Below are 72089 nucleotides of genomic sequence, written 5' to 3' on the forward strand. Positions count from 1 at the left end.
TCTCTGTGGACTCTCAGTGGACAGACATCTTTTCATTGAACAAATGAAAAAATCGTTTGGCGTTGGCTTGCACATGATACACCTCAATGTGAATTCCCTTGTAGGAGACAAGCTAACACAAATCAAGCAGATGTTTTATGATGGTAAGGTTGACATTTTAACTTTCTCTGAAACGAAACTTGATCATACGATAGATGATACTGATATTGAGATTGAAAACTACAAACTTTTCAGAAAAGATAGGAACAGAAACGGGGGCGGCGTATGCATGTATGTACATAAAGACAATGTCTGCATCCTTCGCGAAGACCTGAATGATGCAGACATTGAAGCTGTGTGGGTCGAGATCATTTTTGAAAATGCTAAACCTGTGCTAGTCGGTACCATATACAGACCTCCTAACCAGGCTGATTTCTATGATAGACTTGATGAATGTTTAGCTAAAGTGGACAATGAGGAGACAGTACTTCTTGGTGACTTTAACACTGACATGCTCCGTAAGGAAGCGTCAGTGTTTAAGTCATTCAGGGGGTTTTGTAATCGGCACTCACTCCACCAGCTGATCACTCAGCCCACAAGGCTGTGTGTTTCCACTCAAACTATCATAGATCTCATTCTAACAACGGACAAGGACAAAATCCTCAATAGTGGTGTTTCTACCTGTGGCATATCTGATCATAACATGATCTTCTGCACCAGAAAGAAACGTAAACCTAAGACCGGTTACCACCAAACAGTCACGATCAGAGACCTCAAAAACTACAAGAGTGAGGACTTAGATCACAGACTGGAGGAACAGGATTGGTCCGACGTACTAAACAGCACACAGGTAGACGAATCTTGGCTAGGTTTCAAAACCAAATTCATTCAAATTTTGGACAGTGTGGCTCCCATGAAAACCATCAGGGTCAAAACCCGCTCGGTTCCATGGATGAATTCGGATATCCTTGCTGCCATGAAAGTCAGAGACAAAAAGTGTTCTGACTATCATAAAAGTAGGATCAAACTTGCCAAAAGCTTCAATAAAGGTCTCGAATCCCACGTAGCGAAACTCAAAAAAGAGAAAAACATGCTAAGAAACAAGGTTAATGGCATGCTGTTGTTAGCAGAAAAAAGCTACCTCGATGGCAAAATTGAGGAAAATCAAAACAAACCACGTGAGCTCTGGAAGCTATTCAACAACCTACTAGGCTGCAGCAAGAAATTGAAAACCAGGTTTACAAACATAAACCTCAAGGTGAATGACACTCTCATTTCATCCAAACGGGAAGTGAGTAAAATCCTCAACATATTCTTCACGACCGTGGCCTCAGAGTTAGTTGAAAAACTACCCCCTCACTCTGGGAGTCATGGTGGAGAGTATGTTGATTCATTTTACGATAAACAGGGTGTACGCAAAGATGATTTTAAACTCTCCCCTGTGTCAACAGATGAGGTGTTTAAAAAATTGAGTGCACTCCAACAACACAGAGCCACAGGTCCCGACAACATCCCCGCTAAATTTCTAAAAGACTCAGCCGCCTCCATTGCCCCAATCATTACCCACATAATAAACCTCTCCATCATACAGGGACGGGTCCCTAACGACTTCAAAAAAGCAAGAGTGACCCCTCTGTACAACCATGGACAAAAAAGGAAACCAATTAGACCCTGGCAACTACCGCCCTATTTCTATTCTTAGCTCCATCTCGAAAGTCATGGAAAAAATAGTCTATGAACAGGTTGATAAGTACCTTGCCGAAAAAAATCTAATTTACGAATTCCAATCTGGTTTCAGAACAAACCACTCCACTGACACATGCCTTCTCTATTTGAACGACTCTATCAAACAAGATGTCGACAAGGGCAAATATTGCGGCATGGTCATGCTGGACCTCCAGAAGGCTTTTGACACCGTTAATCACCCAATTATGATCACTAAGCTCAAAGCAATAGGCTTTGATGACACGTCGGTGAACTGGATGAGATCCTACCTGGAAGGGAGGGAGCAAGTGGTGGAAGTAAACGGCACCCAGTCCCCTCCCCTCCCAGTGACTTGTGGTGTTCCTCAAGGAAGCATACTAGGACCACTACTGTTCCTGATATATGTGAATGATATGTCCTCAGCTTGCGACTGCAAACTGTTCATGTTCGCAGATGACTCGGCTCTGCTGGTCTCGGACAGGGACAGGCTGCAGGTTGAGAAAACTCTCAGCACTGAACTCAACAAGATCTGCATCTGGCTCTCCGACAACAAACTCTCATTACACCTGGGTAAAACTGAATCCATCCTCTTTGGGTCCAACCCTAACCTTAGAAAGGCTGAGAGTTTCACGATCAAAGTGGGTGAAAATGTTATCACAAGAAAGGAGGAAATTACCTACCTGGGTTCCATCTTGGAGGCAAACCTCTCAGGTGACAAAAACGCTGAAAAGACGATCAAAAAGGTCCACAAAATAACACGGAGGATGTGGAGGCTTGTTCGTAAAGTCAGTAAGAATACTCTGAAGATTCTTGTAGGGGCCCTCATACAAGGTCATTATGATTATGCATGCACTTCATGGTATCACAACACCTCCAAGGCCCTAAAAACAAGGCTCCAAACATCCCAAAACAAACTTGTAAGGCTACTTCTTGGCCTCAATTACAAAACCCATCTAACCCCTGCTCATTTTGCTAGGCTTGGATGGCTTAGGGTTGAGGACAGAGTACAGCAACTTGCTATGGGCCTGGTCTTTAAGATACACCACAACATTGGGATCCCCCTGTATTTGTCAAAATACTTCCAAAATGTTAATCAAGTCCATGATCATAACACCAGAGGCAGCTCCACAAACCATGTTCAACCCAGATTTGGCACAACAAAGGGAATGAACTCTTTCTCATGCTATTCATCTAAAATGTGGAATGCCCTACCAAAAGGAGTAAAGGAGTGTAAAACCCTACTTACTTTCAAAAATGCCCTAAAGATACACCTTCAGGAGGCTGCAATTCAAAAATGGCCCCTGTCCAAGTCCTAACCTACCCCATGTCCTAACCTAACCTACCCCCCCCCCCCCTCTCTTTCTTTTTTGTACATATTTTTCACCCTTCATACTTCATACCAGTAACCTGTAAACTGATTGTATGACATTCTGTATAGTAGTGTGTATATCTGTCTGTCTCTTATATGTCAACATGATTTGTGTGCATGGGGATCTCATCTTAAACAAGCTACGTGCTTAACTGAGCTATCCAGTTTAGTAGACCTTGTATTGCGAATTTGTACTTCCATGTACTGTTATGTACTGCCATGTACTGTTCTCATGTCTTACTAAATAAAGTACATCAATCAATCAATCAAAGTGGTATATTACCCAATCACTACCGAAACGGGAAAAAAAAATCACAAAAAAAGTCACTACCAATCCACTTGAAATGGCCTGAAACGTACTCCTAACAGGTTTTTGGGGGAACAATTTTTTTTTCGTTTCGGTAGTGTCACTACCGAAACGGAAAAATAAATTCACAAAAAAAGTCACTACCAATCCACTTGAAATTGCCTGAAACGTACTCCTAACAGGTTTTTGGGGGAACAATTTTTTTTCGTCACTACCAATTTTTTTTCGTCACCAATTTTTTTTTCGTCACTACAGAAACGGAAAAAAAAATTCACAAAAAAAGTCACTACCAATCCACTTGAAATTGCCTGAAACGTACTCCTAACAGGTTTTTGGGGGAACAATTTTTTTTTCGTCACTACCAATTTTTTTTTCGTCACCAATTTTTTCGTCACCAAGTTCTTTTTTCGTCACTACCGAAACGGAAAAAAAAAATCACAAAAAAAGTCACTACCAATCCACTTGAAATTGCCTGAAACGTACTCCTAACAGGTTTTTGGGGGAACATTTTTTTTTCCGTCACTACCAATTTTTTTTCGTCACTACCGAAACGGAAAAAACATTTCACAAAAAAAGTCACTACCAATCCACTTGAAATTGCCTGAAACGTACTCCTAACAGGTTTTTGGGGGAACAATTTTTTTTTCGTTTCAGTAGTGTCACTACCGAAACGGAAAAAAGAATTCACAAAAAAAGTCACTACCAATCCACCTGAAATTGCCTGAAACGTACTCCTAACAGGTTTTTGGGGGAACATTTTTTTTTTCGTTTCGGTAGTGTCACTACCAAAACGGAAAAAAAAATCACAAAAAAAGTCACTACCAATCCACTTGAAATTGCCTGAAACGTACTCCTAACAGGTTTTTGGGGGAACATTTTCTTTTTTCGTCACTACCATTTTTTTTTTCGTCACCAAAATAATTGTTTCCCCCTAGGTATCACTTGTGTATTGAGTGAGTGGTATATTAAAGAATATAAAACTAAACAGAATAAACATACATAAATAAACACACACACACACACACACACACACACACACACACACACACACACACACACACACACACACACACACACACACACACACACACACACACACCATTTAGCCTAAGGCTATTAACACATTTGTAAATATAGTGCCGTCATTGTGGATTATATTAGTTAAAAGTAAATAGCCTAAGTAGGCTACACTATAATGAACAATAGGTCTGCACATCAAAAGAAGTTAAAACTTACATTCACAGTCACACATACAAAAGTCAAAGTGGCCTATAGTCAGACAAAATCGCACATAAATACATTTTTGGGTGAATCCGTGCTATTTTTTATAACCCCCGCAGTTTGCCCTGTAATGTCACCAGTAAAGCCCGTAATTCGCCAAACATACACATGTAAAATATAAGGTGCTTACCCGCTTGCCTCAAATGTTATCTAGGTGTCCGGAGAATTTGTGCAATGTCTAAATCCATATTTTTCAATTAAAAAGTGTTTTAATCCCGTCTGTGGTCGATTCTGAGACGGGGCGCATCCGGTGAAAGCCGAAATTACACTCAATGTAAACAGAAATTAAACGAGGGGGGAAATGGCGTTCGGCCACAGACAGGATTAAAACACTTCTTTATTGAAAAACGTGGACTAATATATTGCACAAATACTTCGGACACCTAGTTAATATTTGGGGCAATCTTATATTTTGCATTTGTGAGAGAGCGCCGTTCACAAACGCTGTCAGGCTGCTTTGGAGCCTAGGTGCCCGGACCGCTATGCCAGCGGTCGGGGCAATGCGGTTGGGGGGGTAGTAGCGGACCTTTCTAGTTGTGTATTTACGGAATTGAAATCCGTGTTATTTATACGTGGTGGGGAGAGTGTAGAGAGGTTGGGGGGGGGGGGGGGGGGTGGGTAGTACCGGACCTTTCTAGTTGTGTATTTACGGAATTGAAATCCGTGTTATTTATACGTGGTGGGGAGAGCGTAGAGAGTCACGTGACTGTCTCCGCCTCGCATTGAAGTGAATGGAGGGGATAATGGGTCTCCTATGCACGGAGTTTCGGAGTTTCTAGTAGGCCTAATCTATGCACGGATTTATTTTGGTGAATCTGTGCTATTTGTACGTGTTTGGGGGGAGACCGGGTTGCCACTACGCCTCAGAGGCAAATGTTGTACTTTTACTCCACTACAGTTATTTGAAAACTTTAATTACTTTGTAGATTTAGATTATTACAAAACATACATTAACCACTTGAGCCGTACAGTATCTACATTTCGGCCATTAGAAAATAGCCGATCTACAAGCTCACTTGTAGGACTTGTAGGTCTGCTATTTTCAAAAGCTTTCTATACATTTTATACATTAGAAAACTTGTGAAATGGGACATTCTGCATAAGGATTACTTTCAACTTTTGGTATTTAAGTACATTTTTATACCAATACTTTTGTACTTTTACTCAAGTACATTTTTAATACCGGACTTTTGCTTGTAACAGAGTATTTCTACAATGCAGTATTGTTACTTTTACTCAAGTAAAAAATGTGAGTACTTTTTCCACAACTGATAAACACATGCATATTTCTCTGGATGAAGTCCTCTTGCTTGGTGAAAAGTCTTGTTGACAGCTCAGTGCAGAATGAACTCCCTGGACGCATACCTTCAATTAAGTAAAATAACGTTAATACTACTCGCATAAACACATATCAAACATTAGTCAGAGGCAGTTATATCTCCCCAAAATTGGCTGAGACTATAGAAGTCCAATAAATATATCCACAACTAATTAGATCTCATTTGAACCACTACCAAGAAGACCCAGCTGAACCAGCGGACACTTTCAAAAGGACGCAAATAAGGCTTCTTAGGCGGGGTACAGTGGTCTGACGGGCCGGTCATCTCCGGCCGGGTTAACAGCGGCTAGCCGGCTACACAAACGTCCGAAAGTTCGGTGCACAAATCAGCCACAGATTTGAAGTTAATTAACAACATTCAACCCTAAAATAAATCTTAAAATTACATTCTGTGGCAAAACAAAAAAAGAATTCGGACATTTCTTACTGCGGTCCGTGTCCGTCATATTGGTCCTGTTTTTCAAGCACTGGTGGTCCGGTGCGGTGTTGCATTCTGGGCAATCTGCTGTGAAAAGTCCTCAGCGAGTCTAGTCTGAAGCATGCTCGGTAAAGGGGGCGGATCAAGTTCACATCCGGGTATTTGGTCTGTAATTGGGCAAATGCGAACTTAGGATTGGAACAGTACTTGGGCAGCGACTGATGACGTATCACGAGTTTGTGAGGACGGGAGTACAGACAAGTTCGGGTATTAAGAAACGGCCATAGTCTGGAGGTGGTAAAAATGAACTGCTGATTGGCTGAAGGGGAACAACGATCATTGGCTGAAGGGGTTGTCAGTCAACGGTATTACTCCCGCCCAACTCCAGCCCACAGCCAATATTGCAGAATGGGCGATCATGCCAGACTCACTCCTGAAATCAAATGGAAATGAAATTTCCGGAGGGAGCGTTTACCAGGCTACCTGGTTTATTCCGTTCCATGAATGCCAAGCCAGGCTGGAAAGGAGCGACTTTGTCGAGCTAGACCTTCTCAAGCCAGGCTGTGTCGAGCCTGGATGGTAAAGCCAGGCTTCACGTATTCCTATAAAAGACCATGAAAGTCGATAGCAGAATCCTTGAACTTGACCAATCAAGGTCAAGTTCCCCCTGGGAATCTCGCCTGGGAAAAATCACAACACAAGTTCACAACAACACTACACACACTGACTACAAAACTGAAAAACCTTAATAAAAACAATATGCAAGTATAATCAATCAATCAATTCTTCAGCGGTGGTCTCTTCATGTTGTAGTTTAGTAATGAATGGCTCAAGCTGCTCTCAGAGACCCTTTTATGACAGGTGAGTACAGGTGATGGCCCAGACCCCCACCCCTGGCACCCCATGAAAGGCATACATTTGCATCACTATATAGGCGAGGGTCGCTCTGCTGAATGGATACGGTGATGATTAGCTGCCTGCCCGCGTGAATGGACGAGGAGGCGGGCTAATTGTCCGACGGCCACTATTCTGTTTGGATTTTTTTCACTTGTCGTCTAGACTCTATTAGTCTCTATCTATTAGTCACCCAATGAAGACTTGAATTTGTGGATATTTTTTTTGTTTTTGTCGCATTCCTAAGCCAATAATTTGATGACCAGCGGACCAGTAGGCAGCGATTCCGGTAGGAGACACAAAGGAGACTCTTTGTGTCTCCTACCGGAACAGCTGCAGGTCATCAAATTATTGGCTTAGGAATGAGAGAAAAACTAAAAAGTATCGATGAATTCAAGTCTCCATGGTGTTTTTTTGGGGGTGAACTATCCCTTTAACCCCTAATTCTTTTGTGAAATAGGCCCCCGGTTGCTTACCCAGGGCCCGCAAACTTTGGAACTACCTGCCCGCCTGTTGTTTGCTCAGGGCGAAAGCCGTTCTGTTTTCAGTAGAGGGTCTAAGATGGTTGAGGATCATCTGGTTGGCTGTCTTGGTGACTTATGAGCTCAGGCTGATGCCCCGATAGTTGTCCGTCTTGGTCGCCTGACTGGTGCTTCCCTGTCTAAATGTCATAGTGATGCTGTCTGAAACAGTGGCTGAAGACAATCAATATTAGTTATGTGTGCCATAGTGGATGCATTACAGTGCTAGGATCCCCATACACAATTTGTGTTGTTTCAAAGATATTCCAAACTTCAAAAAATGTAACAATCAAAATTTGTTTTTGAAAATAGAAGATCTACAAGCACACAATGTGTCACGATGCGACACATTGTGGCCTTGTAGATCGGCTATTTGCAAATAGCCAATGTACAGTATATAGGCTTAAAGTGGTGGGTGAAACTTATTTTGATGCAACAGTATATTAACCCCTGGAACCCCCTCAAGGACCCCTGAGAGTCTCCAGATCCCACTTTGAGAATCCCTGCACTACAATGTCTGCCATAGTGAACACATTACACCAGTGTTTTCCAACCTTTTCTGGGACAGTGCCCCCTATGCAATATCCTCACACCCAATTCAAATGTAAGATTTATTTTGATTGACATTGTCACCAGACCCTTTTTGCACTTTTGTAAGTAAAAGACTATAGTTTTGCATCCAAAGAGCCTCACTGTTCACTTTTCAGTGTGCAAGCCGTTTTGCTGTTCATGAGTACGATTATCATGGTCAGCATAATGGTCAGTATTATGTATCAGTATCATGGTCCGTATCAAGTCAGTATCATGGTCATGTCAATATCATGGTCAGCCTTTCCAGACATGCTTCTACCTGTACAAACCCCATTCAACGCGTACAAATCTAGCCAATCTTCCATCATCCCAATAAAAAACTCAACACAATTCAGAGACCTCATTTGACTCCAGAGTCAAGGAAAAAATGCCCAAAAAAGCCCCGGAGACCACCACAGTGCCCCCCTTGAACAAATATTACTTCCAGCAACCCCCAAACTTCTCTGTATGCCCCCTGGGGGGCTGTACCACCGCCATTGAGAAACACATTACACAATCACATGTTGAGGGTCCTCAACATGTCCCACAATACTCTAAAATCTAGAAAACATATCTGGTCGCTACAGTGGCATTTGGATGTTCTAATGAATTACAGTGTGTAATTCAACTTCTGAAGGAACCCTGTATTCTGCTTGATCCACCTAGACAGTTTGAGTATATTTTCTTATAATAGCAGGTTGCTTTAAGTAGCTGTACTTAGCTCCAAAGTGTCAGTGTTGTATAGTTGTTGAGTTGTATTGTCGAGTTGGTTTAGCCTAAAAATAGTGTGTTATTTTCCTAGCTTCAAAGCCTATTGTATAGGTCTCAGCTGACAGCCCCATTAAAGGGAGTTTCACTTGAACCTGATCAGTAGCCTTGGATAAGTAGGGGAGTGGCCTCTACTCCCGGCAGGCGATTAGCAATCAGTTGAACTGGCCTTAAGTACTTGCTCTGAAAGCGGTAGCTTTCAAGCGGCCAGCCGAAGAATAGTGTGTTATTTTCCTAGCTTCAAAGCCTATTGTATAGGTCTCAGCTGACAGCCCCATTAAAGGGAGTTTCACTTGAACCTGATCAGTAGCCTTGGATAAGTAGGGGAGTGGCCTCTACTCCCGGCAGGCGATTAGCAATCAGTTGAACTGGCCTTAAGTACTTGCTCTGAAAGCGGTAGCTTTCAAGCGGCCAGCCGAAAAATAGTGTGTTATTTTCCTAGCTTCAAAGCCTATTGTATAGGTCTCAGCTGACAGCCCCATTAAAGGGAGTTTCACTTGAACCTGATCAGTAGCCTTGGATAAGTAGGGGAGTGGCCTCTACTCCCGGCAGGCGATTAGCAATCAGTTGAACTGGCCTTAACTACTTGCTCTGAAAGCGGTAGCTTTCAAGCGGCCAGCCGAACGAAGGCTAGACAAACAAAGGCAGCAGCAGGCGACTTTGTCAAAGCGCGAGGCAGCAGCAGGCGACTTTGTCAAAGCGCGAGGCAGCAGCAGGCGACTTTGTCAAAGCGCGAGGCAGCAGCAGGCGACTTTGTCAAAGCGCGACTTAGTCAATGAACGCCCTTCGAGATTGAGTGCTTCTTCTCTTAAGCAGCATCATTGTTAGCGACTTATATAGTAGCGTGATATAGTAGTGTGTATAGGTTTAGTGATCTACAATGTGTTTTCTTCCTATTCCTGTCCTCTCCTCTTCCTGGTGGTCACAAAAAACAAGTTCTCTCACACAACTATCCTTCTCCATTCTCTGCACTGGCTCCCCGTAGCGGCTCGCATTGAGTTTAAAACCCTGGTGCTAGCCTATAGGGCAGTGAAAGGAACAGCTCCTTCTTACCTCCGGGGTTTGGTCAATGCCCACACCCCTGCCCGAGCACTCCAGTCTGCCACCTCGGGGCAACTGACTCCCTCGCCACTCAACGGTCCTTCTGGTCGATCGCCACGGTCACGACTTTTTGCTGTTCTGGCCCCACAGTGGTGGAATGAACTTCCCACTGATGTCAGGACAGCAGAGTCACTGCCCATCTTTCGCCGCAGGCTGAAAACCCACCTCTTCAGGAAACACTACCCTTCCTCTTTGCCTGGCCTACTTGTTAACTAGTTGTAGGAACTATTGTTGTATTGTTGTATTGGATCTATTAGCTCGTGCTCATTTGATTTGGCTATTTCATCTCATGTGTTTATGAAAGTAGATAGCTGATATATTGCACTTTTACCTTAGCGCTAGGTATACTCTTGGTTGCTTGTTTTTACAGGAAATGCACTTAAGACCTCTGGTGATGAGTAGTTTCGTTCCCTACCTATGTTGAATGCACTTATTGTAAGTCGCTTTGGATAAAAGCGTCTGCTAAATGACTGTAATGTAATGTAATGTATGCCCCTCACTACGATGAAAATGTCTAAACATTGTTAGTATTACATACAGCTTTCTTGCATTGTGGCTACAAGTGTGCGACAACTTTCCTTCATACTTTTCAACACAGACCGCGTCTCTTCAAGTTGTGTCCATTCCTCCCCCTATCCTGTTATACTGATATAATCCAGTATTTGGATTTATATCTAAATTGTCCTGCTAGACTACTCTATTTAGACCTATACAGGTTAGTTATGGGAATGTCTTAGCCTGACACTCAGCCTGAATTTTTATTTCTTTTCAGGGGCTGGAGCCAGGCTAGGAATGTCTGGGAATGTAATTGCAAGTACTTTATGGGATAGTAGGCCTATGTAGGATTTTTCACATGGTGTGGACATTACCCACACTGTAAAATCAAACAAATGTAAATGGACCCGTCAAGGGTGATACCCTTTTTTGCAGTGCATTCTTCTCAAAGGCACAAGTCAGCTCAGGTGTGCAAATAAATGTGCTGTGTTGGAAATCAGCAAATGGAACTCTTGTATCATCCTCATAAAAATCGACCATAGTTCATGCATAGAGGAAGGTGGCATGGTGAATTACACCCCACCCCCCATTATACATTAGTTATCTTTCAAGATACCCTGTTGGACACAAACATATTACACAGGTTAAAGGTCATCTGGTTATGTATGTTTGTACAGCTATAAGTTAAGAAAATATACAGCACAATGCTCAATGTATCTACATTTGCCTTGTTGTAGTTGTATTTCCACAGCCTACCCTTAACCCAAACGTTCTTCAGAACAGGTAGTCTAGCATTTGGTTTAGCATCATGAAATGATCTTCATGTAAGTTATATATTCTTTATTGATCCCCGTGGGGACATTCACAATCTTCCTTTGATCTATCCTATCAATCAGGTGCAGTGGGAAGACACTGAGCAGCTCCAGCTCCGAGGCCTATGCCTTGCTCAAGAGCACTGGCAAGACTAATATGCATGCCTTTTGGTGTTGGAGGAAACCCATGTGAATACAGGGAGAACATGCACACTCCACATAGAAAGGGCCCAGTTGGGTTCAAACCCAGGACCTTGTTATGAGGCAACAGTGCTAACCACCGTGCAAACCATATCTTGTCCTTAAACACTCAGAAATTAACATTTCATATTTTCCTGGCTCATTTTTGTTTTTTCAGTGCTACTCACTTCATTTCAGCTTAGTTCCACTCATCGGCTGAGTCCATTGTTAGGTCGCCAGCACTGATCGAAGTCACTTCACAGTACAAGCCAATAGTGAGTCCCAAAGTGATTAGTAAAATAAAGACTGGAGTTGATGCAGCATGTGGTCAATTTGAACAGTGACACACATCCGAAAAATCACCCAAACCTCAAAAAAGGCTAGCCTGATACTCGACTAGCCTGAAGTTCCACTTAGTTTCACATTAATCAGGCTGGAAGTGCTCCCAAGATGCAGGCGTAGCCGAAGTGCAGAAGCGATTAGTTCATCCCTGAACCAGTCACAATAGTAAAGCGGTTCATATCTTTGTCAAGCGACACTGCAAATGGTAAAGTTGTCACATTATTGTAGTTTATGTGGACAATTTACTAATCGAACATTTGTCAGTATGGAGGAGGATGTAACGGTAATTCCTTTTCAAAACAGCTTCAAAAACAAACAGCTTCAACATAAATTCCATCCGCTAATGTTACGCCGCCATCCTGTCAGGAGTTATTCCGTCTGGTTGAAAGTTTTTTTTTAAATGGGGTAACTAGTAGCTGGAGGGCTGGAGCCAGGCAACCAAATGCCAACTGTGAAAATGAATTGTGGTCTGCTCAACCGTAATAGAAGCAGTGTTCCTGAACATTGCCTTGTAGAGCAGTGGTTCCCAACCTTTTCTGGACCAGGGCCCACTTGAAAATCTCATAGGCTTTCGCGGCCCACCCATCTCACCACTTAAAGGGATATTTCACTTTCAAACACGTTTGGGGTCATTTCAACGTCTACTCTGGCTTTTGAGAGCACCCCAGACAGTTTTTAAGTTGCTTGATTCAGTCATGTAAAATTACTAAATGAGGTTAATGTAAAACAAAACGTAAATTAAACTTAATTAAAATCTTAGTGTTTTGCTAATTATTTGGGGGTACCATTTGCAATGTCCTCACAGCCCACAGGTTGGAATCGCTGCTATAAAGCAGTGGTTCTCAACCAGTGGTCCGGGGACCACCAGTGGTCCTTGAGGAGTTTCCAGGTGGTCCCCAGCTAAATGATGGAGATCAGAGTTCATAACCAAATGGACCCTTATAGATCTTTAACTCTTGAGAACATAAAATGAAACCAAATGGACCTTTCCAGACACGGGTCCATTTGGTTTCATTCTACGCTCTCAAGAGTTAAATTATTGTTAAACATCTGCATTACTTAATTTACAAGAAGTCTACACAACTAGAGAAATGGTGGTCCGTGGCTCAAATGTCGAATAAATAATGGACGTTGACATGAAAAGGCTTGAAAACCACTGCTATGGAGGAAGTGGAAGATGAGTGCAGAAGAGGAAATCCATTCTGGCTCCCCGCCAGCCAGCTTCAGGCTCGCGGGACGTAGGATGGATGCTCCATGTAGCTGTAATTCACCACGCCACCTTCCTCCTCAAACTCCACATCATCTTCCTCGTCCAAACACCTGCTGTCTCCATCTGACCCCTCCTCTTCCTCTCCTCTGTCCCTGTCCCCCTGTCTCACGCGGAGCTTCTTCCAGGTGCTGTTGCGCACGGAGGCCTCCAGGGCCTTCTGCTTGCGGTAGAAGAGGGAGAACTTGTTGAAGATGATGGTGATGGGCAGGGCCACCACCAGTGTGCCGCCCAGGATGCAGCCGCTGGCCGCCAGCTTGCCGGCCACCGTCACGGGCACCACGTCGCCGTAGCCCACCGTGGTCATGCTCACCGTCCCCCACCACCAGCACGCCGGGATGGTGTCCAGACCCACGTCCTGGAGGTGGGGGGGGGGGACAAGAGGTTATAGGAGGCTTCAGTGAAGTAGAACATGATGATGAAAACAGATAGGGTGGAGAGAGAGAGAGAACGGAAGGGAGAGAGGGAGGGAGAGAGACGAGATTCATGGCCATAGCTGAGTGGGTAGAGGCCGGAAACAGAAGGTCTCCAGTTCGCGCCCCGGGCTGTGTCGAAGTGTCCCTGAGCAAGACACATACTGTAACCCTTAGCGGTTTTCTGAAAAAAACATATGTTTCTATATCGGTGGTTCTCAAACTTTTTCATGTCAAGGACCCCCAAAATTGTATGTATTTAGCTCAATTGTATATCTGCTATTTTTGAATAGCCAAAGTAAAAAGCTAAAATGACACAGATGCGTTCTCGGATTGAATGGGTTAACTGCCATAGAGTATAAGAACTAGAGAATGGACGGCTCTGCCCCCACCTATTCATTCAAAGAAGTCGCTCACCCAGCACATGAAGCAACTGAGCACGGATTGAGCACTAAGCAGGCACAGTAGAGCTTTAAATAGGGAAGTCTTGCAACAGATTTGATCACCAGGACAGGGCAGCCTCAATAATCCTCTGCGGTCCTGGGGGCTTGTTAACTGCCCCCTGTAGCGCCCACTGCTCCTAATAGCTAGGATGGGTTAACAACTTAAACCCCAGCATCCATATTGTGGGGAAAGCTTTAGCTGAAAATAGCAGAACACAAGAAAACTGAAAATACACTAGTATAGAGCCCTGAGGGATTCCGCGCAACCATATGGGGCTTAAGTGGTTAAATGCAGAGGACACATTTCACATAATAATGTGCGAATATACATTACAAATACCCCAAAGGAGTGGGGACCATATTATTATTATTATCAGCATACTCCATAAATGGGGATTTGTGGATGTATTGACATTTTATGGAGATCCGCTGATCCAACCGATTTCCCACTAGGCGTGTCACACCCTCGGGTCTGAAGTCGGTCCGTCGGACGGTCCTCGATATACGTGAACTACAGACGGACGGACACACGGACAGAGATTTCAGTTCAGTCATCTCATCAACAAAACGTCCATCCAGATGAAAGCCAGACCATACCTCCTCGTATTCAGCAGTGTAAGCCATTCCAGAAAACACAGACACGCCGACAGCCAGGTAGAGCAGCAGAATGCCCACCTCCCGGTAGCTGTGCTGTAGACGGAAAACACATGGAAGATTATTACAACACTGGTTCTCAACCTGTGGGCCAGGGCCCACTGGTGGGCCGCAAGGGTAGTGCAAGTGGGCCCCAAAATAATTGCCAAAACACTAAGATTTTAATGATAATATAACATTAATATAAAAAAAGACTAATGTAAAAAAAAAAGCCATGGTATTTTTTAAATCATGGCTTCCGATAAATAGGAACATCTGCATCATTTTCCCTTTAGGAACTGTACAAGAAGAAGTGTGTAGTCAAAGCTCAGTGCGTCATCAAGGACAGGCACCACCCCAGCAACAAACTGTTCATACCCCTACAACGACCGCAGCCAGGTAAGGCCTACCGTAGTATCAAGGGCAAGACCACCAGGTTTAAGAACAACTTCCACGCGACTACCATCAGACTGTTGAACAAGGCCTGACCACCCGTCTGTCACCAGGCTGGCAGTGGACTTTCACTTGTCCTTGGGAATCTAACATGTGGATTTGACCTGTAAACGTGGTTGAACCTGATAATATGTTGACACTCTGTTTGCACTTTATCTGATGTATAATGCTGCTTTGTGGACCGATCCAAGTGCTACCACCTTTTTGCCTGACCTTATGCAGCCTAATGTCTAACCTCCTGTACATACAGTTCAGCTGGATTATGCTGTGTATGTAGATATCGTTGAAAGATTTCCTTTCTCCTTGCTCACCCTTGTCTCTCCTTCCTTTTCTGTTCTCTTCCTAAAAACAACAAAAACGATTGTTCCGTTACATACCTATAGCGGTCCATTTGCGGTCTGGGGACCCCATGGTGGACCCCGCACCATATGTTGAGACCCATTGCTTTAACTCAGCCTCTCTGGCACTCCAGCCAAAATAACATCTCTTCCACTCAAACTCTTTTAATAACAGAACTGCTAGATTCTGCTGTTTCTCTAATACAATTACTGTCTATTGATTTGTGACTGTAGGACACGATGCTTTATTGTTTTGCTTTCTTCAAATGCAGATGGGAAGAAAAAAAAAACACCCTCGTTCCCCTAGCATTTGATAAATGTTTCATATGGTATAACGAGGAAAGATGGGAGACATCAGCAGAGCGACCAGTGAATGCACTTAGGCATACACTTTTAGTTTCGTTTAAACAGGGAAGGATTTTACTGAGCATAAAAGCATTTTTGTTTTCGGTTACACGCATCTAGGAGCTGCTCAGTATGATTACAGCCTTCTCCTATTGGCCACCGAGCAGCTACATTTAAAGATAGTGTAAATCAGTGGTTCTCAAAGTGGGGTCCAGGACTCCTTGAAGGGGTTCCAAGGGGCCCCTTCAAGGACCCTTTTATACAAGCATTTAACCAGAGTCGTGTGTGGTTTCTGGGTTAGAATGTATTAACAAAAAATAGAAAGGCTAAAATATGTTTTCCAGCTTGAGGAATTCATACCAAAACATGAACCTGAAACAGACAAGCATATCAAGTGGATTTGGGTCAAATGTCATTCATTGAGATGGGTCAGAGTTTATTACAAGTGATAGTGTAATGTGATCTATTTGTACTACTCACTGACATCCTACATATAAATAAGGAAACCTCTGTCATCAAAACCTGCCATTGAAACCTGTCATCAAAACCTGTCTGTTCTGCGTGGTTCTCCTCAGTGGCTGGAGCAATTGATCTGAATTTGCACACGGGCATTGACCATTAGCATAAGCACAAAATAAAGAAGGCAATTTTTCGGAGTTCGGGCTATGGGATCTATCGTCACCATGGTTACAACCCCGCAAGCAATGGGATGATCACTGCCAGATAGAGAACGCTGAACTTGAAAGGACTTTCATTTACGGCCCATGTCCACATACACACTGCCTTTATACACACTGCCTTTAATGAGCGGGAGGGCGCTTTGGATATCATCTTAATAGCACTAGCACGTAGATTCACACATGTAATGTTTTAATCCAGGTTGTGTTACTAGCACACATAGCTGCGCTCAAACAGCTCAAACATCAACTTCTCATGGTTGTGGGAGCAACGAGTCCGCAGGTACGTGTGCGTTCGCTGTGGGTCCACGACACAGCAACGGGTCGCACGCAAGCTCACGTGCCAATACATAACTAAAAGTCTGCAAATACTTTGACTGCGTACATCCCTGGGTATGGACTAGTTACATTACATTCTATGTTTATGGGGATTCTTGTAATGATATCACTGCTATGGGCTCATAGAGTAAATAGTATAGCATAACTGATTCTGCGGGAGGGGAAACATATATGTGCTTTTACTGGAAAGTGATACAAGTTGTGGGAGCTCGAAAGCACATCGAGAGAACACAGAATGATGTCTTTGTAGGGCTGGGCATTATGGGCAATATGGACAAAATGAAAACCATTTTATATTTATTTTGCTTTCGTTTTAGTCCTATTTCACTTACTGCTTTAGTCCTATTACACTTTGTCATAATCACACACACACACACACACACACACACACACACACACACACACACACACACACACACACACACACACACACACACACACACACACACACACACACACACACTCCTCACCCGTAGTGTTGCTCCCAGAGAGCGGAGCCCTGTTGAATGTCTGGCCAACTTCAATACTCTGAAGATCCTCATCAACCTGAAGACCTGAAAAGAGAGGGAGACACAGAGAGAGAGAGAGAGAGAGAGAGAGAGAGAGAGAGAGAGAGAGAGAGAGAGAGAGAGAGAGAGAGAGAGAGAGAGAGAGAGAGAGAGAGAGAGAGAGAGAGAGAGAGGTGTTCACTCACAAGGGGTCTCAGTTGCTGTAGGACCAGGTCTTCATGACCTGTGATGTTAGGGCGAGTCATTAGGGACAGAGGGGTGACATTTCTTGGGGACCAGGACAATGCAGGACATCTTCCACAGCTGAGGCACCTTCCCCAGCCTCAAGGAGAGGTTGAAGAGGTCCCTGAACGGAACAGCAAGCTGCACACTAACATTCCCTCAGCACCTGAGAGCTGATGTTATCCGGTCCCACTGCTTTCCTGGTGTCGGTCTGGGCAAGCTGGTGTTGCACCTGGTCAGTGGTGAGGACCAGGAATGGAGGGGCTGAAAGGCCTCACGGCTGTCATCTAGCACAGCACCCATGGGGCAGCTACTGGTCCTGCAGGCATTCAGCTCGGCCGCTGCGAGTCCGTGTCTAGTCCCACTGGTGTTCGACACGGCCGTGGCAGGTTGGGCACCGTCTGCACCGTTTGCACCCCCCCCCCCCCCCCCTCAGGTCAGGCCTGATGAAGGCCAGGATTGTTTGGCCTTGTGTACCTGATATATTTTGCTCAGTAAGCATGTTCTGAATTACAAGCTGTGGCAGATGTTTTCTTTTCTTTGAATCAATGAATCAATGAATTTATTTGGTGATAAAAAGGAAAGAGCACATCAGCACTTACACAACATAAACATATACAATATAGCAGACGCAATATGACAGAGGATAAAAAATAAAATAAAGCCCTAAGGCTCATTTCCATTATGGTCCGTCTTACTTGCCTCTCTTCATTCAATTCTCCAGACAGTCAAGTAATAGAGAAAATAGTGTTTTCATGAGGTGAAGTGAGTGAGTGAGTAAGAAAGAAAGACTTGGGGAAAAACATCCTGTATTTGATACATTCTTTCTCAGCAACCTGCAGACATAAATACTAAATGAAATCTTGCACATAATGTACATAAATAAGTTATTGGAAGCGACATATAAGTTGTTCCACATCATAAATGTGTAAACAATATCACATCAAATAATAATAAACCAAATGCGGATCTAACCTGCATGAGACGTCCCACATCTGACAGTTCGGACTCGGAGCCCACCACCAGGTCAAAGAGCAGGGTGATGTAGATGGGGAACACAGACACCATGTCAATCATGTTGAGAGGATGATGGAAGAACTTCCTCCTGTTAGGAGCCAACAGCAGCCTGGTCACCACCTCCAAGAGAGACAGAGTGACAATAAATAGCAACACACTTCATGACGATGTTAGTATTTCTGTGCCTACAGTATTTGATTGATTGAACTATGTTTTTGACAAAACATTACATGAACATATATTAGTAAATATCTGTCAAAAGGAAAACAAACACATCAAATCTTGAGAGCTTATTTCCATTGTTTGAGTGCAAATGTGTTTAAACTGATTGCCTTACACATTTGTACTCAAAGGACTGCAATAACACATGAATTCTGTGTGATCCAATCAGCTTGATGAATTGAATAGATAGGACCACAATGGAAACAAGCCCCCAGGGCTTTTTGGGTTATCCTTTTAGCATTATTGTATAACTGTACCACTGCACTTTTAGCAAACTGTTAATAAAGTATTCAATCAATCAATGGAAATAATTGTGTGTCTACCTCGAAAGTGAACCAGGAGGTACAGAAGACCTCCAGGGCTTGCATGGTGGGGTCCTCAATTAACTTTCCATCTTCATCAAAGTTCTGAGAGGGACAAGAGTAGAAGTGGCCATAAAGGGATTTCTGCGCCCACCTGTGCATGCATGCATGTATACATGCATACATACTAACCTGGTACTCAGGTATGCTGTTGATACACATTGTAGCGACGGATGTAAGGACCACTCCAATGGAGACCAGGCTGAATAGCTTGGAGGGGATGGAGTAGCCTGGGTTCTCCAGGGTCAGCCACAGACACTTCCTGATGTGGCCGTAGCGCATGTCCTGGAAGTGCAGAATGTCTCTGGAAGGAGAACGAGGTGATGTTTGAGAACAAGACACAGAGTCTAATACCGCTGTAGCTTCCCTGTGCAGTCTGTAGCTATGGATAGCAAGTTACTAATTGTGCACAGTTTGTGAATGAAGCGCCGCTGATGTGCTAAACAGAGCTTTGTGTGCTAATGTGCTTGATCATGTGCTATAAAGCTTGGCCTCGTGGTTGGCTGTATGCACCTAGCATCGTGGCTCTGGGCACAGCGTTAGCGAGCCCTCACTAGCGCTCCGCCAGGAACTGTATATTTCCCCATAGACTGTAAAGTGCTATGTCCAAACTGTAGTCAAAATAAAGAATATAATTTCGCTACTCATTGAAACAAAGGCAGTTTTATGATGTTGAAAGACTATATTCTCTGTGGTGGGAAGCCTCTCAGAACCCCACCTTTTGTGTAAAATCCACTTTTTGGCCAGAAAATAAAGTATGTCCTGTCCACCAGATGGAACATTTTTCAAGTGTGTCACCTACAGATCTGGTCAATAGAAAATGCTGATAGGCTTTCAACATCATAAAACTGCCTTTATTTCCGTGAGCAGCAAAATTATATTCTTTATTTTTGCTCAAGTGTAGCGATCGTACAGCTGGTCATTTTACAGTCTATGGCAGAGCGTTAGAGAGAACTCGCCAACGCTCTGGACCAGATCTAGCAGCGTGAGGTGAGCTGTGATGGGCGTAGCAGCATCAGCTGAGCTGTGGTTCATTGTGATTGGTCTACTTTTTGTGGCAACTGTGACTGGCTTAGCAGCATCAGCTGAGCTGTGTTTGGTCAACTTTAGGGCTGGTACACACTGCAAGACATTAGGTCCGATATTGCTGTCGCCGACATTTTTTGGCGCTCGCCGACAAAACCTCCCGACCTGACGCAGATCGGCCTTTGTTCGGCGAGATAATGCTCTGTGTGTGTGAAAGGCTCTGCGACCCGATGTGGCCGCGATTCTCCGCTCTGCGACGGCTTTCCGACCGTTTTCAGATATCTAAATTGTTAGATATTCATCTCTGTCTGGGACAGGACAACAGACAACATCATACACTATGAACGGGGCTGCGAGCACCTTGCGAGGAGATGCACGCTACAGCCAATGAGAGCACATTACAGCCACCGTGAGGGGAGCGTCGCTGGACCTGACCACAACAAACAGTCCCTACCGCAATATTACCGTCCAGTCCTGTAATAAGTTAACATTATAAGAGAGAGAGAGAGCGAGAGCTCTCTGTCTCTCTCTCTGTGTGTGTGTGTGTGTGTGTGTGTGTGTGTGTGTGTGTGTGTGTCGTTGTTTGTGTTGCCAGATTTTGCGAGAGAAATAAGCAACCAGGTTTGTGAAAACAAGCCCAACAAAAGTGACTATGAGCACTTTAAGCCTATATACAAATACATTGGATACTTGAAAATAGACGATCTACAAGCTCACGTTGTAGATAGGCTATTTTTAAAGAAGACATTTGGGGGGGGGGGGGGTGGAATATTTACAAAATCCACACAGATCTTGAATGGGGGTCTATGGCACAACATGTTTTCAGAAGGGGGAGGTCTGCGCCTCTGTGGACAATTAATTATTATTATTAATTTGGGGGTCCTTGCCATGAAAATGTTTGAGAACAACTGGTTCAAACAACATTAGGAAACAAGGCCAAAAAAACAACTACACTTTCAAGCAACTTTACAGAAAAACAATCCCAAAGTCGCTTATAATAAGCAGACATGGCACTGACCGCTTCTGCGCTCTTGACGAGCGAGCGAGACAGAGAGCGAGAGAGGGGGGAGAGAGAGAGGGCCCGGGGGGAGAGGGAGAGAGGCATATCACGGGATACGTCGATTAAAATGAATTGGAATAAACACAAATGTATGTATTGGGTCTGACTCTGGAGATAGCATCCTAGTGAACTATCCTACAGTGTGTCAGCCCTTGTCGGGGATCAATCGTGTTGTGAAGACCACAACGATATTATGACAGCCGATTTCAAGAAATAAACTCCTGCAGTGTGTTATGCTTAACGATCAGATGACCCCCCGACCACTTTAAGGTCTTGCAGTGTGTACCAGCCCTTAGTGGGGACTGTGATTGGCGTAGCAGCGTCAGCAGAGCTGTGTGGCTCGCTGTGATTGCTTGACTTTTGTGAGGACAGAGAGACAGACAGAGAGACAGACAGAGATACAGACGAACCGTGTTATAGACGGCTGCCGTCTAGAAGGGAGAGAGAGAAAGGGAGTTAGGTTAGGGAGTTAGGAAACAGAGGGAGTTTTCTGGCTGTTTGGTTGCCGTCTGAGTAGATCGGGTGAATGAAGATAAAAACATTGTAAAGTGAACTTCTCTAACGATCCAATGTGTTTTTTATAGTTAAGAGTTATTCCAAAACCGATATAGTATCGGAATACCCTCAAGTGCAATATTACACTTGAGGGTGGCTTTATCGTGCTTATTGGCACTGATGCTTGCGGAACTCGGCTCCCTTTCACCCTCCTCTGTAATATTAATTAATTGAAACTCATACTACACTCTTTAAAATATGCTCCCATACTTCCTATTACTGTATTATGGCATAGATGACTGCTAAGTGCACTTTGGTTGAATGGACATTAAAACAATCTCATTGCAAATCAATAACCAGTTTAGTTGCTTTATATATTTTTGTTTTGGACTCAAAATAATGTAAAAGAAAGTGCTTGACAGAACAGGGACAAATCTAATAAATACACAGCCAGCTAAACTGAGGTAAAATACAATTACAATAAAAGATTTTAACTGCCAAGAGAAGGGATGAAAAAAAAACGGGGGGAACTAAGAAGGTCTATCTGTTTATCTTAAATATAAGTGAAAGTGGCTGCCGGTAGCCAAGTTGGATGCTTTACTATGCTTTGAGTGATGTAGCAGGTTTGTATGCAGGAGGGGAGGAGGAGAGCAATGGATTATTATCAGGGCAGGGCGATGACTTCAAATCATTATCACGATTATTTAAACATTTTGCCTCAATTACGATTAACAAACGATTATAAAGAAAAAAGTGGAAATAGCGATCAACAGACTCAGTGAGCTTGTAGATCGGCTATTTTCGCATGCCACCATTGTACAATGAAGAATAATTACAGGGCTTAAAGGTTGTTTTTTTACAACAAAGGTTATTTTATTAGATTGTAATGATAATAATTAAAAGCTGAGTGTTAAAAAAATCATGTATTGCTTTCTATCGTTATAGTGATTTTAGTGATTTTTAACTGGGGGGCGGGGGTTACAGTTCAAGAGTTATAGGCCAAAACGTGAATCTGCCTGTTAACAGTGCCACCATGAAGCTGATTTGAAAATGTAGGGTGGCATTTCTTCCCTGGCCTAGTGGGGATGTGCGTACAAAGTTTCACAGAAATCGAAGGCTGCGTTCATGACTATTTACCAATGGACAGAATGCCCCTGCCCCCCATTTAAAAATCACTAAAATCACTATAACGATAGAAAGAAATACATGATTTTTTAAAATTATTATCATTACAAACTAATAAAATAACCCTTGTTGTAAAAAAAAAACTAAGTTGTCCTTTAACTGATTAATTAGACTAATCGATTTAGTTGATTATTTTTTTATTGTTGATTTGTGAATATATAAGAAATACAAAAATAAAGTTATAAGTTATTGATTAACGTATATGAGCAAGATTAAGTCGGATAGAGGTTCAAATTATCGGTTTCGATATATTTTCGGTTAATTGCTCAGCCCTTATCATACTGTAATTCCCCTTGTTTATTGGTAGGGGGCACTGAGGTTGTGTTATGACCCTTGCTGCAGCTTTTCATGACAGCTTTTTCTGTCAGCGAAGGAACTTGAGAAGGCATTGATGAATATTGAGTCGAAAGGTTAAGGTCACAGTCAAGGTCCAGGTCAAAGGGCAGATTTTCATGAAATGGAGCTGCAGGAAGTAGTGCTGTTGTTCTGCTCTGCCAACAGGGCTCAAGGGAAGTTTCCAAGGACTGAACAGAACCCTTCAAGTGCTGAGGAAATGAGGGTGCTAAACCACAGTTTTTCAACATCTGGTCCGGGGCCCACCAGGGTTCCAAATGTACGCTTACAGGTTTGTAATTCTGAAAGTGTACTAATGGAAATGTTTATAATCTTTGGGACCCCAATCGACACAGCAGCACATTGATATATATAAGAAATTAAAAATACAGTTAACAAAAAACCTGCTTCTCAATTACTCGATTAACATACAGTACATGAGCAAGTCATGGAACAGTCATGTCTCCTAATCACCATGTGGCTGCTTGTGTGCCATATTGTGTGTGCACCTCCAGGTGCATTTTCCTTTTCTTTTTCTTTTATCTGTTTAAGTCAGATATATATTTTCTTTAGTTTTTCTTTTACCTGTTCAGGTCAGATATCTCGTCAACAGAGGTGTCAATGCTGCTGACATCGCTCTCGTCATCCCAGCTGCGATGGCGGCTCTCCAGCTTGCGGTCATGGTAACGGTAACTGCAGCAACTGTCCAAGAAGAACTCATTGATGCCCCAGTACTCAATCTCCTGGCTGGATGTGGAGAAGAGAAAATAATCCATTCTGAACTCACAAAGATGGGTTCAGTTTTTTTATTCTTTCGGAACTCACAAAGATGGGTTCAGTTTTTTAGCACACACAAAGTGGAAAGTCGGCCGGATCAGCGGATCTCCCAAAAAACTGCAAATCCCCATACGTATATGGAGAGTACCTAAAGTCATAGTACTAACGTCATAGGCCGGCCTCACAGCGGCTCGTGCTGCGAGGCCTTGTGAGATTGTAGATAGGTAGTTATTTTCAAAAATGTTTTCCTCTTTCTTATATTATTTGACAATTTGGCCAATGTTTGACCAGTTCTTATAGGACAGTATGGTTTGTTGATTACTTTTAACACAGTATTTTCTTTTTTAGGTATTGAAAAGGTCTTCAAAGTCCTGAAATTGTCACTTCACTGTCATCTGGGGACCCCGCCAAAATCATGTGTGGACCCACAGGTTGAGAACCACTGCAGTACAAACAGTACAGTACAGCACAGCACAGCACAGCACAGGACAGGACAGGACAGGACAGGACAGGACAGGACAGGACAGGACAGGACAGGACAGGACAGAGTCAGAGACAGAGTCAGAGACAGACAGAGGATTGTTGTACCTAAAGGAGAAGACACACAGCTCGTCCATGATGTGCAGTTTTCCAGTCTGATAGAAGTGGAGCACATAGGGGAACAAACCAGGGTTCCTATCAAAGTAAAACTCCTTCTGCTGAACATCATAGTCATCACACACCTACAGCACAGGAGGAAGGAATGATGAGAAAGACAAAAGCTTTGATAGTTTTTATGGTAATGTTCAGTGCTGGACAGTAGTGTTCAGTGGTCGGGCAGACACCTCTTATCTCCGTATTTTAACTTTTTATGTTTTTTCGTAAATTACTGGTTTACTTGATCATACTACAGTGTCTCACAAAAGTATCAAAAGTAGCAGATATACAAGCTTTGAGTTTGTAGATCTGCTACTTTTGCTGTTTTTAAATTTGAACCCTGAAAAGTAATTTAATTTGGAGATATGAGGTTTCTAGACTTTCCACCCGACAGGCGATATTTAATGTAGAGCGAAAACAGAAAAGCCCTGAGGGACTTCAGTGGTTAATGTTGTGTGATGTATAAACCTGCAGTATGTCCTCCTCAGAGTCGCAGGCCAGCAGTTTTCCCAGTCTGGTGTCAGGGAACTTCTTCAGAGTGCTGGAACAGAGACTCCTCTTCAGACCCCCTACGTTCACATGAACCAGGCCCTCCTCAGGGCCCTGGTGCACCCAGTGGGGGAGCCTCTCCTTCACCATGATGATCTAATGATGATTGAAAAATATTGAGACGTTTAAAGAAAAAGGGGTCCTGGTGACTCGGTGCATATTTAACAATTCATTCATAATAGTGAATGAATTGTAAATACTAGCCTCCATACACGTCATTTATTCATTCCCTCCCTCCCCGTCCGTCTCTCTCTCTCTCTCTCTCTCTCTCATATGTCCAAAACTGTTACTTTTCAGGATTCAAATTCAAAAGTAGCAAAAGTAGCAGATCTACAAGCTCGAAACGCGTCGCTTTGCGCCCCGTTTCGAGCTTGTAGATCTGCTACTTTTGATGCTTTCGTGTGACGCTGTAGTATGATCAAGTAGGGCGTTCATTTACGAAAAAAAACGTTAGAATATGGAGATAGGGGGTTTCTGCCCGACAACAGTGATATATTAGCTGTGTTCACTCTATTGCTTTTAAACAGTTGTAACATGAGTTCATAAATCTGACTCATTGCTTGGGGAAACCTCAGTGAAGCAGGGAGCAGAGGTATCCCTTTTCAGAGCTGTAAGTCGTGTTTCACCTCAGGTCAAGTGTGACTGTAATGTAATTTAGCAACATTAGAGGCTGTAATTGCAGGCTGTGAGGAAATGGCTTCTGGTCTCACAGACAGGTAGCTGTGCTGATGTGGATTTAACACAATTAGACCTACTGCAGTATGTGGATGTCTCCCTGTATCCGTCCCACGCTCTGCTTTTCTCTCACATCTTCAAAATACTACTATTGGTCTATAAAGCACTGATCTTGCACTGATAAAGTACATTTCTGATCTTCTGCTGTGTTATGAACTGCACTCCACTTTGTTCAGTTTTTATGCAAGCACCACATACAGTATGTATATGGAACTCCTGGTAGGCTATATGCTATAAATCTCTGTTCTTTTAAATCAAAGCTGAAGCCTTTTCAGTTTGCCCGCTGCCTTTTATTGACACTTTTGATTCATTTCTTGCACTGCACTTTATTCTCATAGTTTTCAAATGTAATTTCATAATGTGTTTATTTTGTCTCTATCAGACTGTTGAACAAGGCATGAACACTGCCTGCCACCAGGCTGGCCTGTCGCACTTCCCTCATGTAGAGTACGTTCCTTATGTGGATTTACCTTAAATGGATTTTACCTACAGTATGTGAAATATGTGGTTTTTACCTTTCCTTGTTGAACCAACTGGTATAGCTCACAGCACCTTAAGAACACTTTACGTGCTGCTAATGTAACCTTGCCTCATAGCAGCATATGTTATGCACACACCTGCATATGATGCCAATGTTAAAGAACATGCACACACCTTTTTTCTCCTGTCTCTCCAGCTGTTACTCTAACAAGTAAGACGTGCGAACGCGGGAAGCGAACGCAAAAAAAAAAAAAGTAACCAATAAAAAATAAAATAAAATACAAAGAAATTCTGCGTTAAAAGGAGCATCTTAGAAAAATACAAATTCACAAAAAAAAAACTTTGAATGTTTTTGAACAATTCAACAAAGTGTTTGAAGTGCCTGTTTCACCCACTTCCGGGGGCGGAGCCAAAATCCGAGTCCAAAGTATTTGTTCGTAGACCCCCACTTAGGGGGGGTAGAAAAAGTTTTGGAGCGATTGGGGCACTTTTCATTTAACATGGGGTTTCAATGGGGAGTTTTTAGGAGGCTTCTCCGGGGCGTGGCTTCCGGGGGAAGGGGCGGGCTTAAACGCAACCTTGACAGGTGTGTTCAGTTTTCAAAGACCTTTCATTTGATGTATGGTACGTCTATATTGGACATTTACTTGGCTGCACACAGGCAGTGCACACAGAGACACACGCAGAGCCACACGCAGAGCCACAACCCAAGCACGGTGTCATAGTAGGCTCCACTTGCGCTTGCGTTCCCAATAACTCTAGCCTCTCTTTTCTCACTAAATCAACAAATGATGGAGCGCAAGAATTCCACCCACTTCTTTACGCCTGTAATCCTGTGATGAGACAATAAAGCTGATTCTTCTTTTGTGATGTTTTAATACTTTTAATGTTTGTGTAAAACTTTGTGTAAAACAATGAACTGCCTTGTTGAAATGTGCTATACTGTACAAATAAACTTGCCATGCATTGGTGTTACAGTGGAGCTTCAGTCTGGTACCACATGTACAGAAAGCTTCCCTGACAGTATGTTTCAATGTACAGATATTTTTTTTATATTATGTTGTTTATACTGATGCTAGGTTCTTGGTTCACCTATGATCCTAGATTACTGAGGCACTACACCAGGGGGTATTCAACTAGATTAGGCAGGGGCCACAATTGTAAAATGACTTGGAAGTCGGGAGCCACAAGACAAAAATAAAGAAATGATTGATTTAATCGGAAACCGGTAAGGAACCGGTCGGTTAAACAGTTAATTTATTTATTATTTTATTTATTGTGTGGTGCAAAGATACTTTCCAAACCCAAAGGGACGACGGGATCTGCAACTGCTCAATTCTGCCTTAAGTTATACATAGAGGAATAAACAGTAGTGTATAAAGTACTTGAAAGCCATACTTGAGTAAAATAACAGATATTTCACTTGAACCCATTTAGACCTGAGGCCGATTCTAAAAATACCTTCTAAACCCTAACAGTTTTCTGAAAAACCTTGGCAACATCTAAAATGACACAGATGCTTTCCCGGATTGTAGGAGTTAAAGATATTTTTACTCCTGTAAAGAATAAATTCACCCATAAGGAAATCCCTTGGGTCAAAGTGTTAAACTAGCTCACATACTGTAACGTACTTAAAGGACGACTTCACCACTTTTCAACCTATCTTCATATAATAGGTCCTCACCAATGCTCATGATAAAATGATTTTAAAAAAATCTACTTGGTCTGTGTCTCATAGGAGGGCTGTGGACAGTCCAGAAACCCGTCTACCAGTGACATCATCGTTAGGCATGATTTTTTTTCCCAAAAAGATTTAAAAAAAATTATTCAGATTTTTATTAAGGGGAGAACGATGGGATCTATTATTGCATTGCAAATTTCCAGGAATACAAAGCCTGCAGTTTCTATTAGCTTGGATTCCCCATCGATGATGTCACTGGTAGACAGGTTTCTGAACTGTCTACAGCCCTCCTCTGAGAGACAGACTGATTAGAAAAAAATGGTACCATTTTATCATGAGCATTAGTGAGGACCTATTATATGAAGATATGTTGAAAAGTGGTGAAGTCGTCCTTTAAGAAAAGTATCTGGTGTTAAAATTAAGTGTCAAAAGAAAAAGTTAAAGTATCAAGCATTCCATAGTACAAAGAAACAAAACAGCCAGAAACATGTTTTTTGTTTCTCTCCTTGCGTTATAATTAACCGATTTTAACTTTTTGAAAACTTTTAATAAATCAATAAAGAGACTGGATAATTTGTCCCAGTACAAATATTTCAGGTGAATGACCTACACCTGTCAGTGTGTTCAGCTTACATTTCCAAGTAGCTTGTGGCTAGACTACTACTTTCAAAAGTTACGTCAAAGGTTACGTCACTACATTTTCAATTGCACATCAACACAAAAGAGCACAGCATGAGTTTTAAGTGGATTTTGTCCATCACACCAAAGAAAGAATTCTCCATCTCATCCATTAACTTTCACACAGTCGTATGTTTCCTTCAATCACTCAATAGGAGCCTGGGCTGACTGTCACGATGAACTCTCAGCTAATGGTTCAAGAAACAGCATGTGTGCCCTTAAATGGAGTTGGTACAACTGATGTTCGGGAGGTTTGACCAAGGAGAAGACAACCAATCACAACTCTAACCAGCTACCGGCAACTCCACCCCGTGCCAACCTGTGCCAACCACTCACCCACCTCCAATCAAGCCGACAACTCCTCCCCTGCCAACTACCGGGGTATTTAAACCCAGATTTCAAAAATGGCGTTGCTAGTTTCCAGGTCCCTAAACCTACCTCTGCATGGCTTACGCCTCGGACCCCTAAGCCAAAGTATCTGGGTCCACGACCCCCCCAGGAATATCCCTCCTTGGCCACACCCCCTCCTTCCCATGTCCAGTGCTCTTGACCATCTAAGCCGCACACTCCACGCTTGCGTGTAGTGATGTAACTTCTTAGATGATCACGCCGGCACTCACCCCCATGCCCTTGGCCATCTAAGCCGCACACTCCACGTTTGCGTGTACTGATGACCTTAGATGACCACGACCATACTCCTGGATTTATTCAATAAACAACCTTAAACCTATTTTGTCTGATGTTTGGTCTTTCCTAGTGAACAGACAGGTGCTCAAACATGAACAAAAAAAAACTTTCATTCATACATGTACGAACATAGGAAATCTTTCACCATGTCAGCATGCCTCTCCAATTCTCTTCTTTCTTTGACAACATTTACCCATGCACAGAACACATTGAAATATGCTACCTACTTCCTTCTCGAATTCAAATTCAAAGCCACTCTAAAGGCCTGGCAAAGATATTATCCTCTCAAACATTAAAATATGACGTTAGTGCTTGAATTAAACATTCATGAGCTTTGGTTAACGTTTATGAAAAACATTCAAAATGGTCATCCTGTTTTTTTTTGCAGTGAAATATGGAATGTGTTCCAGGTTCACAAGAAAACTCCCCATGGCCTAATTTGTCCCATGGGCCACCAGTTAAATATCACTGCACTACACTGTCTCTCTGCATTTGATGTATGTGTTTGCCTTGCCTTGTAAGTCGCTCTGGATAAAGAGCGCCCGCTAAATGCCTAAATTGTAAATTGTAATAATATAGTCATAGCCTACAGATGGCCAGTCCTTATAGGTTAAAACAAACTCTATAGGCTCAAGACAGACATGTTCCCGTGACTAAAACAGACTCTATAGGCTAAAGACAGACATGTCCCATGACTAAAACAGACTCTATAGGCTAAAGACAGACATGTCCCGTGACTAAAACAGACTCTATAGGCTAAAGACAGACATGTCCCCAGACTAAAACAGACTCTAGTCTGCCACCTATGTTGAAATGTCTGATATGCTGCTAAATGATGTCTCACCTGCTCATGAGACTATATATGTTGTTGTTCAGAAACTGAACAATGTGGGCTATTTGCATTTATTTTTTTCTTTTCCTTTCTGTTATTTTATTGTGTTGTGTTTTTAATTGTGATATGGATCTCCCTGGGTCTGAAATAAAGATTGAATTGAATTGAATACATGCACAATGCCAAAACAATCTGTTGCTATTCCATTGCTGCAATGCACTGCTCTAATGTTGCTCATGCACTGTATCAGTATCTGTTACAACAGTATATATCTGCTGCTTTATCTGCTTTATCTGCTTCAATGTCTCCGCCAGGCCGAAAGGCATGGCGAGAGAGTATGTTTTACCCTCCGTCCGTCCGTCCGTCCGTCCGTCCGTGTGTCTGCGAGCGGCTAATCTCGGGCACCGTTGGCCCGGTCGCTGCGAAACTGTGCACACACACTCCCTGGGTGCCAATTCAGAGTGCCAAAATGTTGCCAAATTTTTCACATGGGCCGATTATAGCGCCACCAGGAGGCCGATTTGTGCAAAACCCATTTTTGGATATTACTCTTATAGATTTTATCCAAACATCACGCAAATCGGTACACATTATCTCTATAGTCATGTGATCAAGACGGATCTATCTGATATGTCATATTCCATCCTGATTGGCTAAGGTTGGCTTCCAAAGTTTGCAGGATTGGTCCATTTTGAACAAAATGTCTCAAATCATGAATGCAGCGTGCGCTTTCTGTGAAAATGTGCACACACATTCCCAATAGGCCAAGGAAGAAATGCCACCCTTTTCACCTTACCGTGTTATAGCGCCACCAGCAGGTTTAATTTATCAAAACACATTTTTGCAACAAAATGCCTCAAATCATGAATGCACGCACATTCCCAGTAGGCCTAGGAAGAAATGCCACCCTTTTCACATTGGTTTATTATAGCGCCACCAGGAGGCCACAATAACCTACCTGACCTGGCGGAGACCTGTGCTCCGATGAGCACTTTTTCTAGTTCCATTATCATTTCTTCTAACCATGCACCATGCAACTTATGTATGTACAGTATATTTATGTTACTCTAATCAACAATCACAACAATATTTGGAAAATCTGACCTGTTTTCCTTGTTCTTACTTTCTTTCTCGTTCTTTCTTTCTTTCTCTATTCTTCTTACCTTTCCTGAAAACTGCAAATGATGGGAGCATCTACGAAAAAGAAATAACACTTGTTTACACCTGTAAACCTGTGAAGTCTAGTTGAAGTCTTGTCAAACATGTCCCCTGACTGAATCAGAGTCTATAGATTAAAACGGAGTCTGCAGGGTACAGTGGATTGCAAAATGCGGTCAAAAGTCCTGTCCCATGGTCAACATGTTAAAGTGTAAAGTAAAACACAGTCTGCAATGTTTCTTCTGTACTGCTGTCTGACAAAGTCAAAATGATCATAGATTGTATATCTTAACATTATCCATCTCATGTTTGACCCATATAGTTGTTAGAACTGAAGTAAACAGTATATTGCCTTTGTACCAAATATGGGCATAATACTTTTAAACTAAACTTTGGTTGTGACCTTTGGCATTTAAACTATACAAAAGTACTTCTGGTTTCGATTGACATAATAGTGTTTTACATATAAACAGTACAGGCTAGCCCTCTACTCACCCTCAGTGGAGTGCAGTGCACCCCCTGACTAATGAACCCATGCCAGGCCTGTAAACACCTGTGACATTTAAGTTACGTGTGTGTGTGTGTGTGTGTGTGTGTGTGTGTGTGTGTGTGTGTGTGTGTGTGTGTGTGTGTGTGTGTGTGAGGACTAAGGAGGTGACTGATAAATGCATTCCTGTGACAGTGCTGTTGTTAAGGGCCCTGTCTCTTGAGTAATGCTGCTTTCACACTGGCACTACAAAGATACAGGCTACAGTAGCGACTGGTGGATTTTTCCCCAGGTAGTGCTACAACAAAAGTCAAACCAATCTATTTTGATAGGCCCTGCCCTAGTAGTAGTCATTCATTTGTGAAAGACAGACATAATTAATGGCATGAGCAAAATTTTAGATTAAGTACTACACCTTTTTGTACCTTTTTGGTTAATAATAAAATGCTGCAGTATTGTATGATTCATATCCATTCCATTCACTGCAATAACAACAGACAAAAAGTTGTTTTGTTTTATAAATTAGGTTACATTATGTTTACAATCTACTTAGAATTTTGGTATGAAAGCCAGCATTCTTAATCCTGTATCATATAAACCATCCCAAAACCCACACACATCGACAACGCATTGTGAGCTTGTCGATCTGCTTGTCGAATTTCTGCGAAAGCTTTACCCACAATACGGATGCTGGGGTTTAAGTGGTTAATTTTCTCTCTCATAACTATTTATAGAGTAGTGTAAAATGCATGCACAGAGAAACATGAGAAGGCATATATAGGCCTACGCCACCAAGGTAAACATTTTTGTGAGTGGATGCATTAGCAAATCAAAATCAATAGTAGGTAGTTAATATGACCCTAGATAGATAGCAGGATCAATAGTTGATATTATCTTACTTACTTTTTTTTAACTAATTGAATTGTAGGCACCATGCTGCAAGCTAATAGCTTAATTCTTACATAATTAAACACCCCCCAACATTTCCAGTTGGGGGGTCCACTGCCAAATACGCTACATATCAATTTGGGGGTCTTTGACATGAAAAAGTTTGAGAACTACAGGCACAATGTTTAGGTAATACAAAATCATCTCTCTCTCTCTCTCTCTCTCTCTCTCTCTCTCTCTCTCTCTCTCTCTCTCTCTCTCTCTCTCTCTCTCTCATTACACAGGGTCCATCCATGCTGTCTGTGGTCCCAGGGGGATTTCCATGCATATACAGAAATAAAGTTGATCTATAATTCAGCAGAAGCAGTGCAGCTTAAAATCCCAGGGCAAGAAAAAAACTGTCCAGTCCAATATCCCTCTTATACAGATTCATAGACAGATTGAATTCAAAGTAAATGTCCAGCAAATAATAGCTCTCCTCAAAATATAGCTATAGCCTAATATTTGTGACTTTTCAAAAACATGGGCTGGAATATGCTGGCATGTTATTATTGTATAGTGTGTGTGTGTGTAGTCTGTTCTCATTTCTGACATTACTCAAATGTGAACTTTTAAGACGTTAGTTTATAGGCTATTATATTACATTATATTAGCTACATTATATTATATATTATGCTATTCTACAAAGCAGGCATTAACTCACATTTTCGTTTGAGCTTGAATATTTAAATACTTGCTAATACAGAATGAAAATTAACATGTTGTGTAATACAAGTTGATTAAAGCATAATAATAAAAATAAAAGAGCCTCACCTGCAAATGTCTTCCAGAAGCTCAGGAATGATTCCCTTTTTAATTGGCTACAGAATCACCCCATGGTAGACAAAGTTTTATAGCTGTCTCTTTTAACGTAGAAAGTAGAAATAATCTTTAACAAAGCCTTAAAAAGCGGAATAAAGTGATCTGTGCAGGCAGAATAGTTCCTTCCTCCATCAGGTGATTTGTTTGAGTGAGTCTCCAGTTCAGTTCAGTTCAGCAGACAGTCTCTCCTCCGCGCGTCTCTCGACACACGAGTGTGAACACTGAACACTTGGCATAGTCCAGCTCTCTTCGGCAGGGAATGCGACCCCATGGTTCTCAAACTTTTTAGTCAACAAAATCATAACGCTGTATATTTGGCCGTGGACCCACATCTGAAAACATTTTGTGCCAGGGACCTCCATATGCGATTTGTGGTGTTGATATTATGTTTTAAAAATAGCCCACATTTTCACATGTCTTTAAAGATGTATTTATTTTAATACATTCTCAGCGCTGAGAATAGCTGACATACAAGCTCACAACCGCGTCGCGGATGCGACCGTTACCTGTGAGCTTATTAGAGGTCTGCTGTTCACGCCACGGCCGTTCTCTGCGGGACGGAGCATAAATTAGGCTTGATGGGCTGCAGCTGCGCGAGGAAGAGCAGGCTCAACTGGTTCCATTATTTGGGAACCGTTAGGAATGGAGAACAGAGGAGGGGGCGGGTGACAAACTAAAGGGGGCGAACTCAAAATATTAAGTCAGGTGTCTTTGAGAATGACAGTGTCGTTAAAAAAATACTATGTGCAGAAAGAAAATATATGTATGCAACTAACACTGTGTCAAAAAGACATCGTACACATTTGTGTCAGTGAAAAATGCAAATACAGATGAACATGGCCTGGCTGGCGCCAGCCCTGGTCCAGCGGTTTGTGAGATCAGTTCTGGACAAACAGATACACAGATAGAGCCACGCAGTAAATATAAATGGTTAAACAGTGACACCTGCTGGATTTGACATTTACTGCAGTCATTTTCAAACGTTTTCATTTCAAGGACACCCAGCTTGATATAGATCAGACCAAGCACGTACTCCTACAGGCTGGGGCGGCACCTGTCAGTGGGGAGTGTGAGTGGCGGGAGTAGGACGAAGGCTCTATGGCTTCTCACTGGCAGGTGAGACAGTAGGATATGACAGCAGTGACAACATGTGTGTGGGGAGGAATCAATTGGCATATCGACTAAATTGGGGAGAAAAAGGAGTAGCCTATTAAAACATATATTTTTTTACTGAAGTACCAAAAGTAAAATAACTCATTATGCAGAATTATACATTTCACAAGGTATCATTATATATAAAATATACACCACGCCTGGCATTGTGAACTTGTAGATCGTCTATTTTCAAATAGTCTAAATAGTTTAAATAGGGCTGAAGTGGTTGATGTATGTTTTGTAATAATAATCCAAATATACAAAGTAAAAGTTTTCTAATAATTGTAGTGGAGTAAAAAAGTACAATATTTGACTCTGAGATGTAGTTGAGTAAAAGTAAAAGTATAAACAATTGGAAATACTCCAGTAAAGTACCTCAAAATTGTACGTAAGTACGTTACTTAAATCTACTTACTTTACACCACTGGTTTCAGTAGCCTGTGAGCCTACAAAAATATTGAGGCCAAAATACAGCCCAAAATGTAATCTGAGCACAGCACAGCACAAAGAGCACAGTCAAAAACAATTTGTCTCTTCCTAATCAACCACACCTGCTCTTGATTGACACTAAGTACTAGGCCAACCTTGGCCTTGACCTCTAATCAAGGGGGGGTTCCCAAGAGGTCAGGGGGCTCCAGGGGCCCCTAGCCAGAGCCTTTGCATGAAATAGACGCTGTTAATAACTTTGCATTTCTTGTCAAAGGGCTTGGTCATTCATGTCAATAACAGCCCCAAACGTCCTACTGAAAAGTGAAGGAATAGCCTAAAATATATATACATGTTTTTTGCATAAATATTCTCTTATAAAATATTTTTAGATGGGGGTCCGCAGCCAATTACATATCAAATTGGGCGTCCTTGACATGAAAAAGTTTGAGAACAACTGCTCTAATGAGCTATAATAACATAAATCAAATATGGGCTCTTACATCCTCCTTAATGCAACTCCGAGAGTGTAGGCTACAACAAATGAATGCTGGTACCAGCACGAATTAATGCTGCCACTGCCAGCATGAATTAATGCTGGTACTACCAGCATTAATTACCAGCATGGTACCAGCTTTAATTTGTACATTCTCTGACTTACATTGACTTAAAAGTCTAAATGGCGTTACCAGCAGGGTCTATGCTATATCCCTCAACTATCCTTGAATTGAGTCGCCTATTGTAAATGTTTAAAAAATAACAAAAATCCCACTAAAAAGCTGGTTGTTTCAATAATTTGGCTTAATTTTAAATCCATTATTGATGCATTAGATTGTTTAAAAAATGCATTATTGTTATTAGTTTATGCCTTTCATATGTATTTTATGTGAAAACTTACATTTTATAATATAAAGAAGTAGGCATATTACTGACTCCTCAGGACCAGAGTTGAGAATATGTGTTGTGATGTCTCCATCTAGTGGTAAATCTATGTTCTTGCAACAAGGAGTAAGAACTTGATCTTGATGTTGTGAGACGTTCTCACCAGTGGTGGACTCAACCCCAGTAAACATACTTGAGTCAAAGTACTCCTGGTTAAATGTGATCAGCTACAAGTGAAAGTTGCTCTGTCTATATATTCACTGAAGGGCTAACATAATATATTAATTAAACAATGTAAGATTGAATATTATCATAAATAAAGTTACCTTTTTTTAAAAGGAAACAAATGGGACATTTTGGCCTAAGAGTGGTGCTAGAGGAAAGGTCATGGGTTCATACTCCGGGGAGCATGAGGCCAGCTAACCACAAGATGTTGAGATATATGTTGTGTGCAAGTGGGAATTTTGTCCTGCAGGGTGGCGGTACAGGAAAGGTCATTTGGGGTCACAAAAATTGGTAGGTTAATTCTTGGGGGAGCAGGAAGGTGCACAGCTAATTCTGCGGCAATCCAGACAGTAGTGTTTGAGACATGTTGGAATCAGCCAAAATGTTTGGCGGAATGTCAGACGTACTGACATTGCCATCCTTAGAGCCCCACCACTAGCGGGCTAATAGTCACAGTCAATGGAAACGCTCTCAACACAGATGGTCAGATAGTCAGAAACTAGTAAAGTTTTCACTCAGGTAAATTTCAACTGCTCTCACTTTTGGCCTTTGACTCTATTTTGCATTTAATAGTGTTGTTTGGTGTTTCTCCGCTACTGTGGCGCTATGTAAACAACATCTGCGTCTTTCTCAGTGATATTATCTGCTATTTTGTACCAGGTCCAATTTTGTTTCGATGGTACGGCCAAGTTAACTTAAGGTTAAACAAATAACTTCATAGTAACGGCAACAACCCTCACACTGACCTCAAAACACAGATGATGAGATCAGGTCAATTGCGTTGAAACCCACTCTTAAAAGCCATCTTTCATAACTAATTATACAGATACATTTTCCTATAAACGCTCGGTGGATATCTTGCTGTGTACACTGGGAAGGACGCTTTATTTCACACAGTGCTAATGGTTTTTGGCCAATGCTGTAGTCTTATGTTTTATAACATACGTCACTCGCTCCAAGTGCAACACAGAACAATGGCTGAGTGTGTGTTCATGATTTTTTACTATTGGTCTAAATGCCGGAGCAATCTGTAAATGCAAACACAGATAAGGCAGATATTTTATGTAGCGGTTGTTGCGTTGGTTGTTGTTGTAACCACTTAAGCCCTGTATACTTTGTCCTGTGACAAATAGCGCAAATAGCTGATCAACAAGCTCACAATAATGTCAATGTGACGCATTTTGAGCTTGTAGATCAGCTATTTCTTACTATTTTAAACTAATTGTTTGTTTTTCTCCAAAAACGTTGAAAACGTTTGAACAGTTTAGCCTATAATAACATGCCCAAAATAGTGATGACAGGGTTAATGTGACTAAGAGCATGCACACGTGCACGGCTGGGAATTCTGTAAAACTGGCATTCACAGAGAAAAACATAAATGTTTGCAGACATACAGTATACTACATACTGTACAGCCATACCCTATGCTCTGATGAAGGCTCTGGCCAAAACGCGCCACTATTTCCACTTTCTGGGTTGTTGCTTTTTTGCCATACACATATACAGTAGGCTATATGTAGTCCCATATACACACATGCATGCACACACACACTCCACTACATCTGCACAGACACACAAACACACAAATCTCTACACTGCTACTGAATCGAATGGCTGTCCTTTGTGTAAAATAGACCCTGAGTCTCTGTAACTGCATTTTGATGATTGCTGTTTATAAAATTCTGGTTGTGATTTACTATTGCCCACTTAAACCCTATACAGGCTATACTTAGTTGCAGGGATCTATATAGATCCGCTCCTTTTTCCCCTGAACACAAAATGTCTTCACCGAAAATAGCCAATCTATAAGCTCACACGAACCACGCACTCACACACGCACACACACTCATATATATATAATCATCCTTGGCTTGAACACTTACGCTAAATCCCTCATGTGGGATCATCAAAAGTTCATCTTCTTAATCATTTCCTAATAGTGTATTAGTTTTTAGTAGGCTATGTACATTATCATTGTTCCTTGTGCTTTCTGTATAACTTGTATGTAGTGATTATTATGGTTTTATCCAGAATTTACTAAGGAGACACCATGGCCTCAGCTCAGTGGAAAGTCAATACATATGTGCATTATTTATCTCTGCCAGGCTGAAAGGCCGGGAGGTGGAGATTAAGGTGTGTGTGTGTGTGTGTGTGTGTGTGTGTGTGTGTGTGTGTGTGTGTGTGTGTGCGTGCGTGCGTGCGTGCGTGCGTGCGTGCGTGCGTGCGTGCGTGCGTGCGTGCGTGCGTGCGTGCGTGCGTGCGTGCGTGCGTGCGTGCGTGCGTGCGTGCGTGTTTGTGTGTGTGTGTGTGTGTGTACAGCTAATCTCTGAGGCTGTTGGACACATCAGTGTGAAACTTTGCATGCACACTCCCAGAAGGCTAAGAATTAACCTCCACTGCACTTTTTTTTTTATCTGCCTCATGGCGGTGCTATAACATGTCGTTTTAGCCTATAGAGCGGGCCAAAAATCATGACGGGGGCGTCAACAAGTGTCTTTTGGTAGCAGCGGACATCTTTGAGGGGTATAAACCAGGTTGACTTAACATTGCCCAAAACAAACATGTCTGCAAAATATTTAAAAAATATATATATATATAAAATATTGGACTTGATGTAAAGTTCACTTTTGCAACGTCTCTTCAGATACTGAGCACCAAATATTACTCCCCATTCTTGCCTCCATGCTTCATTTTGCCTCTTTTTCCAAACTGCCAGAATGCATGTTGATGTCTGGAAGCTTTGCAACCACAGCAAGTGTATCAGACTTCAAGTAGAGGCTACCATCTTATGGCTCCTGGTGCTTTGGGGAGTGTTAACCGCTTCACTCTTTTGATAAATGAGGGTTAATGTTACCACGAAGTCTGGGGAGTTATAGTGTGTTTAGTTTAGGGCTTAAAAGCCTGTCGGTAACCGCTGGCAACAGGATGACCTCCCTGCGAGTTTTCACTTCATCATAACTGTCAAGAGCACAGTCTGAATTCAGCAGCTGATTGGTCTGAGAGCACCTCCCTTTGTTCTCGATTGGATGAGATCAAATTTGTCAGACAAAACAAAGCTGTCTTTCATAGTTGAGTTGTGAAATATAAGTATATTGTGTTGGAAATAATGCACATGGACCAGAAATTGTTTCTTTGTATTCTTTGTATAATGTTGAAACACAGTAGGACCAGAAGGCCTACCTGCAAATATAACTAGGTAGGCAAATAATATCTTCTATCTACAAAAAAAAATACAGAAACGTGTGTGTGTGTGTGTGTGTGTGTGTGTGTGTGTGTGTGTGTGTGTGTGTGTGTGTGTGTGTGTGTGTGTGTGTGTGTGTGTGTGTGTGTGTGTGTGTGTGTGTGTGTGTGTGTGTGTGTGTGTGTGTGTGTGTGTGTGTGTGTGTGTGTGTGTGTGTGTGTGTGTGTGGCAACACATAAAGCAGTGGCAACACATAAATGTGTGGGGAGAAATTCATTGGCAGAATGACTAAATTGGTGGCAAAAATGGGGTAAAACAATGGACTATAATTCTAAATTGATTGAAAAACAAAAAAGAGTCTGTCCAGCAGTTGTGCACAGTATGATGTAAAAATATACACGGTTGAGATATCAAGCCTGGTTAAGGTACTACAATAGGTGGAAGTATAAAACAGATGTCAGTATTTGTTGTAATATACGTTGGATTGTGATCCTTTGATCTGAGTTCATATGTTACTAATTTGTTATGTGACCCAGTTCTTCTTATCACGTTTGTATTACATTTCTGAAGATAGTAATGCTACAGTATAAACACAATCATCACTAATGGAGCGAAATATCCCTCCCATTATAAATGAATCCTTGCACTCGGTTGAGTATATCAAAACTGTATTTCACATTACAAATGCTGTCACTAATGCTGGCCAAAAAAGGTTTAAACAATCTCCTTTCTTTTATGCAGTAGCAGTATGATCTAAGGTTGTGTTTTGTTAAGTTACCCAACATTCATAACTGCTCTATCAGTTCCATATACATCTTCTTCTGATAGTTTCATAATTGAGATAATAGCATTGTAGAAACAGCTGACACTAATGGAAGGTGACCTCATAAGTTATAGCCTTTGTGGAGGTGCAGTTAATGTCCTTTTTTTTTTTTTTTTTTTTTTTTACAGTGAGGAGGTGTTATACTCCCATTTCTGGTCTTATCTGTCTACTCTTTCATCTTCACTGTAAGCACTATGGGAGAAGGTTAGGTCAGTTAGGAAAAACATATTAATAGGTTTAACTTGGGGATAGAGAGGCCCTTAAGGCGCGCAGCCGAAGGGACTGTGTGCAGATTATTTTTTTGCCTCAGGCCGCGCAGCGAGGTCCCAAATACTAACCGTTGAGCGGTATATTTTTATTTACCGCTCATCGGTTTTTATTTATTATAAAAATATACAATGACAAATATACAATAATGATAAAATACTGGAGGTAATGGAAAGAGAGAGGTTTTGGGTACAATAGCTTATAATTTAGTAGCAGCTTAAAAAATGTGCAGGTAATGTGCAGAATATACAATCACTAATCAATAGCAGCAGTGCTCAATCAAATGCGCAAGAGGAGTCAAGCATATACATAGAATAGGAAATAAAAAATAAGCAGTAGTAGAGTACTATTATGAATGGGTGAAGTATGAACATGATTACATGCAAAAATTAGTCTGCATGCAATCAGAACTTAGGCTAGTTAGCTAAAGTATAGAAAACAAGGATGATCTGAGAATGTATCTTTTATAGGCTAGATCTAAAGGCTATATGAGGATGGAATAACAGGAAATTCTTAACTTATACATAGTGAAGGCTGTAATGTGTGTACTCTGTGTATACAAATAAGTTGTTGTATTGCAACAAAGTCATTCAGTGTTTTTAATAACAGCTATGTATGACCCTGTGAACATTTTGAGAGTTCAACAATAACACATTTACTGAAACAATAATATTGTGATGCCTAGATTGCCTACATATTGTTATAAATGTCCTTTAAGCCCATATGGGGTTCCTTGGCACCAGGAAAGATGCATATCACTTTAACCACTTTACAATTTACAATTTAGGCATTTAGCAGACCCTCTCAATCCAGAGCGACTTACAGTAAGCTTTAACCCTGGTGTCCTGGTTTTGGGGATGTCATTATTGGCAGAAATTGCCATTCATTGCTATAATAGAAGATCTAGAAGGACACAACAATTGCAATTACACTTTGTGACTTGTGAGCTTGTAGATCGTTATTTTTGCATGACATAATCATATCACTTAAATATAAAATAGGATAGGATTCGATTATTATTATTGACATACTTTAGCAGTGGTTTAAAGTAACTAAGTACATTTACTCAAGTACTGTACTACGGTAGTTTTGAGGCATTTTTTACTTTATTGGAGTATTTCCAATTTTCAGTACTTTTACTTCTACTCCACTACATCTCAGAGGCAAAACTTGAGTTACTAGTTATTTTATAGATTTTGATTATTATTACAAAACACACTAACCACTTCAGTCCTATATGTATTTTAGCCATTTCAAAATAGCCGATCTACAAGCTTGTGAGCTTGTAGATCTGCTATTTTCAAAATATGTTTTTTTGAAAACTTGTGAATTGGGACATTCTGCATAATGAGTAATTTCACTTTTGGTACTTTAAGTACATTTTTATGCCAATACTTCATGCAATGAATGACAATTTCTGCCGATAATGACCTCTCCAAAACCAGGACACCAGGGTTAAAGCTTACTGTAAGTCGCTCTGGATTAAGAGCGTCTGCTAAATGCCTAAATTGTAAATTGTAAAGTGGTTAAAGTGATATGCATCATTCCTGGTGCCAAGGAACCCCATATGGGCTTAAAGGACATGTATAACAATATGTAGGCAATCTAGGCATCACAATATTATTGTTTCAGTAAAAGTGTTATTGTTGAACTCTCAAAATGTTCACATTCTGAAGCACACAAGGAAGAGGCCCAAAATCTTTCTAATATCCTATTGTACAGTCCTTTATGTCGTGCCATCAGGCTCCAAAACCAAGCTTGACCCCCATAATGAGAAATGTGAAGACCTGTTACTGACTGTTGACTCCAGACTGCTGTATGGACTCTGGTGCCCTTACACATGGACTACTAGGATGTACAATGTCAAACTGTTATTTCATTGTTAATAGACATATTTACATACTCACTGTTGAACTTCTGTTGACAGACTGTATCCTACTATATGAATCTAAGGAATCTGAACACATTATCTGAACACATTATTCTCCTCAGTGGGCTGATCAAAACTTGGACACAGGCATTGGCCATTAACATATGAAGACAGTGATGAAGTGATCTGGTTCACTTAGTCTTACATGGTCTCACCATTATATTTTATGTATGGTTGGCTTATCTTATATTTTTAATTAATTGGAAATAATTTTGATGTTTATATACTTCAGTGTAATACACCAAACTTACTGAGACAAATTTGTTGTAGCTACTGTATGTGCAAACAGAAATGGCAATAGAATATCAATATCATGTCTCTGTGATGGTGATGGTGCGTGCCACTCAGGGTGCCACCTGCACACATAGCTTCAGAATCAGTTCTGATTCTGAAGCTACATGACACAAGAATGCTACGAATGGCACTTGACCACATCAGCCTCTACTGAAGCCTCCGGCACGTCATGGACAAGGTCAGAGAGAGAAGGGTAAGGCTGGCAGGGCACTGTGTCAGGCACCCAGCCGGAACTGATGGAGAGCAAACTGACACCGTTGGAGGGCACCCAGGGCACAGCCAGGAAAGGAAACAGTTGCAGTTGCAGTCATATGCAACTTTTTACTTTAAGAATTATATGGCTACTAATTTCTTTCAAATAGCTTCAAACCACAGACTCTGTGCCGTTTATTGAGTTGCGCAGTGCAACATTGAGATGTTTTGTGTGACATGACAGATTATCTGTTTAATGTTTTTATCTTCTCTGAAAGGCAGATAACGTCAACAAACATGATGGAACAGCAATGATAGAAGCCTTTGGAGAATCTTGTATATCTTCAAAGATAAGTACATGATGAACAGTGGGACTGTTCTTGACAGATGGAATTTACCCTGATGCCCTATCACCAGCAGCCCATCGGATATGGTGAAATACAATATGGGATGTCTGGGATGACCCAGGCATAGTTTTTGAATACCCAATTTTGGTAAATAACAATCTTTTTGTAAAATCAAAGGTTTACAGGTTTTTGTGCAAGCTCCATGGTGGTGGTAGCCTCGCGTGGCTAGACTGTTGCCTCCCACAATTTTCAAATGCTTCCGGTCATACTACAGTACATCTATATAGCATTCGGAGATAGTGGAATAGTTGTCTGACTAAGCGAGACAATGTGGGTGACTATATGGGTGTTTCAACGACATGGACCACAGTACACACGATGGGAATGTGCAACAGTCTATAAAAGGTTTTGGTGCAGGCCCTTAATGTTGTTGTTGTTGTTGTTGTTTTTTTGTGACCTTTTTCATCCCGCTTCAGTTTGAAAACTTCAGTTTTCAGCTTCACCTATAGCTGAGTGCTACCCACAGGGGAGCACAGAGAGGGGAGTAGAACGGGTTAAGTATCTTGTTCGGGGACACTTGGACATATTACTGAGGCCTGGAATCTAACCTGGGACCACAAGGACCTCCAGCTTCCCAGGCGGGATAGCTAGCCCTAACCATTCAGCTAAGGCCACCCCCGCGCTCCATGGCGCCCCTGGTCATGCATCCTTATGTGTCCTGAGCTAACCCTGTGGGCCATTACAACACAAACACTCATTATCAAATAAAACAGTGATATCACTTTGCATTCCAAGTTTCTATGTTTACAAGACATGCTTTCATTGTATATCTTACATATCTCATTTAATGTAGTGCATGGTTCACAGTACATCAGTGTTAATTTAACTCTGAGAGGGTACAAAATGTACGCAACCAAATGAATATATTGGTTTAATTTTACACCCCTAGAGTTGAACATTGATAAATTAATACTGTATTGTTTCAGAAAAGAAAGGAAAGAATAACTATGTTTGTTGAATGGTAATCTTAATTCATTGAATGTTTTCCTGAAAATACATGTATATTTAATACCTCTATTGAACGAAGTTCAATGGAGTTTGTAAGCTGACTTGATCTGTAAAATGTGATTGGAAGGATTAATTTAACTTGGTTTGTTTGTCCGTCCGTCCGTCCGTCCGTCCGTCCGTCCGTCCGTCCGTCCGTCCATCCGTCCATCCATCCGTCCATCCATCCATCCATCCATCACTTGTCTATGACACCATCCACTTATCCATGTAGCAGTTTATTCACACACACGCACGCACGCACGCGCGCGCGCACACACACACACACACACACACACACGCTCCGCACACACACACCTCTCTCATGCTCGTTTTGTGAATGAGCAGACGGCTCTCAGATTACGTCCCAGCGTGTGTGTTTGTGCAGGTGTTGAGAATTAGGAGCTTGCCAGAAGGGTCGTGACCCCATCCTTCAGCACTCTGCACACGTCAGGGACAAGATGAGTCCACAAGCAACCTTGATCCTTATCCAGAACATATACACGTCACTAAGCAATGGCTCTATGGATGGCAACGTCCACCGCTCTGTCAGTCAGTCGGTCCAGCACTTAACACCTCCCAAATGAGATATTGTTGTTGTCGGGCCGAAACCTCTTATCTCCATAGTTTAACGGTTTGTGTTTTATCGTAAATTAATGCCCAACTTGATCATCATCATTGGTCCCGAAGCGACACGTTTTGAGCTTGTAGATATCCTACTTTTGCTATTGTTTCATTTTAATTCTGAAAAGTAACAGTTTTGGACATGTGAGGTGCCCACCCGACAGAGACGATATCTTGAAATCTAATGGCTGGATTGCCATATAATTCCGTTGCTGTCGGGCAGAAACCTTACGAGCTTGTATCTCCATATTTCAACGTTGTTATATTTCTTTCCGTAGATTAATGCCTACTTTGTCATGTGACAGTGGCACACAAAAGTAGTGAAAATAGCCGATTGACAAGCTCACAATGCGACACGATGCAATTGCGATGTAATTGCATCACGATGCCACACACACACACACACACACACACACACACACACACACACACACACACACAAAGACTCTCATTCTAATCAGCACTACATTTCCCATTGGATACTTTTAGACACTGTCAGCACTGCGCACTGAAAGAGAGACAGACAAAAAGAGAGAGATAGCTATTACAGGCAGAAAGACAGAAAAAATAGAGGTCAGCTGAGGTAAGGGACAGAATGAGGCAAAGATAGTAGTGCTGAAATCAAATCCTGGAATAAAAACAAAAAGAAAACAAAAAAGTCATCTACATCCGTCCATTCTGTCCTTTCCCACAGAGTGAGGGTGAAAGGGCTGGTTCATGACACCGTGCCCTCGAAATCACCAAATACCAGCAAGAAAATCTAGAAAGACCTCATTTTAGGACTCTCATTTACACTGCATTCTGATGCATCTACAAAGGAAGATCCTCAGAGAGTGTACAAATGGAACCAAAATGGTCTCTCTCTCTCTCTTTCTCTCTCTCTGTGAGTTAACTTGCACAAACATTTGTGTGCTCCTGGAGTGAAATTAAGACTAAGGATTTTACTGCGTACACTTGTGAGCAGATGGGAGTTCATTTCCTTGCTTAACAGCCTCAGTCCCAACAGAGGAAATGGCAGGACCTGGAAAGACCCCCCACAGACCACCGAATGAGACTGCACACGCTCCTCGCTTTCTCTGTGATTTCATTCACTGCATGAGTGACCTTTTAATTAGTTCTATTTGTGCTTTTTTTGTGGCTCCTGAGTCCTGACACCAGCTGAAAGACTATACAGAAAGATCAGTGACGCTACTTTTTCTTAATTGCAAGTGCTAAAGCAAGTAACATGTACTGTAGTCAGTCAGGTATACGATCAAGCACTTCATATTCCGGGGGAAACATTAGCCAAAAATAGCTAGATCTAGCCATTTTTGGCAAAGAGATTTGGGGTGTAGATGGAAAAAAGTACAGAGCCAACTCAGGTCCACTTTACTAATGTACTACTAGTGGTTAAGATGGAAACACAAATAATAATACATGTCTGAAATTACCAAGCTATAACCAGAAATCTAATATCTAATCACAACATTTAATATTATAGCCAAACCTCTTTTTGTACATATTATTAGCCTTATTATTTTGAATCCTATAGCATCTGACTGACTTTTCCTTGGATAATAATAATACATACCATTTATATAGCGCTTTTCTAGGTAGTCAAAGTTGCTTAGTGTATTGTCAAGTTATCAAGTGAATCGAAGATGTACTTGATGACATGTTGCACTTTGATATGCATTATCATACAGTAATACATTTAATATAAACTATATTTATGGTTTCTATATCTTAGAAAGTATTGTGTATACTGTAGGTTAAGTGATGTAAAGGGTTTTAGATTATTCAATAAAACATTTTATGAAAAAATCTCAATTGCAGTACATTGTGGAGAGGGTTGGAAACTCCAGTTTTTATTCTAGGGCACTTGTATATTTATGTTGTTCTGTATAGGGATACGTGTGCCCATTCTATCCAGTCTGGTTCTGTGCTCTCAGTGTGTCGCGTCCCCAGCCGTTCCCATGGGAATGGTCTGCCGTAGGTCCAGAGACGTTCCCTCTGTAACCTCCCTGCTCTCCCACATAACATCCCTCCACTGACATTAAGTTACTGGCCCAGGGCCCCCGCCAAAATGAAGACGTATCCTCTGACATAAGAGCAACACAAGACACAAGGTCAGGCTAAAATGGGATAAAAATATGGCTGTGTTGTTGGATCCAAACACAGTAAGTAGTAGATGAGAAGATGATACTGAATACCCTCACACAATACTGCTGGTGTCCTTACAGCACCATTACTATGATTTAGATTTATGCCAGTTATGCCATTTAGATGGACACTAGTTATGTTATTTAGATATACATACTAGTTATGGTTATTTGTGTGAATATGTGTTATTTAGACAAAAGCTAAAGGTGCTGTAAGGAATATGTTTGATTGCTAAATTAAGTGTTGAGCTCTATTGTGATGGTAATCATTGCTATATGTTAGTTAGTTAGCTAAAGACAGAAACGGGGGTCTCCCGTCTCTTCAGGTCGGGATGCCAATTGCATCCCATCAAGAGAGAGAACTCATACAGGATACAGAATAGGACAGGTGGAAATTGGAAGTGATGAAATATAGAAAATAGCAGACAAAATTTGAAGTCAAACACTAATAAATGATAAATGGGGATATGTCAGTTATTATATAGCATATATGCTAGTTATGTTATTTAGATGGTTGTTAGTTATATTTTATTTACATAGATACTAGGTTTGATGTCTATTTGCATTATTAGTAAATTGTAGGACATAACTTGTCTTCTTAGCAATTTCATGACTTTCATGAATTTAAAGGTTCATACAGTACGCCAACCTTGGCTTGTACGTCGCTCTCGATTAGAGCGTAATTGTAAATAGTCAGTAAAGCACACTGACACAGCAAGAAAATAATTGCTTGAGAAAAGTATGTTTTATCTATAGACCAATCCTCCCTTTATTAAAATATAAAATACTACTAGTGTTTTGTTTTGCTGTGCTTTCATTGTGGAGAATACATCAGTAGAGAGAAGAATGACCATACAAGGCTTCTGAACACAAACAGCAGCCAGGACACCAGATTACAAGACACACAGGACTCTCTCTCTCTCTCTCACTGCTCCTCTGACTTTCTGTTTCAATCTGTCACTTTCTCTCCGTCTGTCTGTCTGTCTTTTCTCCCAGTCAGCCTATCTCACACTCTCTCTCCTTCCCTATGACTCTGACTCCATCTGTCTCTCTTCCTAACCTTTGTCTGTATTTCTCATTGACTCAACTCAACTCTCTCTCTTTCTAATTCCACCCAATTCCTTTCCTTCCCTAGTCACTCCCTTCTGGTTTCCTTCTGTCTCTCTCTTTTCTTCTCAGCCCACACAGTGTTCTAATGGACCTCCCTCTGATCACCCCCCCCCCCCACACACACACACACACACACACACACACACCCTCTAATTCCTCCCTCTCTCCGCCGGCCCCCCTCAGATAAGAAGGGGGCCGAAGCATTTCTCCTTGGCCACTTCTGAAACTGGAGCCACCAGTGCAGGATGGAAGGGGAAAAAACGGACCCGCACTCTTCTCCTCTACTAGTTTCACTCACTGACTCACTCTTCCCTTCTTCTCTGGACGTTTGAGGACCAAGTGGCCCATTTTTTGGGGATCTACTCTTTTCGTAATTCCTTATTTTTTTTATTCCAATTTCATTCTGTCACATTTTTATCTTGCATATATTTTTTAGTACTTTTCCCTTATTTCTTTAACTTCTTCACTTTGTGGGATATATTGGGCATCAGAATAGCCCATTACCTCTTGTCTCCCTCTCTCTTATTCCCTCTCCTCCATCTTTCTCTCTGTCTCCCTTCCACATCTGCTGCTTCTGTCTCTCACCGACCAGCTCATCCATCCAAAGTGCGTCTGCAGTGCACTCTCGTGTCGCAGCGTGTCTGCAATTAGGACCAGAGGGACTTCAGAGGGAACTCGCCCTTCTACAAAGAGCAACAGGGCCCCCCATCCAAGAATTACTGTTTGAAGGAACTACGAGGTTCAGGAAGGAAACCCTCACCGTCCCTACCAGAGGGACAATGTTTGTCCTCTTTACCAGAGAGTGAGGGAGGGCACAGGGGGGGAGAGTCATTTCAGTGCAAGACCACCGGTGTTGCAGACTGCAGGTGTTTCTGCCCAGGTCTGACTTTCATTGGAGGAGAGAGATCGCTCTCCATTCAGGAGTGTCCTGTGTCACCCAGTGTTTCACCTGAATGTGAATATAGGGTCAGAGCAAGCAAATTAACTTCTATTCGAACCTCTGGGACGGACATCTCAGACAAAGAACCATGACACGCTTTCAAGTCAGCCGTGGGCTTCTTCTGCTCCTAGTTCTCCTCCTCATCGGGACTCTTTCTGATCTCACCGAGGCAGCAGGTGTTTCGAGCGGAGAGCAGAGAGGAGGAGGAGGAGTTGGACGAAGCCAGAGAAGAGGAGGAGGAGGAGGAGGAGGAGGTGCGGAGAAGCGAAGGAGGCTCCACCGCGTCCAGAACGGCCAGTGCAGCTACACCTTTATCCTCCCGGAGCTGGATGGATGCGGTGCAGGGCCGGCGGCGGGGCCACAGCCGGGGCCGTACAGCGGCGGCGGGCCCCGGGGCCCCAGTGTGGTGCAGAGGGACGCGCCACCAACCCTGGACAGCGAGTGGTCCACCCAGAAGCTGCAGAACCTGGAGACCGCCATGGAAAACAACACGCAGTGGCTGCACAAGGTAAGGACAAGAGACCATATTAGGTGGTTAGGTGGTTCTCAAACTTTTTCATGTCAAGGACCCCCAAATTGTATTTGGCCATGGACCCCTCCATCTGAAAACTTTTTGTGCCAGGGGCCCCCTGAAGAGAATATTTGTGTTTAAAAAAAAATCCAGATTTCCCAAACATTTCCCGGATTTTTCAAAATTTCAAAAATAGCCAACGTACAAATGGATAAAGTAGTTTCTCCCTCAAGGGGGGTCCCCGGACCCCAATTTGAGAACCACTGATATAGCCTAGACCAAATAGAAACAATGTGTGGCTTTATCTGAGAAGCAGAGTACAGTATGATTGAAGTAATATGGAACAATAGAAGAGAATAATGGAAGGTGTTTTGAAAGTGTTCAGGACAGAGGCAAAGCAACGTGGGTGTGTTCGTGTCGAGTGTGGGCAGAGTCGGTGGTGGCATCCATAGTGCTTTGTCAGCATTGTGGAAATATTGTGGAAATATTGTGTGCATGCGTGTGCATGTGTGTGGCTGTGTCTTTCATGCATGTGTCAATATTATGGAAGTATACTGCTCTGATTTCCTGTGCATTGTTGGTGGTAGTCATGCGTGTGTGTGTGTGTGTGTGTGTGTGTGTGTGTGTGTGTGTGTGTGTGTGTGTGTGTGTGTGTGTGTGTGTGTGTGTGTGCATGCGTACGTGCGTGCGTGCGTGTTTGTGTGTGGTTGCTGCAGTCATTGTTGCTGGTACTGTAGTAGTGGTTTACTGTATGTGTGCATTAATTCTCACCCACATTAGCACATGCATGCCAGCTGTGTGTAAGTGGTATTAATGAGTGAGGTCATGAATGGGATGCAGGTGATCACTTAATTGCATTCCAGTACCTTCCTCCTCAGTAGATAATTAACTTACATTTATCAGTTGTTAATAGTTCTACCCAAGTAGAAGTATTATACTTTTGTTGTTGATATTTTATTTTATTTTATTTTATTTTATTTTAAAAGCTTTCTTAGATTCATATCTGAATCCTTAACACAGAGTCTACAGGTCTATGTTGGGTCCTGCCTATATGTTCCAGGAAGAGAATGCAGCCTACTTACCCCAGTAGATGTGCTGATGACGGTTAACTTTTTTGTGTGTGCATATTATTACATCATAAACACATTCAGTTTCAGCCTTCTGTCCTGTTGAAGTGTCCTTCAAATCTACCTGTTCACTTACTGCCAAGTTGCACTGGTCCAGAGAATCGGCTAATGCCTCAACATGTGTTAACAATACAGTTATTCAGTTCACATGGGCTGGGCTGTGGAGAGTGACAATGGCTGCAGCGAAATATATGCTTTCAAACTATAGTCCGACCATACAAAACACTTTCTTCAGGATTTTAGCTGCGATTATCCTTGTCATTTAACCATTCACTCAGCTACCAGACAATACACAGAACCAAGAGGAGTGGTGTTTCTCACCAGGTGATGTGAGTCTATGAAATCCAATTAGGGAAAGCAAAACATTTTGAGAAGGAATCGGCCAGCTTCAACTTTGCATTCATCATCATTATTTGCATGTGGCAGACGTATGAGCGATATGCGGTCGAGTTTGAATAATGATTCAGTTTTTAGAAATGTGAGCCAGTATCACAGTGAGGGAATGCTGACCTTGCATCGCTGACCAACTTCCTTTTAATTAAAGTAAATTAAATTACAGTGAAGTGTCTAATGTTATATGAACTGCATACCTGGTAATGATTTCTGACTCTGACACTAAAGTAAGCTATCAGTAGCTAAATACATGGCCTTCAATCATTTCATCCTTGACAACAGGGGGAAATGACTGCAAATTGGAACTCTGGTACTCTGGTAGTATTAATGACTTTTGTGAGATTAGATTTCACGGATACATTATACGGTTCCAAATGCATTCCAATGCAAATGGACCGCGTAAGAATTTAATTATTTCTGCTGCCCACCAAAGTCGATCCGACATTCCCTTTTTTTCCTTCCTCTTGGAAGAGAGAAAGATGAATGAGGGATTAAATAACTTTGAAAGACTGCAATCAGGAGAGTCAGAACGGTGCTTCAGTGAGATTAGAGTAGACCATTGGGAATTTAGCAGGTGGACGATGGGTATGGTGTGTGTGTGTGTGTGTGTGTGTGTGTGTGTGTGTGTGTGTGTGTGTGTGTGTGTGTGTGTGTGTGTGTGTGTGTGTGTGTGTGTGTGCACGTGCTCGTTATTTGCGCCATGACAACGGCACATCTGCTCAATGATAGCCGCGTGCCCAGGCTTTTATTTTAGTTCGTGTTTGGCTCAAAAAGAAAAAGCTAAATGACAATATGCACAGATCAGCGGCCTCACTTCGCACATATGCGCACGCGCGCGCGTGTGTGTGTGCTTGAGATTGAGAGCGAGAGAAGGACAGATGGAGAGAGAGAGTTTAAGAGATAAACTGTCTGGCAATACATCATTTGTATGGATGCAATATTAAATTGAAGGCAAGACAACAGTTTCTAAAGGCCTGAACCATGTAGAATTGATTGCCTTAACTAGAACAGTCCTCCTCAGAGCACAGATCTCCGCCAATCTCCGCCAGGCCGGGTTGTCTACCCAGGGCCCGCAAACTTTGGAAGCCAGTCATAGCCAATTGGAATGGGAAAAAGGCTTAACTTTTCAAAGAATGTTAACTAATCTTCTTAAAGAAGAATTTGACAATGTCAATTACAGTTGATAAAACATAAGATAGAGATAGAGAGAGAGATAGAGAGAGCATACACATTTCACAGTATAAATAATTTTGGCTCTCAGTCTTCTGATTGTACTTCAGCCCAGTGACTTAGTTAGCGGTTTAATTGCGCAACAACATTGATGACATCAAACCTTTTATGTACAACTCATGCGGCTCACTGATATGTGCATGCAAGCGGGACGGGTCCTTGTTGTCATGATGTCATCATTATTATGTTCTCTGCTGGCCTCCCCACTCCCCCAACCCCAACATCAACACATGCTATTTCAAATCCACTCAGCTTTAATTCAATTAAGTTACAAAACCAAATCCATCTTCCCTCTGGCTTGTATATTTCTTTTTTTTGGGGGGGTGGAAAAAACGTGAAAAGTCGAAAACACTTTTTATTTCATTATTTAGTGCAAATCTTCGCTTTGTTTGCGGGGGCCTTATTCATAATGTTCTTGACTTTATGCTCATTTCTCACGATATACTTACGCCTGATTCATAGAAATTCCCTAAAAGTTGCATAACGTCTCTGTCGGGTGGAAACCTCATATATCCAAAACTGTTACTTTTCAGGATTAAAATTAAAAAGTAGCAAAAGTAGCAAATCTACAAGCTCAAAATGCGGCGCTTCGCACAGCGTTTCGCGGTTGTGTATCTGCTACTTTTTGTGTGAAGCTGTAGTATGATCTAGTAGGGCATTCATTTATGAAAAAGTCAGAATATGGAGATATCAACGGCATCAACAATAAGGTCCCTAAGTCTTCGGGCATGGTCCACTGACCAGCTTTTCTTTTTCTTTCTGAAAACAACAAAAACGATGTCAAAAAGTAATTTCACCCACTTCTTTACCTGTAAACCTGTGACAATGAAGTTGATTGTGAATGACCAGCGAGTGACCAGCTGTGCTGAATGTGGGCAGGGCAGAATGTGACATACATGGGAATACATTTGCTGATTTGTAGTCCGTTTGAGTGGATGTGGCTGTTGGTCAGACATGAACGTGCACAAAGTCGTTCACCAAAATTGGAACTGGTCTTTCTCGCTCCTAACCCTGATTTAAAAAAAAATCCTGTTTACTAAATTAAAAGCTCAAGAGATGAACACTCTATAGCAATGATTACTAACAGAATATAGATTTGAATGAAAACATATGCCTTACACCATTTAATGATTGGGAAACTTGCCACACAATTTATAGCATCTCTCATAATGATTTTCTTTAAAACATATAATTCCTCACTCCTGTTCCTGATAAAATGCCAATCAATTTGCTCGTAAAGGGAGCACACAGCTCTCTACTGTTATGAGGACTCAAAAACAGCACCCAGCAAAGGACATTTGGACCCCATCCTACCTGAAGGGCCCCCATACATACATACATACATACATACATACATACATACATACATACATACATATATACTGTACATACATACATACATACATACATACATACATACATACATACATACATACATACATACATACATACATACATACATACTGTACATACATACATACATACATACATACATACATACATACATACATACATACATACATACATACATACATACATACATACATACATACATACATACATACATATACATACATACATACATACATACATACATACATACATACATACATACATACATACATACATACATACATACATACATACATACATGCATACATACATACATACATACATACATACATACATACATACATGCATACATACATACAAATGATATAGTTGTTGGAGTGTCTCTTTAGGGCAGTGTCTCTGTAAATTGCAGTAAGTGAGGCAGTTAACGGGGGTTGTTTAGATTGATGCCAAATGACTGACTTCAAATGAACCGCGCCTATTTCCCTGACACTCCAAAGAGAGAGAGAGAGAGAGAGAGAGAGAGAGAGAGAGAGAGAGAGAGAGAGAGAGAGAGAGAGAGAGAGAGAAATTGAGTGAGAGAGGCAGAGAGGACAGAAGCAGGGAGACTGAAACACAAAAAGAGAAAAGTACAAACAGAGAAGCATAGAGAAACAGAAAAAAAGAATATCCTATGAGTTACAATGGAATGAGTTAAAGTACTTGACTATCACATGATCAGATAAAATATGAATTAATAATAAACCACCACATAACTTTAACATAATCTCTACAGGATCTGTGCTTGTTGAATGCCGTTTGACAGCCAATCACACACACATTCCTAAACATTCAGGAAAACTATTATTCACCAATTGCTTAGCTAGCAAGCAATTGGTGAATAATTGTATGAACTAGATTTTTTAAAAAGCTGCACTTTCATAATGGCTATCAGTATATGACAGGTGGCGAGGTAATAGGCATTGGGAAAATTAACATATGTTGTTACTATGCCATCAATCTATTTCCCTCACTCTGTAATGTTTTCAGAATAAACCAATAACAGTAGAATTTTATATGTGATGGCTGATATAAACAATTTCAAAGGGTGGCGACTGGTGTATCAGGAACTGAACTACAAACTTGCACTTGTGTCCATAGTGTCCATAGTAGTGTGTGTGTGTGTGTGTGTACCATAGTACAAATATTCTACACAGTAAATCCCAACACGTTGAAATGAGGCAAAAGTATTGACAAAAAAATCGACCCAGCTGTGTAGAAACATCGGAACCCCTACCACAATCTAGGCCCCACATTAAGGCTAATACTCTGCTCCCTCATCCTTTACATTCGTACATCAAACGACTGCTAAGCCGATCGCGGTGACAGCACTAATAACAGTTAATAGCAACAGCCAAACTATGGCCCATTATCTCCTGCTCAAGACTGCACTCCAAAAACAAACAGCCCCTACTCTCCCATTTATATGCAATTGGACGTTAATTGTGTCATTTAAAAGAATTGTCAGTGCAAAAGTTAGAAAAGTTGGATTCACTTTTTGTTATATAGCAAACATTATTTGTATAGCACTTCATTTCACAGTGCTTAACAGTGATGGAAACATGCAATACAAAAATATAAATTGTACTGTGGCATTGCAATGCTGTCTACAGCCCTCTACTACATACTGTAACGTGAAACACACATTCTCTCATATCTTCTGACAAAAACCTTCAACGATAATACCAAACTTTTTTCTTTAAAAAAAAAATGAATACAGTAGAAGTCCTGCATGGTTTAATGCAGTGTTACCTTTCAAGAAAACAGGAAGGTTCAAATGTAGCAGTGCCTAAATGGGTTTGTGAGGAACGAGGGGGCTGTCTCCCTCTGGGAGCACATTCTCACTCCCAACTCGTGCTTGGTAGGGACCCCTTGCTTCGCATCACTGGGTACGTCCGGTAAACCAGTGGTTCTCAAACCTTTTCATGTCAAGGACCCCCAAATTGATATATATTTGGCCGCAGACCCCCATCTGAAAATGCTTTGTGCCAGGGACCCCCAGAGGAGACGATTTGTGTAAAAAAAAGTTATTCAAATGTTTTGAGGTTTTTAAAAATGTTCAATAATAGCAGATGTACCAGTGCCGCGCTGTGAGCTTGTACATTTGCTATGATTTTTTTTATAGCCAACGTATAAGGAGAAAGTGGTTCAAATGATTGTGATGCTGTATTAACAAATTTAGCTGAGGACCCCCAAGGACCCCTGGGGGTCCTCGGATCCAACTTTGAGAACCACTGCGGTAAACTGTGTTGTCACGTGACTGAATGCGGAAGTTTGTCACGCGTCTGACGACGGAATGCTGCCAAGGCAGTGTTGCCATTAAAAACATGGAAAACAAGACAAATACAAGTCAAAACACTGACCAAAATGCAGGCGTAGCCTCAAAAGCGGGCTTGAGCCCCGCGAGGTAATCGGTGGGAAGCCCGCTTCTGCTGACTTAGCACTGTTAAATATGTGTAGGGTGGGAACCAGTTATCATGTCTCGTTGTCATCAAGGGTGTCCTCAGGGGCAATATTGGACGCAAAAGGTACCTAACCATGAATTGAAATTTGGGAGAGAGAATGTGTTCTTATGAAAATGCGTAAATGTACACATGTGATTGTGATATGCTGTATGAAGATTGAAGACACTGAATCCTAATCACACTTTGGGTAATATGGCAATGCAGTGCTTTCGGTAATGCCTTAAATTCCTCAATCTGTTTTTACATGCAACATTCATTGTTCCCCAGGGAACACGTTCATAAGTTCTAGTCGCTGAGTTTTCTCTCCGTTTATTTCCCTGCTGGGAACAATGATCAGGAATCATTAATGGCCATGGGAGGAAGTGCTGGGAATGTTTTGGGAATGGTTTTCTCTCTGTTTAGCTTTATGCTGTGGTGAGCTCAGGGGGGCATGTGTTAAGGGCGTGTGTTTAATTGCTTCATAAAAAAAAGCCTGACTGTAGCATGCAGCCTGAGTCGCTGCTGGTTTATGATGCCATAAGCTGTATCCTTGTCCTTTTAATGGCATTAGGCTTTGTCTGATTAGGTTGAACACATGGATAGTGACACGAGCGATCTCTGCTTTACATGTTATGTGGTGGATGACATCAGTGTTTAACTACTTGAACCCTAGCATCCCTATTCTGGGGGGAACATTCGCCAAAAGAATAACGACTATGCCCACTACTATGGCCTAATAGCCTATATTTACCTAAATTCTATGCCCAGAATAGGGTTGGGTTCACATGGTTAAGAGATGGATTTGAACGTCTTAATGCATTTCAAAGCATAAATTGGTTTAACTCATAACTCAAACATCCATCACTTACTAACCATGCAGTTATGTCTGGCCTGACAGTTATTCAGGCACATTTGTTAATGTTTTAATGACTTGAGAATATGTAAATAAATGTGAGGTTTAAAAACAAAAACAATTGTTTATGTACAATATATGGCTGAAGCTGTGAATAGAACATGCGTTTTGGCCCTCCGGCAAATTTGGAAGCCAATCGTAACCAATTGGAATGGAATCTGAAAAATAGGAGCAAAACATGGGTTTTAAAGAAAATAAACTTTAATTTGCAACTTGTAGATGAGTTGTTTTTGGCAAGCAAAACCGACGTACTGCAGAGTGTAAATTGAGCTTTAGCAACAGTACTTAACATTATAACACAGCTGCTTTGTGACTGCATGCGGCTGGGTTGTCGGCTCTGCTTTGCGGGGGTTTTAACTGCCTCATAAAGAGCAAACAAAATGGGCCTCCTGGCTTCATGGGCTTTCCTTTCTAGTGGGAGCCAGGTCATCCTTCCATATCACTGCTGCTGATTACTGGCCTGTTATCAGCGCACGGCATCTCTGACTGCTGCTGCACACACTTCAAACAAAACCTCCCAGAGACGGAGAGAGGGAGAGAAAGAGAGAGAGAGAGAGAGAGAGAGAGAGAGGTGGCAGAGGAAAATGCTTCCTTTACTCTCAGAGTGAAGGGCTGATGGAGAGGAGAAAAGGGGAGAGAGAGAAATGAACAACGCGGTAAGCAGAGGGAGAAAGAAGGAGTGAGTGAGAAATGGAAAGGCATGAGGGAACGTAAGAGAAGATAATAAGGGAAAGGCACAGAGAAAATTCGTTGTCAGATAGAACAAAACGTCACATTGCAGTGCTGAATTATGTTAAAACAGCATGAATTTGGTTTACTATCAGAATTTAGAGCTTGATCTTTGTATTTAATGTTTGGTAAATTTGACACACATTTTATGAAATCTCCCATGTAAGAGAATAGGTCATCGCCAATCTTGATATTTGACCTTCAAGTTGTTGCCATACAGTACGGCACATATTGAATCAGAGAATTGATTCATGGTCTTGTGTTGTGCTCTGATGATGAGGCAATGTATTGGAGTTAACAGAGTGACAAACAGTACATACATAGGCCTACATACATACATACATACATACATACATACATACATACATAGGCCTACATACATACATACATACATACATACATACATACATACATACATACATACATACATACATACATACATACATACATACATACATACATACATACATACATACATACATACATACATACATACATACATACATACATACATGTTTTAGTTGTTTTTGAAAAAAGCATAGCCTGTGAACACATTTTCCTTTTCTTTTTTTATGGCAACAGATGTACTGTACGCTTCAAATAATGAATGTGTACGCAAACACTTTTCTGTAGCTTTTAAACTACATTGATAAGACACAATATCAGCAGGAATCACATAGTTGTAAATGCATTTTCTAATAAATATTTCCCATTCAAGGTTACAAATGCATGGCTTAGTTTTGATTATTTATTTCAACTTTGAAAACTAGCCTCATGCTCATGCACAGTACAGTACACAGACAGCAATGAAATATGCTCTCCCTTTGGCAGAATGGACAGATATCACTGACTGCAAGATGGAATGATAACAAAAGTGGCCCGCTCCTTTTGTCAATGGTGGTTTATGTAAGACTTTCCAAGCTGGCTTAACCTCCACACCCACCCCCAGATGGGCCCTGTGAGGAGTCCCTGTATGGCCTCTCACTTTATCTTTGTTTAAAACTTTTACACAGGCCCTGTACAAACTCGTTCTCCCCCCTGAGTCTAAACGCTTCCCTTCCAGGGGCCTCAACCATAGTACAAACCCCACACTGTTCATGTTAGTGATATTGGGAGATATTCCCAATCATGGGGTAAAGGCTCATTAACAAAGGCCTGTTAAGTGTGAGAGGAGACAAAGCAGGATAAATTCCAGTCATCCTACTGGTAAGGTGCGCCAGGCCTCAAAGTACTTGGGATGGTGGGAGTATACGCTGTACGGTAAAAGTGAAGAGCTGGCACATCGACTTGGAGGGTAAGTGCAGGACCAACAAACATCACAGGCAGTTAAAAAATATTAGTCCACACACTGTGGCTTACTGGGCTCCCAGTCAAAAGCTATATTGCATGATTAACATTTTGACCAAAAAGTCTTCTTCAGAATTAAGCATAGGACAACACAACACTCTAGTAACACCTCAATGTCAAACACCAATCAGTGCTGGGCTGCACTGATCCCACAGCCAGTGTTCAGAGTGCCTAGTCTTCCTCGAGTACAAAATTTGTACTCGAGGAAGACTAGGTCTTCGGTAAGAATGGTCTTTTTACAAGACTGAATTATGTGCACAACATGCAAAATACAGGAAACAAAACAGTAAGAGCATTATACAAAAAAAAAAGTTATATACAAGAAGACTGTTGTAAGACAGTGAATAGTTAAGGCCATCTAAGGTCAATAGTTCCACACTGAGGTACAAACACGGAGAGATGAACAATATCACAAAGCAGTAATGGCCTACAATAATTACAAAAAGTCCCTCATACAGTACATAGTTTAGACATAGTTTGATATACTGATTGAATTAAATGATTAAATGGATTATGTAAACAAACAATGGGCATTGCTGTTCTCACTTCCTTTGTATTGATGCTTTTTTGGCCTTATATGTTGTGGTATATACTGTATCAAATGTTGAACCTCAGGTGGGAGTTTGGTCCAAATTGAATGCATCAATTTGCTGGATCAAGTTAGTCAAGGTTGTCATGGCACATGCTACTCATTTAGGAATTGGTATTTCACAATAACAACAAAAAAAGCAATTTGCAGGCTCCACATGGAATACATAGCCTAGAGTAAATGTTTATTTTATAATGTGTGTAATTTGTATAATCCTGTGCAGTGTATTTTATTCTTCTCTGTAACATTCAATTATCTTATTGTTCTCTTTCTACAGGCCAATTGTGGCCCTTATACTGTTGGCACTCCTTTGTAATGTACGTTTTTTTCATCTTGCTTAATCACCAATTCCATGCTACTAATAGTGATTTGTTATTTGCTGAATCTTCCACGTGCAGATGTACCTCCCATTATTGTTGGTCTTGGACATTGGCTAATTGAATGACCTGCGCCTGCCTCTCACCTGTTTATAAAATCACTTGTAGCCTCTATCTGTTTGTGACCTGACGAAGATGTGACTGACATCGAAACGTTGTCATTCCTGCCTTGAACCCTGCTCTATTAAAACAAAAGGCTTCAACTGTCCGAGATGCTCCAGTGCTTTCTTCTTACCTGCTATATGCGTCTTGCTCATGAGATGCACCGGACCAACCTGATTTTGGCTTGAGGAACGGCGGAACCTCCCTTTACTCCTAAATTTGAAATAGCTCGGCTTTTAATGACAGTTGTGCCATCATGTGTAGAATACTTGCTAAACAGGAAACAACATTCATTGTTCAGGAACCCCAGGAAGACTAGAGGCTCATTCATGTGTCTCTAATGGGGGCCATGCACTGAAAGGAGGGGAAAGGAATGGATCTGGTTGGAATAACGTGTTCCTTCCACACGCTACGTCCTACCGAGGAAACTCCCCACTGTCAGGTGATAAGAAGCGGTCTGCTAACTCCACATGTGTTGAAGGAAGCATGAGCTCAGTTCGGGGCTCTCCCCAGGCTGGCAGACGGAGAGTAGCGCCGAGGATTACAAGCTTAGGCATTGGCACTGGGTGAAAAAATAGGGTTACAAAATCGTGAAAAAAAAAGAAAAAAGACGATCTGATCTCTGCTTTCCATAGGCTATTAAGGTAAAGATGGCAGTTGGTGCACATATCATATGAAAAATAGTTGTTCAAGAGTGGACGGTTGCACGATTATGGCTAAAATTATAATCCTATATAATAATCATGATTATTGTTAATCATGATTTGTGATGCCTTTGTTGCTGCTCAAAATGGTGTGCAATGGCCTCTGTGATCATTTTATGGTTCCTCTGTGAGCCTGATGAAGATGGGTTGTGCAATGTTCTGGTTATGTTAAACTTTGGTGAGGATAAAAGGTCATGGTGCAACAGCTGACCAAATAAGTTGTTTGAATTAATTGTCAAGTTTCACAATTACATTATTGTGAACCATAAAATCACTATTTATGATCACACTCGATGAACTGTGCAGTCCTATGAGAGGCAAGTTCTTTTTTTCTTTGTCTTTTTTGTTTTTGCTAAAACCGTATCGGTGGGAGGTTAGAATTGACCACCTTGAAGTGGAAAGACTTTATTCACCACTTGAAGCACTTGAAACACTTAACTTAAGAGATGACACAAAGAAACAAAGGGGGCAGAGATGAGAGAGAAAGAAAGAAAGAAAGAAAGAAATATATAGATATAGATAGATAGAGTAAGTAACTTAGGTACTGATGTCCACCACGGCAAATTTCACGGAATTCAGCCCACATGCACGGCTGCGCACGCACGCACACACACACACACACACACACACACACACACACACACACACACACACACACACACACACACACACACACACACACACACACACACACACACACACACACACACACACACACACACACACACACACACACATTCACCACTAAACTTCCCCCCTCCAAAAAAGGTATACCCATTGTACTCACACTGACAGTTGCCTTACTTTTGACATGTCCATGTGACGCTACAACACAGAGAGATAGATAGAGAGAGAGAGAGAGAGAGAGAGAGAGAGAGAGAGAGAGAGAGAGAGAGAGAGAGAGAGAGAGAGAGAGAGAGAGAGAGGGAGAGAGGGAGAGGCGGGGGGAGATAAACAGGCGAGACAGACAAAGAGCTTCAAGGAGGAGACAGAGAGGAAGAATTGTCACCTTTGAGGTTAAAAGTCAGAAGACAAAAAAGGAACTAATCACAGATTAAGTACAGCAAGAATCCAGAACAACAAAGCACTGAGACTTCACTCCATCATGCTCACTGTTATCCACACAGATAAAGGAGAGAGAGAGAAAGGGAGAGAGAGAGAGAGGGAGGGAGGGAGGAAAAGCTTCTCAACTATCAATGTAAGAGAGGAGAGATAGTGTGCGTGCGTGCGTGCGTGCGTGCGTTTCAACAGGAGAGAGATAGAGGGAGGCAGGAGTTCTTTCGGACCATGAAAATGGGACACTATCAGAGAGAGAGATAGAGAGAGGCTTGTGTCAGATCGACAGACAGACAGGCGGACAGGCGGACAGACAGGCATGCAGGCAGACAGACAGACAGACAGACAGACAGACAGGCACGCAGACAGACAGACAGACAGACAGACAGACAGACAGACAGACAGTGATAACGGAACACTTATACACTACTACTTCACAGAGACCAGCGACACTTCTGCTGCTCCTAGCAGCTGTCTGATGTCTCAACTCTGACACACACACACACACACACACACACACACACACACATACACACACACGCACACGAAAACACAGTACATGTGCACATATGCACATTGGTACAGTATAAACACACAACCATGGTGGTTCCTTTAAAGCTAAAATCTGTGACTTCCCCGAATTCAACTGATTTATTTTAACTGATTTGCACGGACTGCAAACAAGGTATGGCAGCCGTTACTCAGCTGTAAACAAGTTCCCACCCTTGTAAACATGGTTTCCTTGGACCAGATCGTTGGACTGCCAATGTCAGTATGTTTTGTAATGAATTCAGTTATGGTGTTTATTAGATAGCATACTGTAGCATCAAAATCTGTTCAACCACTTTAACCATGTACACATTGGCTATTTGAAAATAACTGAAGCTTGGCTTGTTCGAGCTTGTGTTATTTACATCATATTTTTTGAATCATTTTAACAACACAAATCTTAAGGTCTCTGGCACAAACTATTTTCAGATGGTGGTCTGTGGCCAAATACATATTCATTTGGCGGTCCTTGACATGAAAAGGTTAGAGGTTAGAGAAGCACTGTCCTACAGAGTGTACAAGCTCACATGGACGGTTAGCTCATGAGCTAATGTGCTGCATCATGTCTGATCCTTTCTCTGACTCACCAGCCTGTGGCTGTTCATCGTCTCGCTCATATTTACAAAGTCATTGAGACCAATAGCTACACTTAACGCACGCTCGCACACACACACACACACACACACACACACACACACACACACACACACACACATACACACACACACACACACACACACACACACACACACACACACACACACACACACACACACACACACACACACACACACACACACACACACACACACACACACACACACACACACACACACACACACACCATTCGCACATGTAAACAGTAATTCTCTAATCAACTGATGTTTTTCCCACCGGACACACACTCACACAAATGCGCACGCACACACACAGATGTGTGCGCGCGCACACACACACACACACACACACACACACACACACACACACACACACACACACACACACACACACACACACACACACACACACACACACACACACACACACACACACACACATCCACTCCACTAATCAGCTGCTGTATTTCCCATTGGTGAGCATACACAGAGGGTTCATTTGTCAATTACTCTTTCCCAGGGAACCTCAGCTGGCAACAAACCCACACACAATAACACAACATAATAATCACAACTTTCCCATTACTTCCCCTGAGAGACAGTTACAGTTGTAGTAATATTAGTAGTGTGTGTGTGTGTGTGTGTGTGTGTGTGCGTGCGTGCGTGCGTGCGTGCGTGCGTGCGTGCGTGCGTGCGTGCGTGCGTGCGTGCCTGCGTGCGTGCCGGCGGGCGGGCGGGCGGGTGGGTGGGTGTGTGTGTGTGTGTGTGTGTGGGTGTGTGTAAGCGCAAACATGAGCCAATATCAGATGGATTAGCTGCTAATTAAGTGTGTAATCGGGTTTGTGGCTGTGCGTCTGTGCCTCTGTGCGTGCGTGCATGTGTGTATGTGTGTGAAAATGTTTCTATACAATATGTAAAATAAGTTAACTTTCACGTTTTTTATATGTCTGACTTTACAAAAACGTGCTACGCATTGTGAGCTTGTACACCTGCTTAAACGTCTGCTATAGCGTTGGTCAATAAGAACAGAATTACGTCATTATAACAACGGCAGTGACCAGATGGCACAATTTCCATCTACTCTGTGTCTCATTGGTGTGCTACTGTACTGTATATATGGACAGTTCAGAAACCTGCCTATATGACATCGTCGAAGGGTATTCTAAGCTAATACAAACTAGTAACTATACAGCGTTTCTCTTCCTGGAAAGTTAGCATGCTGACTCTGAATGTTCTCGAATCAATAAAAAGGAGTTTGAAATCTGGTCTGATGATGTCATTGGTAGGCAGATTTCTGAAGTCCACAAGCCTCCTCTACAGAGACACAGACCAAGTAGACAGAAATGGTTATATCTTCTAATGAGCATCGTGAGGACCAGTTATATGAAGATAGGTTGAAAATGGGTGAAGAACTTTGCTGGGTGTCTGCAAGCCCTGTCGATGCTGACCACATTTCTTGTTGGATTGGAGTATAGCCTCCGTTTAGTGAAATGTAACACATTGCTTCTGTGCTGTACTGTATGTCTCTCCTCTCTACTTTACTCCAATAAACGGATCTCCCCATGAAATTTTGTCAAAGGTAGAGTGAGGTTTGTGTGAAATTTAACCCATATATCAAAGTCAAAGTGAATTGACAAGTCACTATAGAGTCTGGGAAGCCCCTTTAACCAAGCGTAGATATGCTTAGACATAGCCAACATCAACAATGATTTAAAGATATTTAATCACAATTGGGAACAATTGTAGAACGTGAAAGCATTTGTATAATGCTGACAGCTAAATACATGGAGATTTGATCACTATTTGGAATAATGGACTTGCTGTGTTATTGTGTTATTGTGGTAAAGACCTGTAGTTTAACAGTAAAACACACACACACACACACACACACACACACACACACACACACACACACACACACACACACACACACACACACACACACACACACACACACACACACACACACACACACACACACGCCTTTTAATCAATTCCCATAATGGCTAGTGGTGGATGGATACTTATCTTCATTCAGTGACGTGTGTTGCTACGTGTTTATTTGTGTCTGTCTGGTCAGCCAGTCACTGACGGATTGAACGTCATGAACACAATCTACTGATGTGCTGTGAATAATGTGCTGCTTTGCAGGCCTCATTTGTTCACATTAGACAATGAAGCATAATGCTGGACATGCTAATAAACAGTCATTAGCTGACCTGAATTGTGTGTGTGTGTGTGTGTGTGTGTGTGTGTGTGTGTGTGTGTGCGTGCGTGCGTGCGTGCGTGCGTGCGTGCGTGTTGTTTGCCAGTTTCCATGAACAGCTACAGTAACACACATACGTCTCAGACCAACTGGAGCTAGTTAAAAGGAGAGTAAGTGATATTTCGTTGTTAAAATACTGCGAGACAAGTGTTGAATCGCTCTACATTCTGATAGTAATCGTTGTTATCCACTTGTTTCCGGTGTCCCACGAGGCCTTTAGCAAAATATAAAAATAAAACATTTACCATTTCCGTTTGTCATTCATTCAATTAATTTCAGTGATGATCCGTGTCAGTCAATAATAATGTGGGAACACTACCTGACAGAAATAAAAAGGGTCATGCCGTTACCTTCTGCGATTGGTGGTTGGGAAGATGACATTCGGAAGATGAGATCGCCCTGGAAATTATATCCTCTTATTTATTCCATTTTGAAGCTTCAAAGAATTCTACCTTTGAGCGGTAACCATTATTCACTATTCCATTCTATTCTATAATTCTATCATTCTATTCTATTCTATTCTGGTCTGGTCCCTTCCATTCCATTCTTTGTTGACTCATTCTAAGCCATTCTGTTCTTTTCCATTCTATCCCAGATACTGTATAGAAGAGCTTCACAATGAGCTGAAGGTGTTGTGCAATAAGCTTTAGTCAGACTCAAACAGATGGATCCAAGTGTCTCTATCCACTAGAATGACATGATGACACATGCACGCACGCACACACACACACACACGCACACGCGCACAGGCACACGCACACACACACACACGCACACACACACACACACACACACACACACACACACACACACACACACACACACACACACACACACACACACACACACACACACACACACACACACACACACACACACAAAGGGATAGGAACACAGATACAGTGGTCATTACTCCACCAGCACATTTTCTCAGAGGGTCTGGTGATAAACATTTAGTGCTTTCTAGATCTCCTCACTCCTCTCCGATCCAAAGTAAATGTTATTTGGAGTTTACACCCATGTATACACTGCAGTCCACATTAACTATTCATTTTTCTAAGACATGAAACAACACTGTTGTCGATGTTGGGAGTGATCTATATAATATAGCATGCACTGTGGCTGTATATGGGCTACAGTATGCAACGTTGTCACTGAACGCTTCTGCGAAACATACAGTTACAACGTTTTCTCTGGCGACCAGGCTGGCCGTATAGACTGCACTTGTCACATACCCACCCTTCATTTTTCCTTGGCGCGGGTTCTGAAAAAAGCACTGATCACTTGCGCGGATTGGGTTTATCCGACCAATTAGTGCAGACTAAAGCCCTACACGGCGGACCGATCAATGTCATGGCATGCACCTGTCTGCTAAAGGAACATGTCAAATATCCTGAAACTCGTCCTCCAAACACGGTTACTGCTGATGCTTTGGTCAAATCACATCTGAGGAGACAATTGATCCAGCACAAAGGAACCAAAACACAAACCAAAAAAAACAGCATTATCATTATCATTTATTAACTTAATGGTGTAGATCTAATGCTAATTTCTTGTCTTCGAGAACAAATATGGCACACACATATGTACACACACATTCACAGTCACAGTCACAGTCACACACGCACACGCACACACACACACACACACACACACACACACACACACACACACACACACGCTCTTTAGGGAGATAGTTAAGCAAGGGTACATGCACACATAGCCACATAGTTATGCAAGAGTGCATGTTTATTTAAATCCCAAATTTGTATACAAATGTCCTTTTGGTCTGTCAACCACCTCTTCTTTCCTTTGATGTATATAAGCATTGTTTGGTCTGACTGGCCTCTCTCCAGGACCATTACATCCCACCTTCATTTATAATGATTACGCTGTAAAGTTTTTACATCACACAGTGGTGGACACTACAGGAACCAAGTACATTTACTTGAGTATTGTACACAAACAAACAAAAAAAATAGAATCTGTACTTGAGTACAGAACAAAAAAAACAAAAAAACAATCACACTAACACAGGAAAAACAAAAAAACGATTTGGCGTATTTTGAATATAAACATGTATAGGATGACTAGAAAGAAAAAATACAAACTGGCTGGAAGGAAGAGAAAATATCACTTAACAAGAGCACAGCCACTAATAACAAAACAGAATGTAACATACACAACCAACACCACTACTGCAAGATTGGCACTATATGAACTGATCATAATCCTTCTCCATTCCCACTCAGACCAAAAATATCTAAACCGAACCCCATGCCTTATCAAACACCCTACAAACATTCCTACATTTTTTAATCTAAGCCCCTCAAAGGGGAGTATCTATACTTCGACTCAAGTACTCTGATTGAGTACTTTGTTCACCACTGGCGTCACATAGTCCCAGCACTGATGTCCCCCCAGCAGAGAAACATTCCTTTCGAAGATGGTGCAAGCAAACGTAAATCCCATTACATCCCACCACTGAAGTGGTTACCTGCTAGTTTCAGACCGCTCAACGATTATGCCTTCTATTGTATTGCAGGCATAATGTGTGTACTTGTGTGGTACAGTCATTGGCTTACCACACAAGCTTACAGTAGGTTGTGAAAGCTCCAAAATGATGATGAGCTTAAATTTCTAGGAGAGTTGCTTTTAGTTACATTGACTGTTGATTTTGTTGTATAGTTTATTGTGCTCAACTGCAGGACACTCATTCTGGTGTCACCAGTCTCTTCTAGTAAAGACACTTTCTGTTTACTGTATGTAAAGACTTTAAATGTGTGTTTGAATGGAACAAAATGCTAGAAATGTGACCAAATACCAAAGAAAGCTACAGTTCAGCATTAACTCAACATCTATTTATAATTATAATTATAATATAATTATAATATTATAATAAATATCACACTTTAAATGCAAGCAACTAATGATGAGTCATGCTTTTTTTTAAATCTTCCTCCATGCTCCAATTTGTGTGAGAGAGAGACAAAGAGAGAGGGGGGGGTCATATCGCCCAGCCCTATTCCTGACAACCCGAGGCGTTTATACAGTGCTCTTGTCCTGCAGGGTTCTGAGGGTTTTCACTCTGAGCCGGAAGGTTGACTTTGGAGACAATACAGATGGTTATTGTGTCAGGAGTGTCTTTCCAGAAGATGGGAAACAGACTAACAGAGCGAGGTCAGGGTTCTGAGAGGGTCACTGACCTCTCATTGAGTCAGAAATACCACACGGTAATATCCTGAATCTTAATTTAAATGAACTCTCTGAATTGTACTGTGCAGCAGGTCAGACTAGAGCTGGATGGGCACAGGAAAGAAAGCTATTATTCTCTGATCCTAACACTGACACATTCACACACACGGTTACACACATGTTTATGACCAGCAGATACAGTATGTACATGAGGTTAAGCATAAGGTACAAAAGTGATAACAATTTGGTAGGTCCACATAGCGGCAGGTATGCATGATTAGACATAAAGTGCAAAACACACATAGGGCAGAAACTCTACAGGTAAAACATAAATAACAATGATCCACATGGCAGGTCCAGGTGGGATGAGGTAATGATGGTGATGACTGTGAGCTGTATGAAGCCTGCAAGTAGATAAACTAAAGTAATGTTCTAACTTCTAAAACATGACAGTGAATATTTGGGATTTTATTTCTTGAGTATAAGTCCCTTTATAACACGCTGTACTCGCCTATTCTACTTTTAGCCACGCAGTGTTTGTTTATGCTAGCTGGTGAAAGAGGAATCTCTCTTCTTTTTGCCCCTGCATTGCTCCTTCCCTCTGAGCGACTGGGTCAAAGCTCTTCTTGGCCCAGTTTGGGAGAGTTTAGGGTGAGCCAGCAGCATCTGAATTGCTAAGAAAACACAGAAAAATCCACTTCCAGCTCAATCCCCCAATTTTATGATAACACATAATTAATCGCGCTGGAATCTACTGGCGCAATCACATCTGCTCTTAACCCCTGCCACCTCCGTGTAATTACGCGACAACATTGAAAATGAGCAATTTGAGCTATTTGTTGCAGGGAGAATTTAGTGTGTCTTTAGTGTGTTTTTTGTGCAAACAAACAGAAGGCAAACAAAGAGAAAGCAACATGCAAACAGACATATTGCCAAAGCAGAACACAAACAGTTTTCAAACCCAACAAACTACATGTTCGAAAGGTATGCTCAAACCATATCTCTGATGTCCGGCAGAAACCAGCTAACTCCAAAATGTTCATTTTTCAGGAAATGACAAAAACAAAAAAAAAGTGGAGTTAGGAGGTTTTGTTCATCATTGATAAGAACAGCTGAATGGACCTCCAAGCTCACAATGAGGTTTGAGTTCAAAAGGGGATGGAGCCTGGAGTCAGCTAAACCAGCTGAACTTAGCTGGTTTAGCAGAAAGTTTGAGGTTCCAATGGAGTTAGCTGGTTTTGTCAGAAGCGCTTTGTAATACTTTTCATTGGTTCAATATTTGTTTAATCAACACACAGACGTAAAGGGTGTTCAATGGCCCTGATTTATGAAAAAAAAATGCAAAAGCGGAAAAATTGAGCTGGTTCCTGCCGGACAGCAACGATTATGCATGATCATATGCATACTGTATATGAGTGTGCATATGGTTAAATATCCAGTGGTACATACTCAAGTAGACTCCATTTAAGTAGAATTTTGAGGTACTTTTACTTTACTTGAGTATGTCCAGATTATCCACTACATCACAGAGGCAAATACTTTTTACTCCACTAGTGTTATTTGAAAACGATATTTAATAGTTATTTTTCTGATTTAGATTAGATTTATGATTATAAAACATACAAATACAATAACCAGATCTGTTTTATACATTGACCATTAGAAAATAGCCGATCTACAAGCTCACAACGCAATGTGATGCGTTGTGAGCTTTTAGATCCTTTAAGTATATTTTGATGCCGTTCATTTTGTACTTTAAACTCAAGTACATTTTTTAATACAGGCCTTTTACTTGTAACAGTAGAGTATTTTTATATTGTGGTATTGATACTGTACTTCTTCCATATTTAACACTATAGCACATTCAACATTCAGCACTTTAAATGTTTAACCACTTAAACCCCAGCATCTGTATTCTGGGGGAAACTTTCGCAGGAAAATAGCCGATTGACAAGTTTCGATGCGTTGTGAGCTTGTCAATCAGCTATTTTCAGCAAATATATTTATGTATTTATGTGTGAAAACAGAAAGGTTACTAGTATAGAGCCCTGAGGGACTCCGGTCAACCAGTAGGGTTTAAGTGGTTAAAGCATCATTACATACAGTACGGGATGAACCCCAACAAACAAATATTGATGTTGTTAATAACTGGATAACCTCAATGTGATTACAAGTCAAAGTGGCAGATAAAATAATTATGAACTGTGTTTTCTCAAGAGTTTCCCATAGAGACAGAGAGAGTTTCTTAAGGCAAACAGACCAAACATTGCCATGGCAATGTTAACGACAGTTTGCACAAACTGTCATTACACCATCCGCAGAGTCGTGACTGATTTTTAATACAATTATGTTGTTGTGTTGTGGGAAACTAGTGTTTTTCCGCAAGGTTTGCCCTCATGAACCATAGCACAAACAAACCCGTGCAAACAACGGTTCATACATTCAAACTGACAGTGGTTTTGTTGATCAGCTGTTTGAATTGGAAACCTCCGTGATGTACTTAACCACACAAAGTGAAGGATAAAGAATATGTGGGGCAAAACAATTATGTTTTTCTCTGAGATTGTACAAACAAGCAAACTAGGAGAGTTGACTGGTTTATAATGTGGCGAGTCTGGGCGGGAAAAGTGTTTTCTTAAATGTTTTTTTCTTTGTATGACAGAAAGATTGTTGATTTGTTTGTGGGACTTTCTTGCAATGAATATCGTCTCCTTGAAGAGAAACAAACAGATCAGGGATTCTGGAGAGGGGCTTGTTGGACATACAGTACAGTACAGTATTGAGTTGGACATACAGTACAGCAGTGGTTCTCAAACCTTTCCATGTCAACGACCCCCAAATGTATTTGGCCGCAGAACCCCATCAGAATATTTTTTTGTGGCAGGGACCCCCCATAAAAGATTTGCTTTGTTAAAATGTTTCAAAAATAATCTACATTCTTCCCTTTTTTTCTCCAATATCTTCTGACAGCAGATCCACAAGCTTGTCGCTTTCTAGATTGTAGTTTCAAATAGTCGAGTTTTATGCTGTGTTAACTAATTTTGCTATGGGGGACCCCCCCATAGAACCCCCTCAAGGACCCCTGGGGGTCCCGGGACC

The 72089-nt window shown here is 41.6% G+C and overlaps 2 protein-coding genes across 2 annotated transcripts in view; one reads left to right on the forward strand and one right to left on the reverse strand.

Moving 5' to 3' along the window:
• Positions 1-13186: 13186 nt before the first annotated feature.
• On the reverse strand, positions 13187-34149 carry LOC311048854 (delayed-rectifier potassium channel regulatory subunit KCNS2). Its single transcript, XM_084062175.1, has 10 exons — positions 33821-34149; positions 25301-25477; positions 24785-24918; positions 24005-24166; positions 19453-19624; positions 19282-19365; positions 18695-18856; positions 17459-17542; positions 14801-14893; positions 13187-13705 (listed from the first exon to the last, which is right to left on the reverse strand). Exons 2-10 carry the CDS (start codon positions 25469-25471, stop codon positions 13304-13306), a joined length of 1464 nt encoding a protein of 487 aa, XP_083918301.1. The 5' UTR covers positions 25472-25477; positions 33821-34149; the 3' UTR covers positions 13187-13303.
• A 15197-nt stretch (positions 34150-49346) lies between these two features.
• angpt4 (angiopoietin 4) overlaps positions 49347-72089 on the forward strand; it is a 78947-nt gene continuing 56204 nt past the window's right edge. Inside the window, exon 1 of the mRNA XM_084062895.1 lies at positions 49347-49957. Coding sequence (XP_083919021.1) covers positions 49538-49957 — 420 coding nt within the window. The 5' untranslated portion in view covers positions 49347-49537. The remainder of the gene's footprint in view (positions 49958-72089) is intronic.

This window comes from Gymnoscopelus microlampas, assembly GCF_963454915.1.
Source record: "Gymnoscopelus microlampas genome assembly, chromosome: 7".
Classification (NCBI taxonomy): Eukaryota; Metazoa; Chordata; class Actinopteri; order Myctophiformes; family Myctophidae; genus Gymnoscopelus; species Gymnoscopelus microlampas.

Bases quoted from the DNA above. Each gene is read 5' to 3' on its own strand.
- LOC311048854 (XM_084062175.1), bottom strand. From the start codon at position 25,471: ATGGTGAAGGAGAGGCTCCCCCACTGGGTGCACCAGGGCCCTGAGGAG. The intron at 24,167-24,784 runs GTACAACAATCC...CTCCACATCCAG, and splicing joins CTGTGTGTCTTCTCCTTTAG to CCAGGAGATTGAGTACTGGG. The intron at 18,857-19,281 runs GTAGACACACAA...TCTCTCTTGGAG, and splicing joins CCTCCTGGTTCACTTTCGAG to GTGGTGACCAGGCTGCTGTT.